Source organism: Ptychodera flava, chromosome 8, assembly GCF_041260155.1.
Source record: "Ptychodera flava strain L36383 chromosome 8, AS_Pfla_20210202, whole genome shotgun sequence".
Classification (NCBI taxonomy): Eukaryota; Metazoa; Hemichordata; class Enteropneusta; family Ptychoderidae; genus Ptychodera; species Ptychodera flava.
The window spans coordinates 474447-546535 of record NC_091935.1 but is presented as its reverse complement, the minus strand read 5'-3'; the positions used below and the strand labels follow the sequence as shown (position 1 = coordinate 546535).

At 38.7% G+C, this 72089-nt stretch overlaps 2 protein-coding genes and 1 long non-coding RNA gene across 3 annotated transcripts; all 3 read left to right on the top strand.

Annotated features, from left to right (window-relative positions):
* The first annotated feature begins 16334 nt into the window (after positions 1-16334).
* Positions 16335-16667, top strand: LOC139139456 (uncharacterized). The gene has a single exon (XM_070708371.1). The coding sequence runs from the start codon at positions 16335-16337 to the stop codon at positions 16665-16667; it is 333 nt and encodes a 110-aa protein (XP_070564472.1).
* Positions 16668-30692: 14025 nt separating this feature from the next.
* Positions 30693-62526, top strand: LOC139139455 (ephrin type-B receptor 4b-like). The gene is made up of 5 exons (XM_070708370.1): positions 30693-30707; positions 30993-31236; positions 32119-32348; positions 33712-33781; positions 62408-62526. Exons 1-5 carry the CDS (start codon positions 30693-30695, stop codon positions 62524-62526), a joined length of 678 nt encoding a protein of 225 aa, XP_070564471.1.
* A 192-nt stretch (positions 62527-62718) lies between these two features.
* Positions 62719-66345, top strand: LOC139137867 (uncharacterized). Its single transcript, XR_011553465.1, has 3 exons — positions 62719-62798; positions 63625-63791; positions 64127-66345. It is a non-coding gene; the product is annotated as an uncharacterized lncRNA (long non-coding RNA).
* The last annotated feature ends 5744 nt before the right edge of the window (positions 66346-72089 follow it).

Here is a 72089-nt window from a genome sequence, read left to right as displayed (position 1 = left end):
GTTGGAAACCTAAGCTGGTGTTGCTAACGTCAGCCAGCGGAGTGATAGGGAAGTGTCTATGTGCGTTTGAGAGTACCGGGCCCCCTATCAGGAACATTTCTTTAATTAAACACTGGATGGCGCCCCTCCCAGCCCCTGTATAAGCAGTTACTGTTTTTACTGTTAACACACGTGAGCATATGTGGCAGCGATGTCTGTCTGTCTGTCTGTCTGTCTGTCTGTCTGTCTGTCTGTCTGCGTACTCAATATCTCAAAAACGGCTCATCAGATCATAATCAAATCTGGAACATAGATTTAGTATGCAAATGGAAAAAACTCATTACTTTTTGGTGGGTGTGGCTTGCTTACTTTTTGCTCATTTGCATAATTAATGATTTTAGAAAAAAACATATATATTGACAACAACTGCACACAATTTGATGAGACTCGCTACAAATGTTGATCACACCAAGATATATCAGCTGTGAAAGGTATGAAGGGGTGACATAAAAGATAATGGATAATTTGCATATTTAATGAACTTTCCTCATTAGGATATATATCTGATTTGACTTGATCAAAATTGACAAAACTTGGTATGTATATTGAAGATACTATGATTTAACATTATTGAAAGTCATTACGCATTTTTACTTCATCAAACTCTTAATTTGCATATTTAATGAACTTTTGAAATTAGGGATATTTATTTGAATTGACTTGACCAAAATTGATGAAACTTGCTATGTACATTAAAGATACTATGATCTAATATTTTTGAAAGTCATTAAGCATTTTTACTTCAGCCAAATACTTATTTGCATATTTAATAAACTTTCCTAATAAGATATATATATCTGAATTGACTTGACCAAAGGTGATGGTACTTGCTATGTACATTGAAGATACTATGATATAACATTATTGAAAACCATTAAGCAGTTTTACTTAAGCCAATTCGCTATTTACATATTTAATGAACTTCACTAATTAGGGATATATATCTGAATTGACTCGACTGAGGTTGATGAATCTTGCTACATATATTGAAGATACTATAAAACAACATTATTGAAAGTCATTAAACTTTTTTACTTCAGCCAATTCCTAATTTGCATATTTAATGAACTTTCCTAATTAGGGATATTTATCTGTATTGACTAGACCAAATTTGATGAAACTTGGTATGTACATTAAAGATACTATGATACAACATTGAAAGTCATTAAGAATTTTTATTTTAGCCAATTCCTTATTTGCAAATGTTATGAACTTTCCTAATTAAGGATATTTATCTGTCTTGACTAGACCAAAGTTGACGAATTGCTTTGTACATTAAAGATATTATGATACGAGATTATTGAAAGTCATTTAACATTTTTACTTCAGCCAATTCCTAATTTGCATTTTAATGAGAACATTTCAGTCAATTCCTAATTTGCATATTTTAATGAACTTTCCTGATTGGGGATATACACTTGGCTTTAGAATCAATCTGTGGTGAATATTATTCATTATGTTGATCATAACACTTTCAATGAAGTTGCAAACATATGGCGAAGGTTCAAATTTACACATAACTGCGATATATAATGAAACACGTGAGCATGTTCAGTTCATATCTGGTCAAGGGAGATATAGGGTTGTATGCTCAGTGCAACTCAAATTTGTGACAAATAATTTGGACTCCAATTTTTGACAAATAATATTGTCCTGTTCCTCAACTTTTAACAAATTATTAACATCAACATGGAGTTTGAAGCCAAAACCAACATTTACAACTGTGACCCAGACACCCTGCTTGTAGTCCCTGGGGCCGGCAAAAAGACTGCCGAAGAAACTGTTAGTTTGAGGGACCAGCCCGGAGGGGGGTCACCCCTAGGATGCTGTGGCCAATCAGGAATTTTAAACTCCAGATTGACTTTTTGATATGGTCACTTTTGGGCCGAGGACAGCAGGTGCCCAAGAAGGGGAGGGTCACATAACCGACCATGACATCAGGGGAGGGATGAATGGGCAACAACAACTGCCCAGGACTGGGACGAAAAAGAGTCCCCAACAGCAATCCCCGTCCCTGAACTGGCCCAAAGGGTAGATAGGCTGAGCCTAGCCTATGGTAGAGTGGAGCAGACGATACCAGCAAAGGCCAGAAAACCAAGATGTGGGTGAAGAACAACCACACGGGGAGGTAAGGATGGGACCACAGGGGAAAGAAATCAGTCCCCTTGGTTGGGGAGGGAGGGGTCTTTGTGCAACGGTTTATCTTATTTCATTTTATTAATTTTGACTGTAATATTTAAAATAAAGAGCTCAACTCCAAACCGTCTGACTGTGGTATTTCAAGTAAAAATTTCGACTCCACACCGTCTGACTGCTTTATATATTACCGACAAGTCCTTATCTCCTCTCCAACTTGTGTATACACCACTGTAATTGCTGCGAAAATATTGCCAACTTGCTAATGCGCTGTCCGTATCAGCGGATTAAGTGATTGAGTCAACATCATAGCCGTTCCACACGCAGTAAAATAAGGAAAGCGTTGAAGATCACAGACACAGTGTCACGATGTCATCCGTAAAACTAGTGGACGCTTAAAATATTCATGAATTCGTAAATAAACAGGAAGGTACACAACTTATTATTCATAAATAAACGGTAAAGGAGCTCCCTAGTGATCGGCCATTGAGAGAAATTACTGAAAAAAGTCGAAAACCTGAAAGCCACAACCTCGCGACCGGTCGTGTAGACAAATGTTGGCAAAAATTCCACACTTTACACTTACAGCCACGACCTCACGATCGGTCGTGGAGAAAAATTACCTGGAAAAAAGTCAAAGCCTGAAAGCCATAACCTCATGACCGATCGTTGAGAAAATGTCGGGAAAAATTCAACACTTTACGGCCACGACCTCAACCGGTCGTGGACAGAAAATGAAGTCGAATACCTGAAAGCCACGGTCGTTGAGAAAAATGTCGTGAAAATTCAACACTTTACAGCCACGACCTGGCGCGATCGGTTGTGGAGAGAAAATATTAGGAAAAAGTCGAAACCTGAAATCTATGACCGTGGACGCTTAAAATATTCTCGTGGAGAGAAATTGAAGCTCCTTGTCTGTGATGAAATCAAATAGGCTACCGTCCGACCGATCAGGAGAGAAAATGTAGAAAAGTTAACAAGTCACTAACAAGAGCCATGTGTTGAGACAGTTCAGAAAAAATTAAAATAAATCTGAACGGACTGAAGGAGAACAGCAACGTTACAAAATTTACAAAATAGATTACACGTGAGTTCCTGACTACTTTTCGTACCCTAGGACTTTAAAAAGCTAAGTCAATGCTTTTAGCTCTTTCATATTATGTGCTGCTGTCATTGAGTTGCGTGTTTGACGAACGAATGATAATGGTTGAAAGTGCATAACAATACCGCGAAAATATATAAAAGTCAACGTGGACCCTCTATTGTGCCTCGCAACAACCTAAATGCATCCGCTGACGTTTTTACAGACAGAATACACAGACGATGTATCAAATACCATGAAATCGTTTTTATTGAAAAGGCATGCTTGCGAGGGCGTTTTGGTTATTGTGGAGTGAGTCACGTTTTCACATGGCTCCCGCTTTTTGACGTCGAAACCAGGGATATTAGCTGACGAGAGACCTGCAAGGTAGTCAGAAAGACATTGTTTGGTAATAGTCTACTGACTGCATGTGTATCCAATGCCGAAACGTTCCAGAGGAAAAATATTCTCCAAAAGTGTGAGCAGTTTCCAGTGACTGTGGTGGTGTGACTCCGAAACGTGCAAGATGGCTGCAACAGGTGTGAGTAAAACCAGTCCTTCACATTGTTCTATTTCTGAGAGTCCTAGTAGTCTAGAGCAGTCTCCTTGTTCAGAAAATATGGAAATTTCTCTACAAGATGTATTTACCAGACTAATGGACAAACTGGATTCAGTTTCTACAGAACTTAGCACCGAAATACGGGATTTGAAAAAGAGCCTGTCGTATTTGGATGACACTGTTACCGCACACTACGTGAAAATTTGGCCCTAGAAAATGAGGTGAGCCAAGATAGAGAAGAAATTCAACAATTTAAAGACAGACAGAGAGATTTTTAATAATATCATAGAAGATACTCTTTGGAAGTTCATTGATGACACACTGAAAATAAGACTTTTGAAAAAAATTGGTGCAGCGGTTTGTAAAATTGGTCAAGTAGCTTGAGTCGCCATGTCAGTCAACGATATTGATAATTGCCACCCTCTGCCGCGATCCAGTCAGGATTGGCCCGTGGATGTGGTTAAATTCAAGTCAAGCCATCTTGCAGCTACGTTTTACGCAGCTAGAACTAAACTATGTCATGTCAAAAACACTGACATTGGATTTCGCCACGGTCAAAACAAGTCTACGTAAACGAGAGTTTAACAAAGGAAAATGCTGGAATTTTTCAGAGAGCTCGGAAGATGAGAAAGGAGAGAAATGGTTCAGTGTATGGACAAAGTTCGGCACGACTTTCGTGAAACCTGCTAAAAACGGCAGAGCAGTAAAATTTAATGAACTAAATGTGTAAGGGATCATTGAAAATGAGTATCAGAATATTTCCTTATATCAGTTTTTAGCCATTGGCTACAGTGTTTTGAGAATGACGTATGTCAAGAGCATGTAGAGCTAATATCTTACTTTCTTCTTTGCTTGCGTCCTGTTTTCTGTGTTTCTGTGCCCTCGTCTTTTGGGGTTTTTTTTATTTTTCACCCTTGGTTTTTCTTGTCTGCTGCGGTTTTTTTGGCTGTTCGTTTTTCTTGCTTGTTTTTTTTCTAGTTTTGTTTAAATTTCTTTATTGTCACTAGCATTGTATCAAGAAATAAAAGTTATTTTTCTTGTTCATGCCAATTACAATCACAGTTTTAATTGTAATGATCGCAAACAAACTTTAACACACGTAACTAATGGGTCAAAATTTTAATATAATTTCGCTAAATGTACGTGGTTTGCGTGACACGTGTACAAAGAAAGGACGTGATGAATTGGTTACGTAAAAATTCGCCTCCATTTTTTGTTTGCAAGAAACCCATTGCTGTTCAGAAAACGATTTTACCAGGTGGCGTCTAGAATGGGGTGCACCTGTTTACTTTAGTGCAGGTGACAGTAATCGCAGAGGTGTGATCGTACTGCTCAAAAATATTTTGAGTTTCAAGTTCATTTTGAAGAGAGTGATCAAAACGGGGCGTTATATTCTTCTTGCTCTAAAGTAGCTTTCCACATTTACTGTGGTATTTTATGTCGAAAACACGGAAATTTGTTTTTTTCCTTAAAAGTATTTCTGTAATATTGATCTTCATGTGCGAAGAATATCTTGGTCTGAAAGTTTCTGTTTCTGGCTGAAATTTTGCGATAAAAATTTACAAGAGGAACAGATGCACGTTTTTGCGTTTTGAGACTACTGCTAAGTCTTGATTGGCAAGGGATTAAGCTAAGCGGCAGCGCCACTGCATTGTCGCATGCACTTGGCCAACATTTGCTGTGAAAATCCCATTGACATCTACCGTAAGTGCGTGTGTCAAGAGCATCGTTGTGTATGCGTGGCGATCAGGCGCAGAACGATGGATCGTACGTTTTTCTCATAGGGGTGGCCGCTCCAAAAAGATGGCAACTTCTGAGTATTAGCGACACAACGAGGCCAGACATGACATTTTTGACGATTTAATTTCAGGTTAGTACGGATCACAAATAGCAGCATATATCTAGTGTTACAATCTACAGCATGAGTAATGGTAGGACCTGTAGTCATTATCAAATAAAAGTGATAAAAAGTCACGGTCAAGTTCGCTTGTCAGAGATCGCCCGCCCATTGACGTTTTGTGACGTGGAGGGACCGTGTTTCAATGATCATCGGGGCAGACAGTAGTTTTGATCAGAATCCTACATTTGGCAGTGTAATCCGAGTCAGACGAGTCGTGTCGGCAAGCCGTGTATTTGTAGTTGCTTTGCCACATACCAAATGTTTTATTTGAGCACCGCTTGAGACACTTTTGCGCGTTAAAAAAGCACCCGGGGCAGTGGTTGGAGAAGCGCCGGCCGTCCTCTATACCTAATGTTACGTTCCACTAGAGGCCACATAACATAGCGATGGCGAATACACGAATACCGCGACGAAACCTATACGTACATGTTCAGCATCCAAGGCAGAGACAGAAACAGCATCGTGAAATGAAGAAAACGAATTGGGGTCATCGAAAGTCCAAATAACCACACCGTGTAAAAGATAGCCTGAGAATATCAGCAAAGGATCATACTACAGCCAAAGTTTAACGCCGATGGCCGATTATTTGTCGTCCGTTGAGAGCATTTGTAACGATACCGATGACACAGTTTTGGGACAGCCCTCGACGAGAACAGCGGTTCAGATAATACGACGTTCTTGTCTTAAAGTTCAAGTTTTCTCAAACTCTCTCCCTTGACTTTATTGCCGCTGACTGGCATTTCGCCATGTCAGCCAAAATGACTCGAAGGCAAACTATTGTCTTAGAAACGCTCGGAGTTGAGTAGTGAGTGTTAAATCTGTTTTCAAGGCGCGTGAAGTTCGAAAAAAATAGCAGCTGACTGAATCACAGCATGGAGGTCTTTTTTACCCTCATGATCACAGACACTGCCAATCTATATCTACATATAAATGCAGGTTCTTTTAGTTGTGGTGTCAACCGATATTCCATTCGCTATGTCACTCATTAATCGGGATCGCTCAATCAGAACCTTCCGCGGCTATGAACCCTTTCCGAGATCGAATGCTGACACAAAATTACATATCTTTACGCTTGTGTAGAGGCCATCGTGATGCCGTAGCAGTCCCGACAGTTAGGTTGAACAGTTAATACTCTGTCTACATCTTACAGCTAATACGCCTAATTATGCATAATCCCTTCCTGGGCACTCCTCAAGTTTATTTAGTCATCGGTCACTGTGTACATTGTGCTCTGAGAGGGGACATCGCTCCCGAAAACGCTCTTTTTAGCCTTATTTTAAACGCTGACACTGATTTCAATAAGTGAAAATACTGTTTGGGTTAAAACATTGATAGCATTATCTTGGTTTGGTGTTTTATCTGTCAAGTAAATTGTTTATGGCCATTCATAAAGGAAAAACCGAACCAATTTACTAAATCGCCTTTTTCTCAGTTCGGCATTTTGTCATTTTGCAGCACACTCAAAAGAGTTTAATTCGTAAACGCGTGAACGGAAATCCACCAGATTTTCACAGATGTTTGTCGGATAGTTTGTCTCCAAAACAGTGTCTCAGTTTTTTTAATGTAGGTCTTTAGAGTCGAGTTATCGCTGCTTACTTAATTAGGGTGGTATCAGTCTCACTTACCTTTCACATTTTTCGGCCGACCAAACTATTGATTTTGCAAAGAAAAGATTTTGAGATATAATTTCTGGTATTCAGTTTTGCTAAGTTGGTCCAAAATACAGTGTAAGAAACTCAAGAACTATGTATCCCCAAAGTGTACTTGGTTTAATCCGGATGTGAAGGTGAATAATGGCACGGTCTTTTATAGACCCTTTCCTCAATCTCACCGGAAGTTTCCGTGCGCATGCGTAATTATATGCACGTCGCCGGTTTGACCTTCTTCCGCTGCAGTCAAAGTCAACCCGCTGGAACGTTCGTTGAGTCTCTACGTAGAGTTCAAGTATTTAAAGTCTGCTCCTGTATTTCCGGGCTATTTTTGCCATTTCATGGAAAAAAGCCTCTGCGTGAAAATCATCACAATAATTTTGTAATTTGTGGTATTAGTTTGCAAAAATGTTTCTAATTTCTGACAAAGTCGAAGTGGTCGATCGTGTGACAGTTCAAAAACCATATGACAGCCCTGAATTTATGAAGGGACAGTGCCTGTTGTTATACTAGCGTACTTTGACGAGACCAAACGCTTTAAAGTATGACAAAAACTCAGATATTACGTTTACATATCACATGTTTCAATTTGATTGAAAATTTGTAATAAGGCTCTCAAACAGCACAACAACCATTAGGTCTCGCTGGAGCTGGCCCCTTGCCGGTAACACAATGACTCATTGACAGTTCCCAATGATATTTGACAACTGTTTTCTTTCCTTGTCATCAGTTAGTCTTTAATAAAAAATGTCCAACGTACAGAAGTTTTGGCTTAACTTTAACGGTCTGAACATGGTTCCTTTCTCAAGGGTGAGCAAATCATGTTTTGAGTCACAAGCCCCGTAGCCAAAATATTAACTAACAGCCGGCCTGTCAGTGACTCGTTTAATTTTGTGAAGTCTATTTTTCCCACTGCCTGCTCTCAACTGCAAAATGTGAGGGAAAAAATGTTTGGCATGAGGATTTCTGCCTAAGTTAACGAAACTTCTGAACCCAAAAATATGGCAAGATACCAATCAATTCTTTTTAGCGTAGTGCATGGCCGTTCTTACGTGCATACATGATATGACTGAACTGTGATACTTTTGTGATTCCCAACTACTTCCGTATTATATTTCGGTAACCTCAACGACTCTCTGGAATAGATGCATTGTCTCTTGATACCCATGTATTAATTTAGGAATAAATGAAATTACAACAAAACAATCACACTAATCATCGCATACACAATGTTTCAAATTTGTGTGGATCCCGATGTCATATCCTGCATGGTTGTCAATGCAAGTCCAGCTATTACTCAAAGGCCGATCATTTTCTCTCTTGGCACGAGCGATTTCATCGCTCACAGCATGGTCCAAATGAATGATTTTTTTATTTCGAAGAGTTATACTGATGAATACAACGAATTTCACAGCAATATTGTTTTTATTTTGATCTTTGAAAGATCGGTTTTTTCATGCTGCAATTTACCAACTCTGCATAATACTTGATCCATATCATAAGTTGATTTTTTACGTAGATGCTTGACGTTTTCATGCATAACTTTGTTATTTCGAAATAGAGGCATTCTGTCGCTTGATATCCATGTATCAATTGTGGAAATAGATGACATTACAACAAAAAATCACACAAAATAGCATCGCATACACGATGTTTCAAAGTGGTGTTGATCCCGATGTCATAACCACGCCAGTCCAGCTACCGTACCTCAAAGGCCGAACATTTTTGCTTTTTAGAGTTTGATACGAGCGATTTCATCGCTTACAGCATAGTCAAAATGAATGGGGTTTTTTTATTTCGAAGAGTTATACTGATCACTACACAGTGTCTTTATTTTGATCTTTGAAAGATCGGTGTTTTCATGCTGCAATTTACCGACTCCGCATAATACATGATCCATATCATGACAGTCGATTTTTTACGTAGATTCTTAACAGTTTCATGCATAAGTTTGTTGGGTTTTTTTGATAAATTTCAAGCTGCAATTTATGATGACTACGTTTTTATCCCAGAATTGAACGATTTCTTTAATTTTGAACTTTAGAGAAAAATATTACGTCAGTTGGGCTTGGCACGGAGCCTAGACTCTGTTTCTTGCTCCATGCAATCAGTAACCATCCATCATCGTGTTCACTTCTGTACATCGTTAGATGCTGATTGAATTTGCTACCCTCCAAATTTACGGAAGCTTTCAGTTGCTGCACTGTCTACTTCCAAAGCAAGTACGTTCGGAATGTATTCTCATCGATTGCCATAGCTTTGGGTCCATAGCTGTGGTAATTTCAGGCGGGATTTCTGCCTTTTACGGGCTAGTTTTGACTTTTACGCGGGGTTAAAAACTTAAAAGTCAAAACTAGCCGATAAAAGGCTGAAATCCCGTCCAAAAACACCAAGCTACGGACCCACAGCTACGATCGCCATAGCGAGGACGTTGGCAAGAAGACTTCCGCAGCTGAACTAGGTCAAACCGCCATGCAAATAATATGCTAATCTAACTTCCGGTTGAATGAGGAAAAGGTTTATTCAAATTGGTATTAGAACGGAGTTTTGTATTTGTAGGATCTTTTAGATGAGACCGGCTCTTTTTTGACATTCCAAAGTTTTTGCGATAAGTATAGTTTTACTCCGAACTTTTTAATACATGGGATTAATAAATGCAGTTCCAAGACGTTGGTTAAGGCAATTCCGTCAGTCACGTTTTAATTATGTAAATGATACACTTCCAAATATATTTTTTCAAGGGGATCATGTTAAACAAGTTATGCTATGCTATTTGAGATATTTTCAACGGAACACTTGAAACCAATGAAATGCAAACAGAAATGGGAACGCCAATTTGGGCACTTTGATTCTAATATATTTTTTTCTTTACCATTTACTATTACAAGTGACTGTACTTTACGCAATTTTCAACATAGAATTATCTGTAGAATTCTGACCACTAACAAATTTTGAAAATAAGAGGAAAGGTCGATTCAGACAAATGTTCATTCTGTTGTAATGTTGAGGAAAGCATTCTGCATCTTTTTTTGTGTGTGAATATGTTCTAGATCTATGGAAACATGTAGAGATTAGATTACAGAATAAGTGCAACATAACGATTTGAGATTTCTCTTTTTGATGCTTTATTAGGTATTAGAAAAGATTCTGATCTGTACTTGTCCAAGAAAACTTGGAAATCAATGAATTATTTCTTATTACTGGTCAAGAAGTTTTTTTTTAATTGCCGCTGTAAAAAAGTGAAGCCAAGTATGAATGGACTGATATCTTTCCTGAATATTGAACAAAACGCAGACGCTTATCAGGCAAGAGTGATGGGAAATGACATCCATCTGAAATACTGGAGTGATTTCACGCATTTTCTTGATTTAATTAAGTATTATATATTCTGTTATGTAAGGTTTGGAGTAAGAGACAATAAAGGGGAAAAAAGAAAATGCGTGCTTGCAGTACCAGCACCTTAAGAAACAAAAAACTTGAATTAAAAGTTTATGATTTTATCCATCTAGTTCTCGGAAACTGAAGCGAGGGCTGTCGGTCTTTGGGAGAAATACTGTAACTTACGCTAGAAATTGACGCGGAAGGGAAAAACACACTATAGTAACATTTTTAAATGAGAACGGGCAAGAAATGTCAGCAAATTCGTAAGCCTGGTAATACCCGGCGTAATACTAGGAAGTCTAAATCGTGTTCCTTGCCATTCAAGATGTTTTGTTGATACGATTTGCACATGGTGGAGGTTTCTTTGGAATACCGGTAGGTGAGACCTTCATTGGTATGGAAAGTCGCTGATGTATTAGCTGGGAGGCCAGGCAAACGAGTCGGTCACAGTCTATGACGGTGTGCCATGTTTACGATAGACGCTAGATGTACGGTGTGACGATGGTGGCATCGAATAATATGGTTAGTGTATAATACTGGCATACACGATCTGAGCTGCCTGCAGCATGTTCGTTCGGTTCATGAAGTCCGAGCCTCGCTACAAGGAGTAAAAACTTCTCCTTGTCTGCGGCTGAAGAAGCTTCCAACGTGATTGATCAAGGAGGTTTGTGTAGATGCAGAGGCAGTAAATGTAATACGTCGCCCTTCAGCTCTTTCTGTGCAGGATTTACAGAAGTTTTGGTCATATTCTCGAACTCATCGTCAGCAACATTTTGTGAAAAAAGGATACAAATTGAATCCTTGTTTTGATTTTGTAGGATTGATTAAAACCAGTCATGTAGCCTGCTCATATAAAACGCTTGCTCATTTTGAGACAAAGGTAAAGTTGGCGTCATTCTCATCCTCATCCTCAAGTGACTTTCTAGCTGACGCTGAAAATGACGCTACTCACCATCAGCTTCAGCGTAATATCCGAAGATTGCCGAAGTGACGCTACCTAATGACGGATAAATGATGAAATTCGCCCACAAATTAAGAAAATAGCAGCCCCATTCTTTCACAACAGTCGATATGAAAGCCCTAATTATTCAGAGGACATATAAAACAATTAATTTGTAAAACTATGACTTGAGGCCTGAAAAGTCAACGTATTATACATATAACCTTTGAACTTTAAGGGCTAAGAATGTTGCGTTGTAACTACATCGTGAGCACGGATATTAAGAGGAGAGGTTACTAAATATTATCAAATACAAACCCCACTGTGTTTTGATTAACATTTGCAGTGATATGAAACTTGGAGCACATTTTTAAAGTCGTTTTTACACTTATCATTCCATCAGACGTGTTCGGGAATAATCGGATCTGACGCCAATGAAGTGACGCTGTAGCGTCATCCTCATCCTCATTTTTGCGTGACCCCTTAGGCTAAGGAAGAGGATGAGTATGGCGCCAACTTTATGCTCGTCATTTTGAGCATGATGTACGAACTTTGACATAATATAACATCAAACGCATCATGGGAAAATGTTTACTTCTGGACGGGAAATAAAAATGTTTGAGGTCAAAAGGTTCGACTTCCGACTTCCGCCCTGACGGACGACATCAGACCATGACTGACTCAATAATGTAGGTTGGTTTTCTGGCTCAAGATGACCATTTAGACGACGTACTTTGGCATGTAACAGTTCATCAGTATAGCAATGCTTTTGATAGTCGTTAAATTTCGATTGACTTCTATACCTGCTTAGATTTGCGTTTTTTCGTGACACTGTGTCTGTGGTCTTCACCCCTTTCCTTATTTTACTACGTGTGAGACGGCTGTGGTGTTGACTCAATCAATTAATCCGCTGATACGGACAGCGGATTAGCAAGTTGGCAATGTTTTCGGAGCAATTACAGTGGTGTATACACAAGTTGGAGAGGAGATAAGGACTTGTTGGTAATATATAAAGCAGTCAGACGGTGTGGAGTCGAAATCTTTATTTGAAATACCACAGTCAGACGGTTTGGAGTTGAGCTCTTTATTTTAAATATTACAGTCAAAATTAATAAAATCAAATAAGATAAACCATTGCACATAAAAACCCTCCCTCCCCCACTCCAGGGGACTGATTTCTTTCCCCTATGATGAGACAAAGGTGGAATCCTCTCACTATCCATCTGATGATGATTTCCTCTCTGATGGCGATGACTGGCGCCCTCGCCACTCTAGGAGGAGAGAGGGGAAAAGATTTCACCACAGCACACAAGTCCGCAGAAGATCAGATGCGGACTTTTTGCCGAGAAGAAAAGCAAATGAGCCCTTTAGAGAACTAAACGACAATGATGGTGAGGAAGTCATCTACCGTTCAGAGAGGCGAGCCCAGCGGGCGAACCAACCTTATCCCATGACCCGAACACGTACCGCACTCACAAACCACCCTATCCACTTAGTCAGCGGAGGACTCCCCAAATAGGGAAACCCAGTAAAGACGTAGCAGGGCCAGGGAGAGTGCGGTTAGAGACCCTCCCACATCTAGAGGGAGCCTGCACTATGGCAAGAAGGGAAAATGTTTTGTGCTTGATTCCAACTTACAAGACACGGATGAAGATGTCCCCTAATGTACCCACCGAGACAGAGAATTTGCTTAAACAGTATCAATACTCAAGACGCTCACTTTCTCTGGAGAAAGGGGAAGGAAGTGGAGAGTCTTGTACACGAAATTCGACTCATTCGCCAAAGTCGATGACTGGATGGAAGATGAACATATGAACTACTTATGCTGGTGTTTTGAAGGCCTCGCAAGTAAATATTACACCTTACTGATCGAGTGAGAGGCAAAAGACATCCGCTACAAGGACTTGATCAAGAAATTAAAGAAGCGCTTTGGCTATCAGGAACTCCCCGAAGCCGCACAGTTTAACTTCCATAAGTCCCAGCAGGCACTAGATGAAACACTTGAAGAGTGGTCGGATCGCTTGTTGTCATTGGCAATGCGCGCCTTTCAGATTTCTCCGACCGCACTGACAAGCAAGCCATTATGAAATTTTGCACTGGTTGTATAGACGGGGAGGCCGGAAGAGAAGCTGCTGCTCAACGACTGTCCTCAATGGACAAGGCCATTGATGAGGTTCGTGTACGCCAGTACATCAACCTTGAAGTCTATGGCAAAAAGGCAGCGAAGCGCGAGGTTCCCCGAGTTTCATCTGACCATGACAATAAGGATTGAGCATTTCAGGTGCGGTACGCCTCCAAAGACAAATCCGGAAAACCTCGAAGATTGTACTCACCTGACTACCGTCGTGACAGCTCGGTAAAGTAAAACCTCGAAACCAGTCTGAACTCTGACCGGCGCTTCGCCGGCCTTGAGGAACTTATGATGAGGGTAGACCCCGAGGTCTCTCAGATCGGCGCCCTCAATTCAACCTTGGAGGCACTCACCAAGCAGATGACGGAACTGACGTGTACGATGACGCAGTTGTCGAGACCACGGAGCCGATCACCCTCGCCAGGGCGCCCTCAATGTTTTGGCTGTGGCGAAGTGGGGCATTTCCGTAAAGACTGTCCCAAACGTAAGACGCCAATGGCTCAAGACAAGAAGGTGACCTTCAGTAAAGGGTTAAACGAGACAGGGTCAACCGAGATTGCCTAGGCTTGACCTGAAACAACACAGCAGGCCGACTTGACAATACACTGCCTGGACCTCTGCCAATCTCACTCGAAGATAGGGGCCCAACTCCTCCGTTGAACAGCTCTGTGGGGAGAACTGGGAAGACATATCCCTAACACGTACGAGACAGGAGGGGGTTCAGGTGCAACCAAACAATGGGACTGAATCTCAGGCCCATTCCAGCCAAAGTATGACAGGAGATGTGTCCTATACCTCGAGTTATAGGGAAACTGTGGAGGAAACTCTGGTGGGAGGAAGCGTTCAGTATTTCTGGACAACTGCCCCCGAGGAGCCCCCATGAGACATTGATTGCGACAATTTAGACCAGAACATGTCACCATTTACAGCAACCAGAGTATCAGCTTATGACAGGAAGGCCAAAAATGAAGACCTCTCACCTATCACAATTTATCATCTTGTGTCTGGCTCTATGTATAGTGTACCCATTTCAGTGGAGGACCAAGAAACAAAGGCTGTAGTTGATACAGCTGCCGAAGTAACCATCATTTTGGACAACCAGCTTGCGGATCGTCCTCCAATCCTAAAGGTCATGACTGTGTAGACGGCAGGCAGAGAAATGGGTATGAAAGCTTACCAGATGGGACCAGTCTCTATCCAACTAGGCACCACTCATTTCACTGAAAACGTGTACGTCGCACCCATAGGGGACGACATGCTTTTAGGCGCAGACTTCATGCGATCCAGACGGGTTGTATTAGATATGCTTAACAACTGTCTAATGTTCGGTAAGGAGACTGTGACCATGGCTTTTGGCCATAAGGGGAATTTCGGAAGAGTAGCAAAGGTCACACTATTGGGTAGGACAATCATACCCCCTAACTCAGTAGTAAGGGCTCTGTGCCACCCAAGTCAAACCCTTGGGGAGTATATGATCAAACCCATTTCAGGATTACAGGTCATTATGCCCCGGACGGTTCACAAAGGTGGCTAGCAGCCCAAAGTGTGTTTTGTCAACCCCACTGATGCTCCGATCACCCTGAAAGGGGGCAATTCTGTTGCCATGGCAACTGAAATTGAGACCTTAGGTACCCCAGAACTCAAAGAGAGTGTAACTGTACAGGAGAGGAAGGAGACAACTAGCGACTCTACACCAACAGCTAACAGCAGCTCAAGTTTGCCAGAACACCTGGAGGACTTGTTTAATAAGTCGTGCATTAACTTAAGTCCAGACAAAGCAAGCCAGCTGAAAGACCTTCTGATAGAGTACCTTTGTGTGCTCGCAGCTGATGAATTTGACTTGGGCAACTTCACTGCCCTTAACCACACTATAAACACAGGGTTCGCAAACCCGATCAAACAGAAGATGAGGCGAACTCCACGATGCTTTGTGGCCAAAGAGCAGGCGCATCTCAAGAAAATGTACGACGCCAAGCTCATTCGGCCATCAGTATCAGAGTCGGCCTCTGCACCCATACTTGTCAGAAAATGAGATGGGTCTGTTCGTTGGTGGGCAATCAAGTCTTAGCGCTAAAGACGTGTTCCCGCTTCCCCTGATAGAAGACTGCATGGACAACCTGGGTGGGAATCAAATGGTTCTCAAAATTAGCCGCCAACTCAGCATACTGGCAAGTTAGAGTCAACCCCAAAGACTGGAAGATGATGGCTTTTGTCACCAAATATAGGCTCTTTGAATTCAAGAAGATGCCTTTTGGACTTTGTAATGACCCCGCCACGTACTCATGTGTGATGAATCTAGTATTAAGGGGTTTTATGTGGGAAGTCCTGCTTGCCTTTCTGGACGACATCATGTTCTTGGGGACATACTTCGAGCACCACCTACAGAACTTCCGAGAAGCCGTGCAAGTGCAAGTTTTTCCAGAATAGAGTCACTTTCCTCAGTAGGAAGATCACACACGAAGAAGAGGAATCAATACAGGCAATTCAAGATTGGCCGTTACCCACTAAGACCAGGGATATGGAGAGTTTCCTAGGGTTAGCAAACTACCACCGAAGTTTTATCAAGAACTTTGCCAACCTGGCGGCTCCTCTCTACATGATAACTGGGAAACAGGCGTTCCGCTGGGAAGAAGAGCAGCAGGCCGCTTTTGAATCCATCAAGGCTGCGCTGCTATCGCCACCAGTGCTTGCCATGCCAGATCAGACGGGTAAATTCGTTCTAGACACCGATGCATCTGACTACGCCCTTGGTGCAGAGTTGTCACAAGTCCAGGATGGAGAGGAGAAAGTTATAGCTTACGCCAGCATCAGCCTTACAACCGGACAGTGCAAATATTGCACCATAAGGTAAGAACTATAGGCTGTGGTCCGATTTATGCAACAGTTTTGACATTACTTGCTTGGAAAGCTTTTTCTCCTGCGGACGGATCACAACAGCTTGACGTGGCTACTAAATTTTAAGGGGTCACAAGGAGGCGACACTCTCTGGTCCTGACACAACAGTACTCTCAGACCCCGATGCAATCCCTTACGGAAAACCTATGTCCACAGTAGATGAGAGTAGATCTACGGACCGTCTGCAGTAGACTTTATGTAGATCTACATCAGGGTTTTGTAGATGAACAGCCACAGCAGTTTGTCTACATGAAGCTTTGTCTACAGATATTGTCCACACCAGACATGACTATGTCTACATTTCGCACTAACTTCGTCTACGCTTGATCTACACTGATCTACCATCCAATCTAAGGGAGTTTCATCTACAAAATTCACTTAGGCAAACAAAGACTCATCTACTTCTAATTCAAAAATCACCATCTTGTCTACATTTAATCTAATGTATTGTTTCTTGCTGTATACTATGTCCAACAATCCAATCTCTTCAAATTCTATGATTGGCAAACTGCAGGCTCCATGCGAGAAGGCATGAGTAAAAGACAAGACATTTTACCTTACATTTGAATATATACTGTACAACAATAGAGAGAAGAAATTAGTGAATTAATTTTCATTTCATCCTAAGGCACTCCTGTTTAACTCGAGAAACACAAATGCAAAATATCACAGGGATCAAACTACAATTTTGTGGTAAAGTTAAAAATGTAAAGATTATCCAGTAATTAATTTTTGAAAAAGTGACTTTAAAGTGAATCACAATAAAAAGAATAAAAAAAAAATCAATGTTTTCATTGATACTTTCTTCAGATTGGTCAATACAGTAGCATCTAACCACGGGCCGGACCCTGATCTAATTCATAAGTTGTTTTTTTTTAGTTATGTGACTATTACAAAACTTCATAAATATGCAAGTGAGCTATTTGTTATTAACTGCAACTTTATTTCCTCGGCTTCATATCCAACAAACAATCAATGGAACCTGTTTGATATCCCAGCTGCTTTTAATTGTAAAAAATAAAATCAAAACTATCCTCGTATAAAACTTTCTGAGTATCATTAAGTCACTTCTGAATTGTGTGAAAATCAGCAGCCACGGCCCTATCTCTCGGTCAACTTACAAATAATTGTATTATCATTGTTATCATTGCCACGTAACAGATAAGACTACGTTACAGTGTTATTTTGGCAATGGCATTTCAGTACACATGCATAACACGAGTCAGCTTTAAAATTACCAGTACTGCTTTAAGTAATTTCTTCACCCGAGCGACGTATTTTCTTGCATTTTCATGAAGAGTTCGCGCATGGACTGATCTCCCCACCACCTTTCAGCCTCCACCTCTTGCTCTTTAAGAGCAAATGACCTTGTAACTGGCTTCGATTTCCGGTCAACTGTGAGAGTTGACCGTATGCGCATGCGCAATCAGAAGGCGCCATGTTTTCAACGGTTCATCATATCAATGCATATCGGGGAGAGAAGCCAGCCTGCTCACCATTCGTACTTCAACAAATCTTATTTTTCAAGCACATTTTCGTCATCTGTACACCTTGGAAACAATGTGACATCAATTCTGGTATGCATAGAAAGTGTTCCGATCGAGAATTACATCGGGTTGAGACATAGGTTGGCATCGATAACTTGACGATGGCAGTGCCTCTACACTGCAAGTATACAGCTGTATAGTACTGGTACTGCGGTAATTGTAATGCAACTTGTAAGGTAGGCCCGTGAGCTTGAGGTAGGCAAGGTTTGTTGATCGCCTGTTTTAATACCACGACCATATGAATTTTGATTGTGTAACATGTAGAATATTTCAGTTCTAAATTTTTTAATAAAGCGTCGTTGAATGTACTGAAATCAATCAATCAATCAATCAAAAGCATTTATATAGCGCCAAAATCCATTACGAGGTAATGTTCTAAGGCGCTGAACAAGAACACAAAAATCAAAAAGCTCTCTCAAAGAGATGCGATTTCAAGCCCTTTTTAAAGGTGATCAACGTAGGCGACTGGCGAAGTTCCAACGGAAGACTGTTCCACAAATCTGGAGCACATCTTGAGAAGGAGCGTTTCCCATACGTTTGCAGGTTACACCGTGGCACATGAAGAAGACTTTTCTCATTTGATCGAAGTAAGCGAGGTGAAGGTTTGATGTGAAGCAGATCTGATAAGTACACAGGAGCAGTGCCATTTAATGCCTTGTATGTAATCAGAAGAATTTTGTAATGGATCCTGTATTGTACCGGTAACCAATGAAGTTCTTTAAGTGTAGATGTGATGTGGTCAGATTTCCTTATCCTCGACACAATCCTAGCTGCAGTGTTTTGGGCATGTTGGAGTGGCTTGATGTCCTTTGAAGGTAGTCCAAACAGGAGAGCGTTACAGTAGTCTAATTTGGATGAGATGAAGGCATGCATAACTATCTGACAGGTTTCTTTTGTGAGATATTGACGGATGTGACCAATTTTCCTGAGATGATAGTAGATGGCTTTGCATGTGGTGGCAATATGCTTCCTGAAGGTGAGTCGATCATCAAAAGTCACTCCGATGTTACGGGCTGAACTTACAAGCTGAACGACAGATGATCCAATGTTGATAGAGTCGATAGGATGAAGTGTTCGGGAAAATTGGGATCGAATTAATAGGACGTCGGTTTTACCATCATTTAGTTGAAGTTTGTTTTGAGTCATCCACGATTTAATTTCCTGAATGGCTATTTCCATCTTCCTCACTGCTGATGATGTGTCGGGCCGTGAGAAGAATTGGTATAACTGGTTGTCATCGGCGTATTGGTGAAAATCCAGATTGTGATGTCTGATGAGCTTAGCAAGTGGAGAAATATAGATGCAGAATAACAGTGGTCCTAACACAGAGCCCTGCGGTACTCCAAAATTCAGGTGTTGAGGTCCTGAAGTGCTGCCAGGTATGGATATTGATTGGTATCTATTCTTGAGGTATGACGAGAACCACTGTAATGGGATGCCAGTAATGCCAAGTTTTGACAATCTTGAAATCAGTATGTCATGGTCAATGGTGTCGAATGCAGTTGACAGATCCAACAGAACAAGAAGTACTCATTTGCCTCCATCGAGTGCCCTGCATAAATCATCGTTGACTTTGACAAGTGCAGTTTCAGTGCTATGATTTGTGAAATGCTTTGTATGCAGTTTATTCTGTTAATCATGTAATGATGTATGTACAGTTGAGAAAGATTTTGAAAAATTTGAGTAGGCCTATAAGCATGCACAATGTTCTACTCTCTATTTCGACCTGAATACCACTCATGATCGGTCATTGAATGATTGATTTTTCCAGCGTGAGATATCTTATGCAAAGGTCCATCGATACCATGGTGCTCAGTGAAGTTGCCACCAAATTACATCAAACGGATGTTGTTGTGATATGCAATATTGTGATACTCATCATGAACTGCAGCCCTAGCCTGTGCTACACCATGGCCATCGTCAATTTTTAAAGTCTAAAAATTGATTGACATGTTAACATACTTACATTTTCATTTTCAACACTTTTGCAAGATCTCCATGCCTCACTAATTTCTTGTTCTTTGTCTTAGCTACATCTTATACGTAATTTATTCCATCTACATCTTGTCTGCCTTTCATCTACATTTTATCTACTCTCTAAACTATGACCTGATGATTAATATGCACAAAAGTAGACAAAGCAATAGATCTACATCTTGTCTACATGTCATCTACATGTGATCAATTTTTCATCCACATTTTGTCTACATTTCATCTACTCTCTGAACTATGACCTCATTAGTATGCACAAAAGTAGATGAAGCAGTTCATCTACTGCCCAATTAAAATAAAGTCTACTGTAGATCTAATGTGGACTAGATGTAGATCTCAATTTTCCGTAAGGGATGCCACCCTCTGGTCCGGATATGATGCTATCTGCTGACCCAGATGCAGAGACAGGCCCTGGCCCTGATAGAGGGAACACGGACAGAGCGAGTCAGGAGGGTGCCGGAGCAATGATGAGCGTCGAAGAACATGGCTACCATGCCAAGTTAAGCAGTATGACGAGTACTCTATGTGGCCATGGGATCCTGGTGGGACATCATGGGATGGTGACTACAACTACAGTGAGGACCCAATAGCGATGACAAGAGCTATCCATTCCCGTGCCACTATCAAGCATATATTGGACAATGAGCATGCGACCTTGAAAGTCTATATGGTGACCCGCAGCGACGACAAAATCGAAGGCACAGCAATTGCTAAGGGTAACGTAAATGACATCAAGGAAGCACAACAGAATGACCCTGAGTTACGGTACGTGTACGATTGGGCGGACAGTGAGACTGAACCCAGTGAGGGCCACTTGAAGCTGTCAAGCCCAGCAACTAAGCTCTACAGGATCAATAGGGAGATGTTCTTCATCACAGAAGGTGTATTGTGGAGGGAAGGAAATGAGGAAGGGGAAAAACAAGTCATCCCGGCCTCAATGAAATCAGAGATTAGAGACCTGAACCATTTCATACCCTCTGCAGGGCACCAGGGTGTGCAAAGAACTCTCGCTAGGATCAAACTGAAGTACTACTGGTACAGAATGTTGGAAAATGTAAGAGATTTCATAGCCGGCTGCCAAAAGTGTAAAAAAAACAAGAAGTCTTGATATTAGTCCAAGTTCCAAATGGTCAAATTCCATGCAGGATCTCCCATGGAACGGGTGCACCTCGTCTTTTTAGGGCCTTTGCCGAAAACCAGAAGTGGCAATGAACACATCCTGATGATTGTAGATCAGTTCACCAAGTGGGTGGAGTGTATACTGCTTTCATCTCAGGAGGCAGAGGCCACCGCCCAGGTGGCTGTTAACGAGTTCTTCACTCGTTTCGGACACCGTTTGAAGTGTTCACAGACCTGTGGAGGAACTCTTCACAGCAGTCTGCGATCTCTTACATATTCACAAGCGTAGAACGACGCCGTATCGGCCGTCAGCAAATGAACAAGTGGAACGTTATAATCGTATGCTGATGAACATGGTGAGATGCTACGTTGAGAATTCTCAGGATGATTGGGATAAGAACCTACCCCAAATTGCAGGAGCCATGCGAGCATCCGTGAACCGCAGTACTGGGTATACGGCCAACCAACTGATGCTCGCGAGGGAGGTAAATCTGCCCTCAGAGCTGATGTATAGCCAACCATGTGCCAGTTCAACCAAAGACTTATGGCAATATGTACAGAACCTGGAACAGACCCTTAAGACCGCACACGATATTTCTTGATTAGACTGGGATGGTTGCAAGTGGATGTGCGTGCAAGATATTTGATTTTGGAATTTCTCCAAAAATGTTCATCCACAATACACGGGAGTTTATGAGACTAACTAAATATGTTTATTCATAGACGTTTGATAATGCATTTTAATGTGATTGATTAGACTGGGGTGGTTGCAAGTATATGTGAGTGCAAGAACTTTTATTTTTGAATTTCACCGAAATATTGATTCACTATACATTGAAGTCTATTAGAAAACTATGACTTTTTTTACAATGCTAAACTAACCAAACCTGTGCTTTTATAGGTGTTTGACAATTGATGTAAATGTACTTGCTTCACAAAGTGTGTTTGAAAGTTTAGATGTGGACAACAATTATGACCTTATAGGGCGCTTTCCCCCATGGCTTCACACAGACAAGTGAATATAGGTATATGATAAAGATTATTATCGTATTCATTACGATATGGAGGATTTGTCGTGCATGCTGTTGACTTCTGCGCACAGTTTATGAATGAAGTCTGTTAACATTAATGTTTTCATATTAAAGGTATACTGTCACCTGTTCCAATTTTGCTACAATTACCATGGAAAGAGAAAATCTAACCAATCACAGATTTTAAGCGGGTGGCCGCTTTTTAAAAACAGCGCCCTCACACAGGCATTTTCAATACTAAGGAACGACCCTTTGACCATATATGGTATATATAGATTACAGGTGGCTGTGTACCTTTAATTCACATCACAGAATATAAGCAAAATCTCACAAAAAATATAGTTATCGTTTAAGAAATTCTGAGCATTTGTATATAACAGAGTGGTTATTACTCAAAATCGCAAGTATCTTGCGTCGTATCAGCATTCGTTTCATTTGTGCTGCGTCAGACATGACACTCGACTTTGTCTCATGTCTGACGCAGCACAAATGACACTCTTGCTGATGCGACACAGGAAAATGCGATATTAAGTTATAACTTCTCACTTATTCCTGTGACTCATCAACATGGGTTTCATTAGTGCTTCAATTTTAGAGATTGACTTTTATTTCGTTACCTTCGCGTGAAAATATTTATGTAAGAAGGCTTCATTGAAAAATGGTGCAAGGTATTATCATAGAACTCAACAACACGCGCCATCTCGATGAACAAAGTAAGGAAGATAGCGGGGATTTAGAGCCATGTAGCACAGGATCAACATGTTTGATGTGATATAATATTAAAATAGTAACAGGTCCAAATCCAAAGCTTTAATACTCTTCCGATTTCGATTGCGCTTAATCGTTGTATGTAGCGTAGAGAGGTAGCATTATTTGTGTACAGTGTAAGTTGCAATGTCAACAAATGCATATCGCTCGACGTTATTATCACACCGTGGACTCACTACCCTGTTTACTTCCGGATTACAAATGTATATCGGAAACACTACAAATATTACTTTCGTGAATATCTCGACGCTTACCCTACAATATCAGCCGTGATATTTTACGGTAAACATCACAAAGATGGCACAATATTGGTAGGGTTATGAGGTAGTTATCTTCATGTTTATAAGTTAAAAATTATTATTTAAGTTCCAGATTCATGTGCTGATGGTTTGTATGGCGTGTTGTGTAACTACAATTGTCACTGGCAAAGACAATGCAGCATGTGATAGAACAACAGGTGTGTGTTCAAATGGTGAATGTGCACCAGGGTGGATAAATGCATACACTGACGATTGTCAGCAAGGTAAGAGTGTGTGAGAGCTCAATTGTCCTGATCACAATTAGGCGTATATGTTACCCTTTAATTTATCATCATCATTTTCACAATTACACCAGTCCTTTCGTAAAAACGATGGGGCTTGAGAGCGTGATGTTTCGATTACAATTGAAATGAAATTACGCCCTCTACGAAAAAAGTCCCGGGCCCCCACTGGAGCTTGTTTTCTCAGGACACGAACTGAGTAATCCTTAACCAGAACCTGTTGACAGTGATTTTCATATCGTGAGACAATTAGTGGCTTTGTAGTTTCATCTTGGCCTTTAAGTATATCCATTCTGAGCTGAGTCTTTTATACTTTCAGGTTAGTCTCGGCGTATACGACATAATTATCTAATCCACTGTCATCATATGCAATATGGATATATGTAGTTGTAGTTTCTTGACTGAAAGATGTTTGTATTCACAGATTGAAGCCTTAAAGTATGGTTTTTGTTCAATCTAAAAGATGTTTTTATTCGCAGATGGAAGTCTTAAAATATGGTTTTTGTACAATGTGAAAACCAACCCGGGTGAAGATACATCCATCATTTGTGAAGTCGGCAGAAATCCAGTGATATCATCGAATGATGTACTATTAGTTGATCACTCTGAATCTGTTCTTACGCGCACCAGTCACCAATTCAGTGGAATGTACCTTTTAATTAGTAACTACAGCAGTGTTTATGTTGGTGAAGGAATGTCGTACACCTGTAAAGCTGGTGATCAGTCTAAAGAACTATCGACTTTCGATTTATATGGTAATTCACTTGTAATGTTTTTATGACGTTTACAATAAAGTTTGCTATTACTAATGTTTCAAATGCTGAGAGCTTCAAAGAAACGTAAATGTAGAAAAGAAAAATGCACATGGGTAGGAAGGCTTTTCCATTGCTCTACATCCGAAACCATGCAGTTCAAAGTGGCATAGAGTAATGAAAAAACGCCATTCTAATACCAACGACCTCATACAGAAGGACATACGTTTGCGTCATGCAGTCACTCGTCCCTACTTTGTTTCAAAGTACTAATTGTCCTTAGTAGAAAAATAATTAACCAAAGATCAACAGTGACGACGCTTTAAAAGGTGTCATTAATCTGGACAAACTTAGACTTTCAAAAAACGATGCTACACTCTGCCTTCTTATAACATGATTTTCAGTAATTAATTTTGATAATTATAATATCTTGACTCGCTGAAAACTTTGTTCATTTATGGATTGTTTTCTCCAATCCTCGGATCTTTGCAGTCGTGATCACATATTAAATGCAAATATTGTTGATGGTCTTACATGCGATTTATCTAATAGGCATACGACATATATTTACGATCCAAATAGTACGTAAATTACCAACACGGTGTCTCAAATATGTAAATATATAACCGAGAAACAGAAGACGAAAAAACAGTGGTTACTTCAGTCTACAAGATAGATGCTAGATTAGAGCGAGATAGCTTCTTAATTTGTTAGTTTTCAAATAAATAAAATGACCAGTACGAACCATTTTTCTCACCAAATAACCATTGTTGTGATATCGACTTAATGCTGCTGTTTAACAACAGATGGTAACTAAATAACAACCAGTATAAAACGACTTCGATAGTAAATCAAATTTTCTGTTGATATCTTGTTTATGCAACATTTAAAATTAATTTCTTTGCACCCAAGTTCGATCTCCTTTCGGTCTGAACTTTACGGAAATTGGAGTTGTATACACAATTTGCTTTAAATGGCTATATTCACCAACAATGTACAGCTACTGATGTACACTGCACCTTTAGCAAGTACTGAAGTCATCAGTTTTGGCAAGGATTGATTTCTTTAATAATCAAAAACACTGTTAGGTCGAGTAAAATAAGTTTAATTAAGTTCAAGGCGGAGTCTCCCTTGAAAAGGGTGCGAAGCTATGGCGGCGTTTATTGTGTAAGTGGACAACAAACAGGCAACACGCGGGTTCACACTCCAGAAAATGCCACGTTTTAGTTTTTTTCCGGCCGCAAAAACGCAGACAGACTACCAAGCGGTCAGTGCAAAGCTGCTACCGATCGAACTCTGTGGTTATATTCAAATTCCAACGCGACTGAGAGACGATTTTTTAGGAAATTCGAGCGTTGATGGTGGGGAATCAATGACCATTGGCGATTTGAACCGACCGTCAATCAAACGCTTCTATAAACTCTGTTAGGATTTAATAGTAAAAGGTGACAAAAGGTTGAGATCAGTTTGTGCAATTAATGTTATAGAAATCTAACATCGTACTGGCCAAGTGTTTGACTGGGAGGAGAACTCCACTAATGCGAAAAACTGGGATTGAAAATTGGGGCTTTATGGATATAATATACCATACATATAACAAATGTTGAGATATTGGATAAATACAATGTGAAATCATGTATACAAATTATTTGTTGTTATTCAGTTGAACACCCGCCTCTGGGCTTCCGTATCACAGAAATATTTAGATGTCATTAAACTTCTCTACTTAAGTAAGTTGAATTTCTGTCGGCTGAATTTAAAACTTCCTTTTGATTGCTACCATTTCAAAATTTTAGTATCATAAAATTCGTAGGGATTATTTGTAAGAACTGCTCCGTAGGTGTTCGATAAATATTATCAAGAAAATTTAATATTCCTTTGATGTCTATGCACTCGCACTGTAATCAAGTTATGCAATGAGGTCATGTGCCACACGCCCTTCGGTGCATGTTTTATCGGCTACTCGGAATGTTTCTATCTGATGCGGTTCAAAAAAGCAACACCATGCCTACAGTGATATTCGAAATAATCCTACTTGATCTCTCATTTTATAGCTTCTCTTTTTTATTGCTGGATATTTTAGTCTTACCTAAGTTTTCGGAAAACAATGTTCCAAGAATAACGCCACAAGCAACTCGAGTAACTGTCAGTTGGGAGAGATGGCAGGAAAGGATCGACCATGGCGATGGACCCGCTGAGGTATACAAAGTGTACTTCAAGAGGACAGAACAAAGCGACTGGATTGCACATCAGGATTTCCATGTAGTTGATCCCGATTTGACAAGTTACACAACAGACATCAGTTACCTGGACTGGTCTACGAGTTATGATGTCACAGTAACTGTCAAGAGACCAGGACCAAAAGGCGAAGGTAGCAAGGAAACATTGAACTCTGTGATAACATTGTGTGACGGTATGTGTTTTCATAATATAACAACATTCGTTATTGGTATGAGAGTAATTATTATACAACTTAAATATCATTCCTAAAGTAAGTAACGACAGCTTGTAAGAAGCACATCCACTTGAGCTGATATTCTCATTTACTTTAAGCCAAATCAAAGAAGCCGCGCAGTTTCTTCTCAGTAAACATCGAACGTTTTGCATTATCGATTTTGGGTTTAATTACCCGTTTTTAAAACACATCTGAAAGACGGTAACTTTAATAACTATATTTTATTCCTTTATAAAATGGATTATCATACATGCTATTGTTTAGAGAGTACTAATACGAACCCGTGTTTTACCATGTTAAACTAATTATTAGGGAGCCTTTAGTAATTACAGTGGGTGGACTAGGGGAATGGGGAGGGTCACTTTTTAGAAAACAGTCCAGGGTAGGGTCATTTTTATAACCTTATCTTTAGAAGGGTCACTTTTAACAGAAGCTGATTTTACGGCCAAGCCTTCGATTGTATAGTATGTGATATTTCCTTACTAGGAAATCACCGACGAAATACATTGACTCTTTTAAACATATATACATTATCGACAAGCTTCACAAGCAAAGAACATGAAGTATCCTACATTAAACACCTCGAACAATTAAAACTGATAAAAGACAAAAGACAAAAAACATATGGACAGATGGCAAAGTGTATATCAAATATTAAACGTCTATTAATGTACATATATAGTTAGTTTTATGTTTTATATTGTAAAAATATTGTTCATAGTTCTCTCGTAGGCTACCATGTATAGTGAGTGAATCAATATTTCGGTGAAATTCCAAATCCAACATCTTGTACACACATCAACTTGTAAGCACTCGTCTAATTAAGTACATTAATATGAATAATCAAGAGTACACAAAAATACAGATTTACCTAGTTTTGTATAGGAAAACAATATTCATAGTACCCTCATAGACTACCATGTATAGTGAATCATCATTTCGGTGAAATTCCATATCCAATTTCTTGTACACATATGCACATTTCACTTCCCACTTCAAGCAAAGCATATTTACATATATTATCAATTATATCATACCAGTATATTGATGGTGCAAATACAGCGATCTGATTGTCGAGACGAAAAAAGAACTGTTGTATATTGGCGATATACCACGGCTGGCATACGCGTGAGCTCTCAGCTTGAGCAAAAATCCGCTTATGACGTTCCACGCCAGAATTTCAAATTTCAGAATTTCAAATAAACCCCAGCGACGATATACCACTCGATTTTGACCAGTTCACACCATATATGCACTCGCTGTCGCTCGTGCATATATGTCGTGAACTGGTCAAAATCTCGTGGTATACCATCGCTGGGTGTGCTTTATTGCGTAAACATATATAAATATACAGATATAGCTTGTTTGTGGAGAAAAATTGTCAATAGTTTGGCTGATAGATTCCTATGTATTATGATTTCATATTTCTTGGGAAAGCACTGTAACAGCCACTTCTTGCATTCTTTTAGATGAGCAAAATATGATGCCCCTCCTACAAATATAGGACCCTCCAAAAATGCTTGCGTGATAAATTGCGACCATCCCTCCCAAAACGCCAGCCCTCCCCCCTGTAATTTCTGTCCCTAACTTACATAACAATTAAACCATTGTTATGTAAATTAGCTGATACTGAATCATTATTCCTAGGGAGAATACTGCAGGGATTGGGGAGGGTCAAGTTTTATAATGTCGGACAAGGGGGATCACATTTTACAGTACAGGTGCACCCCCACAGACTCACTTATATTTTCATTGCAACGGGAGCTACTTACAGCTGGGCGTACGCGTCGGTGTGTTCATGTACATAAAACAGAACTTATGACACTCCGGAACGCTTTTCTTAAATATGCACACAAATTTTGTTGTTTGCTTTCAGTTTTTGGGGTTGCACTTAAGTACGTACACAGTTTAACCAAAAACAAACAAACGAACCCATTGCAAATTTGTATTTATTGCGACTAACACATCAGTTTCATCGTTCACGGTCCCGTACCATACCATCGTGTTTTCATGCCGTCTTTGCTGTTGAAGTGAAGAGGCCGGTCCTAGTCGACAGTGCATCAATCTTATGACAGAACCGCTTTGCTACAAGTTTCCTGTTGACGAGTTTAATAACTAAATTAATCAAGAATAGCAATACATGAGCCTCAAAATGTCCATAACATTACTGAAAGTACACGACAGAGACGCTGAAATGTCATGTTTCTAATAGGAGAGAGGTAATTATCGTATTCTGTAAGATTCGGATACAAAGTATAAGATACTCTCAAGAACAGTCAAACTTTCGTGAAGGTCGTTTAAACAATTTTAGTTCTATTTAGTCAAGCCAGTAACGAAAATACAAGAGAAGATGATGTAGATACCGTTGAAATATTTTATTCGTACTGAAATAAAATGCGCAATGATGAACGAAGTACGACGCTGTGTTCACTTATGATAAATTCGGCGTACGAGATGTCGAAGGACATCCTTTGTGGAGATAAACTGACTAGTATTGTACGGCTACTGTATCCAAATTGCATTCATATATGCCATAGATCTGCTCTCTCTTTGCGCCGCGCGGCCAGTCGATGGAGCACTGTCTGCTTCATTTCGATTTTTACCCGATTTAGGGAGTCTCATAACTTCCGTAAAGGGCTGAGATTATTTTTAACATTTTCACAACACAAAAACACCCATTTTATACATTCCAACCAATACCTTATATCTACCGTCGTACTGAGCTTAATTGTCCTTCATATTGCGAAAACATGTGTTGACATCTAATTGAAAGTGCACCACGACCCCTCCCATGAAGTTGAATGGCCCAACGGAGATTAACATCAGCTGGTTATACGGACGCCATCACTCCTTTAGCAATCAACTTTCTATTCTCATGAAGTGTCCAAATGTTTACACGTTGCGCCCTAGAGAATTCGTTCACGCAAGTATGTTAATCAAGTCTTATGTTGGTCTCTAGCTATCATCAACTTCTTTACATTTAATAAACTTCATCCCCAACCACTCTAAAAGAAAGTGATATCGCCAGATTCATGCATATTAAAATGTTTGCGCCTTTAAAAACAGAGCTAGGCACATTCATGCGTGTTAGAATCCTTGAGATGATGTGTTTGGATAGTATGTAAATGCTCAGTATGCTTAGAACCTGCATAGGTCTTTACCCTCCATGCCATGTCGTCAATTAATTATTATACAATTGACTATGGACTTTTGGAGGGTTTTGTACCTTACTAAATTGAAATTCTGAAGTTCTAAATGTTTTAATGTTCAATTAATATGCTTTGAGTGTTTAAATTTGCATTATTCTCAATTTCAGTGCCAACAGAGGGGCCAACAATTACAGGAGTAATGTCCCCTGATCCGAGCAACCTACAATTGCATATACGGTGAGCAACCCTAATATCACGCAGTTCAAACCAGATGTTAATTAATTTTGATGATTTCAAGAGAGATCTACTTTGATGCATTTGCTTGTACATTTTTATTCTTTTAGCGATATATACTGAAAAAAGCCAGTAGTCAAGCTAGAGTCTCAACAGTCAATAAGGAGGTTTAAAATGGCATATCTACTAACACCTTCGAGATATGCTTAGCTAATCACTTGTAATCAAGTCACAAAAAGTATGAGAACAGTACCAAAGTACCAAACTATTCGGTCTGTCAAGAGCAAGGACTAACGATTTAATATATCACGAACAATAATTACCAAGCGTCGAGCTACTGTAACATAAGAAAGCGATATAATCTTTGTCTTTCAGAATAATTACACATAAGCAATGCTAAAAGCTCTGGTATGACGCAAAGTGCTACCATCAAAACAAATATTAATTATCGAATTTCCACACAATTTTAGACCACAGTATAATTATTCGTCTCATATATATATATGAGAGTGGCGACCTGAGGAAAAGAAAATTCGGAGATTACAAGATGCATGAAACTTAAGTAGCAGATATTGTTAATTTGTACTTGAAGTAATGTATGCCGAATAACATGAATTTTTTTCTTTTATCTGTGCTTGCTTTAACTACGATTATGTATCATCTTTAATGCATGTTTAATGGTTTTCACCACAGGTACCAAGCTCTTCCAAGATTAAATGTGACAGTAACGGATACATCGAGAATTTTCACTTGAAGTACAGGAAAGTAAATACATGGGAAGAATATGAAGAAATAATTTCTAGTGACGGCAGTGTCCGTATGCTCACAATTACTGGATTGCTACCGTTTACGATGTATGAATTCGTGTTGTCGTTTAACAATAGAGATGAACAAAGTCCATGGAGTCCACTAACCAAGGCAAGAACAGCTGAGGATGGTGAGATAAGTGATGTATCAATGTTTTCATTCTGTGTTTACCAAGCTGGAACGTATCAGAGTACACTAAACCATCAGTAAAGCTGATTTGCCGAGCATTGAAAATGGATGGTGATGACATTTTATCTTCTAAAAATGTAATAAGATGTATTGTTTTCCGGAGATCTTGCAACGTTCGCTCAAGGTATACGATGTACACAGGCACTCGATATGGTTTGGAAGTTTTAGGAAATATCTATCGCACTTATTTAAGTGTGAAGCTTCTGTCGGATTTTTCAATTTTTCAAACTTTTGTTGTAAAATCATCCACCTGAATATACAAGAAGGCCTGATTTTCTTATTTCCTGTAGAATTTGGAGTCACCTGTGTTCTAAGACTCAATTTTCAAACTTGCAGTCACCTGTATACTTAGTACATGCATTTATCAGAGTTGAGGCTAAACTTGATTAGTTAATTTTAACTACCTTTAACCTCTTACTTCGATGACTTTTGTTATTTACATTTACTTCACTAGACTAGATTAGTTAATTTTAACTACCTTTAGCCTCTTACTTCGATGACCTTTGTTATTTACATTCACTTCACTAGTATCGCAATACTACAAAGCTGAAGTGAATAAAGATTGAAGATTTGACGTTTACTTTTAAGTTATGGAATATGATTTACGCAGTAAATTATCTTAAAAACATTTTGTTAAAACGATGCTACATCTTCAACTCTCGTGTAGAAAACAAACCATGGAATTCGATAAATCATGGACTTGATAGAAAGTCGCGGTCCTAAGCAGCATGTAGAGGGCCCTGGAACGGGGCACACAATGGATTTAATAATTACCAATACAAATGACCATGTGTCATGAAATTTTTACATATTTTGTTCACAGTTCCTTCCAAACCAAGAAATGTGGAACTGAACCCTGCCGTATACACAATGGCAGTTCAGTGGTTAGTACCTGACCCAACAAATGGCGTTATAAATAAGTATATAATATCATACTGGGAAACCTACAATGAAGCAACCACACGGAGAGAGGAAGAAGTGACGGCAATATCACAAAATATCAACCGGTATCTTATCACTGACCTCACTTTAAAAGTTTCGTACACAGTCCAGGTACGTTTTCTGCTGTGACATCAGCATTATGTCAATATGTTTGAGAAAATGTTTGTTGTTCCAAACATACAAAGTCCGGGGACTACTAGATTTGGTCGTGCCCCTGCCCGCATCCGTATGTCCGTTCATGCAAATTTCTTAGCCTGGAGCGATTTCTTTCAAAACTAGTACAAGGATTACTTCGTATCTCCTACATATGCACACCGATAATTTTCATGATGTAATCCGGTATGGCCGCGTGACAGCCATTTTGTTTCCCGTATTTAAGTCTACAGCCAATACTAAGACAGGTTTTTACTAATGTCTTTTGTGTCTTTTGAACTCTTGCACAAGGATAATGCACAGTGACTGTAACTTCCACTTGGACATATATTATTTTAATAATACGATCAAATATGGCTGCCTGACGGTTATGTTTGTTTTTGTTTATGATGTTTTCATGAATAAAAAATGAGCTACAATATGTTAGATCTCGTACTTTGTACCAGGCAAAATGTTGACAGTATGAATGCATATTCGTTTGTTTGTTGTTATTGTTTTATTAAATAACATTTGACTGCAAGAATGATTGTCAGCTTTATGAGTAACCAATGAAATTACTCCAAATCTCAGTCTAAATTCCCTGACTTTACTATGACAGTTTAAAAACACTGAGTGAAAATATATTGTGTACAATTTTGAGAAATGCAGTTTTGTTCTGTTTGTTTTATTATTGTTTTATTGAATAAAAGCGAAAAACAGGGATGTTAGTCGCCTTTCCTGCAGAGATATTTCTGGTAATAATACGATTAAAGCTGCTGAATTTTAGTACAAATCTGAATCCATTGACAGATACAATTAACAGCCCTGGATTTCCCTTTATGCCCAGTACTTTCAAGTCATCTTTCACCTTGTAAAACTGAGCTTCATACATTACCAGGTTAACAATTGGGGAAATATTACAATACCTAAAGATATATTCCATGTGAGGGACTTCTACATGTGTCCATCTTACGCATCTTTATCACAAACCAGCACTCAGACTTTATATAATCGCATTGCATTTATTTCTCAAATTTAGCGAATTAATATCTTTCATACATTTGACAACTGCACATACACATCAATACAATATTTTTCTCAACAATTTTCTGGATATTTTAAACCAAATTACTTCAAATCATTTCCGTCAATGGTTTCCAAACATATTAACCAAGTGGGTACTACGCCATTGACAATGACTTGTTACCTTCTCTGTACGATGTGATGTCCATAGGTTTACATGACTTTTATCTGGTATATTTTCTGTCAGAAATATAATAACAATATTTAATCTTGGATTCAAAATTATTTTCCTTATTGTTGTCAACTTCGCTAAATCAAGGTGGGAGCACATACAACAGCGGGACTTGGAGAATTAAGCGATATGGTTAGTGCAACTACGACAGAGCAAGGTCTGTGTTGCATTATAAACTTGGTTATTTCAAACATATTTTTAAAATGTCTTAGATAGATAGATAGATAGATAGATAGATAGATAGATAGATAGATAGATAGATAGATAGATAGATAGATAGATAGATATTGACTGTGAAGAACAAGTTTTATTCTAACACACATCGTCAAAAGATGTTTCAATTTCCGCACGTTGTCCTTTCATACAAAATAAATACAGTGTAGCAGAACTTGGAAAAAGGAATTTTCCCCGATTCAGGCCTATGATTGACTCAAACTTCGCAGTCTCGGTCAACTCATGAATATGTCTCTACGTGTCTCTGAGCGAGTCTTACATTTAGACAAATGAAAATATAACGTTTGACCAACGGTTATTGTCAAACCTTCTCATAGATCTGCGTGGCAGGGCTGTGTGTTACCGTGTATAGGCCTATGAGGCCTATAGGCCTGGGAGGACTATAGCCGGTAACACACAGCCCTGCTATGCAAAGCTCATCTTCTCATATCTATTGACATGGAGTAATCCATCGAAAGCATGCCCACTACACAGGGAAGGAAGTACATTCGTGGTATGGCAACCAGCAGTGATCTCCACCAATTGATAGTTCGCGACACACAAAGAAATTTGTGATTGGGTTCGTAGATCATAGGTGCAAACGGCGAAGACCAGTTTAGTAACTCATCCTGAGAAACTACAGCTGCATTGCAGTGGTCGACAATGTGTATCACTGACGTTCAATTCATAAGAAGTCAAAACTGACGAGCCGTCGATCACAACTTATAACGAATTAAACGCACGCCTTCAGCTACATTTCGTGGATAAATTCACATGTAATTTTGGTCATTTCATAAAGACTAGCTTAAATTTTGCATTCATTTCAATAATCCCTGTAAAAATGACTTATCCGTACAAATAACACCCCTTGTTTAAAATTTCGTCATTTCTTTTCACTGTAGAAAATGATCAATATCACAAGCTGTCATATTGGATCCGTCATTGTGGCTTGCTGGTGTCCTCATGAGAAAATTCTACCCATAAAATAATAATGCCTCTTCGTATCAAATCTACCATTGACACTGTTCGATCTTTGTGGAATAAACATGATATTATATTTTTACAAGAACACTGGCTATGTAAGCCTGAGTTGCCGTTACTTTCGAAGATACACAAGGATTTCTATGTTTCTGTATCAGAGTGGGTAGACCCTATGGGGAGTAGCCGTCCTAAGGCAGAAATTGCTTGCCAATACCTTCAGAATCAAGTATAAGCATTATAATGACAGTCGCATTATTGAACTTGAGATGCGATGTGGCAATAAATCGCTTCTTATCCTCTGTGTCTATCTTCCGACCGTTTGTGACACTAATTATCACATGTTCGCTGATTATCTGTCGAAACTATTGTATTAGACCTAGATGTCAACAGTTTTCTTGTTGTCGGCGATTGGAATTCTTATCTGACGTTGCTGTCCTGTATTGGCGAGTGTTCCGACGTTTTCACTTATATCAGTGATACTAATGGCACAACGTCGTGGTTAAACCACTGTGTATCATCGCGATCAGTTCACGATGCCATTATCTTCATTAAGGTCCTTACAGATTGCGTGGCTTCGGACCATTTACCTGTACCTGTTTCCATTTTAATGTCGATCGTAGATCTTCAATCGCTAGATGACTGTAAATATCTAATTCAGGGATAACTAAGTGTGTTAATTGGGCGAAGGTCAATGATCAGGAAATACATTCTTTCAATCATTTGTCGGACTGTTAGTTGCAGCGAATTTCTCTTCCTGTTGAAGCTTTATATTGCCAAGATAAATTCTGCAGAGATAGCAATCATAGATTGTTGACTGATCGTTTCTATAATAATGTAATTCATGTGCTGGGTCATGCAGCCGTGGATTGCCTTTCTTGCAAGAATGTAAAAACTGATTACGTCATGCCCGGCTGAATGAGTACGTGAAAGACTTTCACCAAAATGCGAGAAATGCATTCAGAATGTGGCTTAACCTGGGAAACCTCGAACTAGAACTATCTATAGGGAAATGTGCGAACTTCAAACGAGCGCTTAGGATATGCAGACGTCATGAAAATGAGTTGAAGCCCGACGGTCTTGCTGCTTCACTCAGAGGCAAAGACCACATGACTTTTGGGGAAAACGTTCGTTTGATGAACAGTCACGCCGCGCCTCTCTCGGCTAATATTGGTGATGTTTCTGGAAAACAGGATATTTCTAATATGTGGTAGGATCATTTTTCCACTCTGCTGTCTTCTGTTACCAACAATTGTCACGAAGAGTTCGTCTCTAATTGGCAAAATAGTAACTACAATGAAAGTAACATTCCGAGAATTACAGCTGTAGAAATTAGTTAAGCCATTCATAAGCTGCCATTGGGGAAAGCAGCTGGTTACGATGGTCTGCAATTTGAGGATTTTAAACATGCTTATGATTGTTTGCATACTATTCTGACATTGTGTTTTTCAGCTATGCTTATCCATGGGCATTTACCTGATAATTTAATGAAAACTGCGCTCGCAACAGTAGTGTCAAAATTGCTTGAGTCTGTGATCTTAGACCGTTGTAAAGCTTCTTTATGTAGAGAAGATTATCAATTTGGCTTCAAGCTCGGTTACAAACTCACCTTTGCATCTATATTATGAAGGAAATAATTAATTATTATCGCCAATTTAACAGTCCTGTCTATGTACGTTTTCTAGATACTACCAAAGCGTATGATAGGGTCAACCAATGGACTCTATTTGGCACCATTTTACAAGTGGTATAGCCACAAACTGATGACGTCAAAGATGTGCGTACTTATGGAAATGAGGTCAAAGGTTACGTTCTAAAAGGGGCGATAAATTATTTTGGGGGTAAGAGTTAGGAATGGGGGCTTGGAAACTTAGGGGGAAATGATTGAAAAGAAGGGTCCCAATTTTTTACTATCTTCACTCCTTTCCCTCTTTTTGTAGTATCCTATTACTCTATCCATGTCTTCTTCAGCCAGCCTGATACCTTGATTAATGACAAGGGAGAGAAGTGTATTTTTAAGTTACGTTTTTTTACACAACAACTATTACCGCTACCGGGGGTCGAACCCAGCACCTGTAGTCAACGAGAACAAGTTGCGAGAGAGGGATGCAATGTTTCATATAAACGTTAGGATGATAATGCTAAGCAGGAACTGATGAATTTATAATGTTCACTTGTAATGATTGAAATGTCTTTTACGCATTTTCCTTCTTTTATTGAATTTATGCCTCTGCATTGATTCTTTATTGCCTGTCTTTATTTTTTCTTTGCATTGTCGTGTTTGTTGTGCAGATTTGTTATTGTTGAATATTTTTCATATTATTTATTTTTTGTTGTATTTGCACAGTTAAAGTATAAATTGTCACTTGTTTAGGATGTTTTATATGTTGAAAACTTTGTGTTTGACATTAATTATTGAATTTGTCATTTGCTGCCTCTTTTACAATACGAAAGGTGTGTGTTCCCGTTTTTGACAGGATACACTTTTATATAAAAGTGGTTCGTCACTCAACATGTACGAAATGCGATATTTCATTACTATTGTAGATGAAAACGTGAACAACAATTCGTTGGATATGCCACGAAAATTACATTATAAAAATTCCGCCGATCGACGAAGTGAATTAAGTACAGAAGCAAACGAAATTCGCCGCCAATATAATGATTTAGGGTGCATATATTGTCACTAGCACGAACTTGGTCTGGTTTGTGCATTCCCAGTGTCACACATCAGCGGCAGCAGTGGCCTCCTGAGTTGTCAATGTAGGCGTGATATTAGTTTTTAGACCGTCTCAAAACATTTGGCATAATATGGTGTTATGTACAGAGTTGCAATTACAACCATTTGCAGTAATAGAGCGCGAAGCCACTGCAGTGAACTGCAATAAAACTGCTTACACTAATTAGTTTCAGCTGTAGCCGTGGCCACTTTGGTGTTGAACAAGGCTACTTGATAAAGACCAAAAAGTCTGCTTGTACAAAGGCAAAACTAGCTCTGTCTGAGGCTCGAGTTGTAAATGAGAGTTTACGATTGGCACCCTGTGTTCAAGATTAAGATACATTAGACGTATACCATTTAGGACATAAGTTTGTGTCCTAAACCCCAGCGTCGCTCACGTTGATTGGTAAGTCTTATGTCCCTATGTCCCATCTGTGTTCATTCATTGGCTGCCTATATGTCCTCAAGTCTCATTAATATTTACTGTTCCGAATCCAGTTCATTCATTGGCTGCCTTATGTTCTTGTATCTGCCTCACTTTCGAGTGTTACTTGTCTCGCTCTGCCATGTGCTCATCACTGCAATGTACAAATGTATCTGCGCGCTTAGCAAAGCAGTCCAAGACTCCAGCTGTTTCATTCATCACTTTCGAACAATGACTGACAGTAACCTTTGTGAAGCCGCCAATTATGATGGATTCAAACACAACGTATCGCCATGACACTCTTGGGTCAAATACGCACCTCTTTACGATTTCTAAATGGTCATATAATCCACCCCCCCCCCCGTCTTTGTTTGTCTCTGTGGTTACCGCAGCTCCTCTACAAAAGCATAGTCAACACACACACACACACACACAATGTCGGCGAGTTGCTTACTTCAATAGTACAAAATACACGGAAAATATGTCATGATTTTTTGTCAAAGACCTTCGCTTGTATATTTGCGTCAGAAGTCAACGCACGACACGATACAATCTGATATGTCGTTGGGCTAGGAATGTGCATACTTCAACTATAATAGGCATAAACCAACGTGGGTGCCGATAAACAGAATTAATTGCTTTGTAGGTTTTTATATATTTAATTGCATGTTCAACATAAACTCTTGCAAGATTAAACTCCCTATTAAATACAATCTTCTCTTGACGATACGGACCACGCAATTCACGAGTAGGAAATCTTGTTAACAGAGGATACATGTTTGGGTATCCTTGGTCAGCCAAAAAATATGCATCTTGTGGAATCTGCAATTGACCTTCGAGCCCTATTGATGGTAACAATCTGTACTGCATTGCGTCATTGGCATGTCCCAGAAATCCTGACTGAATAAAAATGATGTTACATTGATTGTCCACAATAACTTGGGTGCTCATTGCATGATAACGAACGTATCCGCTATAAAATTCATGCTGTTCTTCAACTTCAGGTCGATATATTTCATGTAGAGTACCATCGATTGTGCCAATGGCATTGGGAAAATGTTCCCAGTGTCCTCGTAATTGTCGAAAGCGTTCTAACGATGGCCAGCGGACGCTCCGTCGAAAATAATGCCAAATTAAGGAGAGAAGATGACGTATTTCCCTCTGAACAGTCATATTGCCTACCCCAAACCATGCTGCCAGTAAGTCTAGAGTGGGATAATGACGTAACCAAATAAATGTCAGAAGAAAACGATTTCTCGAATCCAAGGCACAAGCGTCACTACGACCACGTAGATTGGACTCCAGGTTGCATATGATAGCTTCCATTGATTGAATGGTTTCTCCAGTTAACATCCAGAAATGGCGAGGACGTCTCTGCAATGATGTCCAAACATCTATGGCATTACCTCGACCAATACCCTCATCATTTATAAAGAGTAGGTGTGTCGGTGGTCGCTGTAAAGGTGGACGCAGGATGTCACACAACAGGCGTAACCAGATCTGGATGGAAACTTGGTCATCAAAGAACTGCGCTAGATGATACACTTCCCGTTCTTCAGAATACACTGGGAGATGGATGAGCACGGAGACAATAGACAATATTGCCATAATACTTTGGATATAAGATAGGAGAAGCAATATTTGATTGCGCTGTAGCGGCATGTTGATAGCAATGTCGAACTTTGTTGGAGTTTGTGTTGTTCCGTTCTAAGATGTCTTTGCAAATTTATCGCATACACCAACTTGTACAATGCTATTCAATGTGCACCTGTTAAAGTCTAATTTGCAAAACCGTTGACCAATCAGAAACAAACAAAGCGACCACCTCCAACTACAGGAGTTGAACTTTGAATGCCAATAGACAACAACAGTAATGGCTTCAACTCCTCGTGCACCACGCTGCTTCGTCACTGACGCAGAAATTAATCTAATAAGGGCGGGAATGCAGATCCATAACACCAATTATGGAAACATTGTGCTGTACATGAGACAATCAGGTCGACTTTCCAATAGTGGTATGCCAGCTGATGCAGTAAGGCTATATGAAACTGGGCTTCTAAAACCACTGCGTCGGCGTGTTCGGAATGTTGTTGCTAAACGCATCTCAGAGTAAGTTTTGTTATTGATTTGAAACCCATGCGAGCTTTTTTCAAACGGAAAATGCAAATGCAAGTAATGGAATATGAGTTGCATGGTTATTGTTTTCCCCTCAAAAAGCTCGAAAATTGTGTATAGCATCACTTCCTTCGTTTTAACATTTCTTGATGTAAAATTGCAATCACCTACTCTTTGTAGAAGATACGATAATCGTCTCGTATCACTTTGACAAAATGCTTGACGTCGGACTATTTAGTAACTCCAGTGCTCAATTAGAATATTTGAGCTTCACCGTTTCTTTGAATTTGAAACAATATAATTCTCGGGAGGGTTACCAAATTTTGAGACAACAGTGGAACATATGTTTTCAATGACATGCCTTAAATTTTTTATATTAATTTCATATTGATGAATTGAAAAAACAATGACTAAATTAAGATAGACATTTTTGATAACGTTCATAAAAGCAAAATTCCGACTCAAATCGGAGACCATTGTTTACCAGCGACATCATACTTAATGCTTTTTAATATCGCGGTATCTTTATTCAATTACATGGAAAGATTCCACATAACAATACAGCTAGAGCGAAACTATTATAATCTTATGGGTTTTAGGATTTGAAGAGTTTTTCCAAGATAAATCTTCTCCAAAATAGCTTATATATGCATTTTTCGTTTCCACGGAATATTGTTTATCCTATAAAGATCATCTCAATGAACTAATTTTTATATTATTATTTCACCTATAAATTGTATGTATGGCAAATATTGATATCTTCACTTTACTAAAAATATAACGAAATGAAATATCACAGTAATGAAATTCATTTGCCGTCCTGTTAATTAGTCAGAGATGTTTGTTTTTAGCGTCCGACAAATGCGAGAACAAGAAATGCGATATGCGGCGTTAAGAACGCCAGAGCAGAGAGAACCGGTACAACCAGTGGCACGACCATGGGCACCACTACGTCACCGCCACCGCCGCCGCCGCCACCACCACCACCGACACCAGCGCCGCAACCACCACCACCACCACAACAACAACAACAACAACCACTGCCAACATTACAAAATCATCAACAAGAACGGAGGCAGATGAGACGGGGTGTATCCAACAGCATCAGCTTCCGTGGAGCAAGAACGCCTCCGGATGATGAAGACGGGACAGGCATCCCTGCACCAGAGATCCCCAAGTTGAAAGACCACCACAGGGCAGGAGACGTTTGTATCATCTGGTACGGGAGGCACATGAGTTGTATGTGGACTTTCTCAGAAACAGTCTGCCCGATACTATGGCGAATGTCAATCGCACGCTGGCTCGCCTAAACGACCATTTGGATAGACTGTAGGCAATTGGTAGCCCGTGAGGTTCACCCATAAAAACATGTTGGGAGATTTTGAACTATCAGCCATTTGGGTTTTTTGTGTACTGATGAAAGCTAATTCGTAGTGAAAATGACAAGAGAAAACTCTCAGCCCATACAACTGATGGGCATTTTAACAGAACAATGATTTTTTTATTGACAAAACCGTGTCTAATATTTTTTTAAAGACTGTTTTGTTTTTCAAAAAACTTGATTGTTTAAATAATCATTATCGAAGAAAAGTTTAAAAATGCCGAGACAGTTTTGAGAATATGTGTTTCAGTATGATTGTCTGGAAATTTGCTTGACTTCAGATCATCAGAGAGTTTATTTCCTTTCTGTGAAGGAGATAGCTTTTTATTCAAATGGCTTCTTTAATTCTATGCATTTCACACTTCAATTTTCATTTAATCATAAATTTTAGTTGTATGACCTGGAATTTTAATATATATTCAAGGATAAAGTAAACACAAAACAGATGTTTACGGTTTTTATATGTATTTTACAAGTAAACTTAACAGTAACTGAAGTGATCATCGTGTCACGTATTATTATCATAAATAATATTATGTAAATGCCTAAAAAATATAGTCTGGATGCCCTCCGGGCATCCGTTCATTTCTTATGGCATGATGTTTGTTTTCTCCCCTAATTGAAGACCCCCCTAAATCCTTCAAGAGCGTATAGAACAAAAAGAAAAGAAAAGTTTCAGACACATTTTTTAGGATGTTACAAAAACTTGCCTGTGCAATAATTTTATTTGGCAATCTTCTCCCGTTATCGTGAAACAGGGTAAAAACCGACTTTTCGAAGGTTCATTTAAATGCATGTCACGTGACTACTGTGCAAAGAATTATGTGTACTTTGCTGATCGGGTTCTCCTTTGTTGGGGCTTTCAGAAAATATATATTTTGCGAGGGATTCAAACCAAGAGCAATTAGTCGCGTTTTCGGTGTTGTATCGTGTTCTTTTTATTCGATGCGATCGTTTGAAATAAAAAGCAGGTAACTTAAAAGTATCGACTGATATATGATTACAAATAGTTTTATCAAATAATTAATGTCACCCTTGCAAATCATTTAGTCCATACATTGACGCTTGAAGTGACGTACAAGTTTGTTCACAAAATCGTGGAGCACCTGCGCACCTTTTTCAAGAGTGGGTTAATACTGTAATTAGTGAATCAGAAACAACGTTGATTTCTTCACATCACCTCCAGGTGCTTGTTCTTTGTTGGAGTTCACAATGGCAGTAAATTTCAATATACGCACACTCGCCAGAGATACTAATCGACCAAATTTATCGCAAACGCTTGACTAAATAAAATTTTAAAAGTATTCAAGACTTGATGGCGGAATTCCAATATGAATGTACAAATGTTGGATCACAAGCAGATTTACCTTGCTCATTTCGATGATATATGTACACCAACATTGGATCTGTAGACGATTGCGAAAATAATCATCAGCAGACGTGAATGTCCGAACAAATTAATGAGGTAGTCTAATTAAAGATGCTACATTATACATGTACATGGATCATCTGGAATCAATGATGCAGTCCTTTGTTGATAAATGAATTCTAATCCGGACTTGAATACAGCATTCAACAATAATGCCTAATTATATCCATTTAGAATGCATCGACAAGGTATGCACTTGGTATTTATTTCATCATAGCCCGGGGATTAACACCAGAAACTGGAGTCAAAACGGAGAACAATACTGAACAAGCGACCTAGCGGCCGATATAGCTCCGCTGTGTTTATGTAGAGAATAACTATTTTTGACACATGTTGATGAAGAAGGTGGAAATCTTTGATAGCTCAATGCAATGGCCAGAAAAAAGTGGCTAAAATAGCTGCAAAAATACACAATTGAAGATTTCATCATACTTTGCATATATCACATCGGATCATCCCTAAGAACATGTCAACCAAAGCTAATATCTGATGAGTCGTTTTTTGAGAATAAAATTTTCTGACCAAAAATGGCAACAATTTCCCCCAAAATAAAAATTGCAGATTTCATCATAATTTCAAAAGATCAAATTTAGTTCATCTATAGAAACCTGTATACCAAATTTCAAAGCTGTTGGACCAGTACTTTTTGAGAAACACATTTTTTAACCAAAAATGGAAAAAATTGACCCAAAAATTCAAACTTGCAGATTTCAGCATAATTTCAATAAATATCATTAAGGTGATCTGTAGGAACCTGTATACCAAATTGCAAAGCTATCAGATGAGTAGTTTTGGAAATACACATTTTTTGACCAAAAGTGGCAAAAATTGCCCCAAAAATACAAAATTGCAGATTTCAGCATAATTTCAATAAATATAATTTTGTTCATCTGTCGGAACCTGTATACCAAGTTTCAAAGCTATCAGATGAGAACTTTGGAAATACACATTTTTTGACCAAAAATGGCAAAAATTGCCCTAAAAATGCAAATTTGCATATTTCTGCACAATTTGAACAAATCTGAAATAGATCATCCCTAGAGACATATGTACCAAATATCAAAGCTATCTGACTGGTACTTTGAAGAAGAAGATTTTAAAGATTTTTTACCAAAAATGACAAAATTGCCTTAAAAATACAAATATGCAATTTCACCACGATTTGAAGAAATCTGACTGAAGTCACCCTAAGTAAACTGCATATCAAATTTCAAAGCAATCGGACAAGCGGTTTCAGAGAAGAAGATTTTTTTACCAAAAACACCAAAAAATGCCCCAAAAATACAAATATGCAAATTTCACCACGATTTGAACAAACTTAAGTAAGGTCACCCCAAGTGAACTGCATATAAAATTTCAAAGCAATTGGACTTGCGGTTTCAGAGGAGAAGGCAATTGTTGACGGACGACGACGGACGACGACGGACGACGACGGACGACGACGACGGACGACGGACGACGACGGAAAATCAACCTATTTGAAAAGCTCCGCGTCGCTGACAACGGAGCCTAAAAAGCTAAATGGGACAGCTCACAATCCGATGGCAAGCATTTTGTTGTACAAATGAACCTGTAGCTGAAGAGTGTAACTCCAAAGTTGTATATTTTTCTTTTGGTAAGAAGCAGCATATTTTTACTGACAGAAATATTTACAGCTAATAAGACCAATATTTCCACGTGTCACATGTCCACGTGTAAGGGGACCTGGAATGCAGACAACTTTGATGCCGGAGCTTCCTGACAGCGCAGGTGCAAAGACAAATTTGTCTTCACAAACGTTGCGCCTACGCTCCAGCTGTCTTGTAATGATTGGCTAGGCTCGCAGATGCGCCACAGTAATGAGCACATGGCAGAACGAGACAAGTAACACTCGAAAGTGAGGCAGGGACAAGGACATAAGGCGGCCAATGAATGAACTGGATTCGGAACAGTAAATATTAATGAGACTTGAGGACATAAAGGCAGCCAATGAATGAACGCAAATGGGACATAGGGACATAAGACCTACCAATCAACGTGAGCGACGCTGGGGTTTAGGACACAAATTTATGTCCTAAATGATATACGTCTATTGTAACATTACCATGCACTGGTCCATGTACAAATCTTTTTTTATTTCAACTTTCCCAGACAAACTGTCTGCATGGGACGTACAATGTTGTCGACTTTGCCAGCTGGCTACAGCTGAAACTAATTAGTGTGAGCAGTTTTATTGCAGTTCACTGCAGTGGCTTCGCGCTCTAATTCTGAAAAGGGTAGTAAACGATGAAGGGGACTGTAAACTTGAAGGACAGAGAATTGAAATATGTTGAACAAGCACGCCTTAGCTTTATCGCCGAAACGCCTCCGCCACATGAACTCATAAAGATAAGTCGGAAATAAGTCTGAAGGTGTGAAGCAAATCCAATTTCGCATGGCATGCATCCACATGCCTTCAAATGTGTTGGTGTGGGCGAAGGTTTGAGGATCCACAAAATGAAGACAATGATTAGCGGTGAAATGAGAGAACTGAGGAGACTTTGATAACGAAGAGTAAGCCCCCTACTATTCATTGGAATAATATTGGAACCTGTAGTAACAAATCGATAAAGCATTGGCATTACGTACGCCGGTCAACAGAAATTAAAAAGGAAGCACAAATATCGCGACCAATGACTCCAATCACCAAATGTCTGTCACTGTGTCGACTCAAGCTGTATTTGGACTTCCGGAACTTTAATTCAATATGATTTTTTTTTTGTTTACATCCGTGTATTCATAAATTCCATAATACAGCCTGGCTAAAAATCTATTTGAAGGCATATCGCGAAGATAAAGGAAACAAATTGTTGACAAAAAATTAAACCAATCAATAACAGAGTTTGAACTAATGTACAGGTGTGATTTTCGGTCTGTAGAAGAAGTAATGCAAATGAAAACATACAAAGATTTTTTGGCCGTCATATTGATTATTATTTGCATTTGAATGAACTCTGAATTCTGTTATGTAACTGTGTGCCGTCTTTGGCAACGGCTATATTGAAAAGGGGTCAATATGGCCATTGCCGTCGGGGTCAGTTTGTACATGACAACAAATTTGATGAATAAAACGTGAGAGGGGACATATTGTACCCGGAATGAGACGGAATTATTGCCGCGATCACATGAACTAACTAACCCTAACCCTAAAAAGTCTGTGATGATCTTCGTTTGCTTGATTTTGTGTGTTCGCTCGCTCCGTTCCAACAATACGGTCAGCTAACCCCAATTCCTGGCGCCACTGTACTTCACCCGATACAAAAACTAAGCAGTCGGAGATTGTGACAGTGATTTGAAGAAAGTGCAAATGTATATTATTTTAACCTTATTAGTTAGTCAGTGCCGCAATTACGGGGCGTCTGTGTTTTGTGTACGGCGATTTTGACGTCATCAGTTTGTGGCTATACCACTTGTAAAATGATGCCCTCTATTTAAAAAGCTCATAGACAGAAGATGCCTTGATATTTTGTTCGTCTCATTATTTTTGGTATCGCACACAACGATTCTGTGTTAAGTGGAGCAATGTGTTCTCCACTTTCTTCTCAGTGAATAATGGTGTTCGCCAAGGAGGTATCCTGTCACCTGTGTTTTTCAATGTTTAGCCTACATGGATGACTTAGCATTCGCTTACGTAGTTGTAACAAAGGTTGCAATGTAGGGGGTTTGATGATAAACCAACTTATGTATGCAGATGACACTGCTTTAATGAGTCCATCGATTACAGGTTTGCGTACTCTGGTTTCAGTTTGTGAAAATCATGGAGTGGAACATGACATTGTATATCACCCGAAAAAGTCAGAATGCATGTACTTTATTCCTCGTTCATTTTGGCTTTCTGTTGACATGGTTCCACCTGTCTATTTGAGAGCCAAGAAAACTGAATGCCGTTTCAAAACATACTTACCTGGGATATGTATTCACTGATAATTTGTGTGATGCCTATGACATTAAGAGACAAACACGTAAATTTTATGGTTATGCGAATTCACTGCTACGTAAATTTCATAGTCGTAATAATGCTGTTAAGGTGACTCTTTTCCGTACATACTGTAACAACATGTATTGTTCACAATTATGGTGGAATTCCAGTCGTCAGTGTATGAACAACCTCAGAGTGTCTTACAACAATGCGTTTCGTATTCTCATGCGTTTGCCTCATGACTGTAGTGCAAGTACTATGTTTGTTGAAAATTGTATTCCATCATTCTAAACTCTTAGACGCAAGTTTTTGTTTAAATTCTCAGACCGATTGCAAAATAGTGACAATATCGTGTAAGCCACAATGCGAAGATTGGATACATTTGTCTACTCTAGCTTCAACGCGATATATAGAAAGTCGATGTACTTTTTAACCTAGTAACTTTTGACTCTTTTAGCTGTTGTGGCAAGTTTATTTTCTGTGTTATGTTCCTCTTTATTGTTTTATTCTTTACTGTGGATGCAACAAGTTTTTAATACTTATTGTGCTCTTATCCTGAATTAAACTTATTATTAGTAAAATGGTCGAGCCTTGCAGTGTGGTTGGCCACTGAGGCTTGAGGTAGCTCATCCGATGAGCTACCTCCATGGGTTGACCGACACTGCGAAGTTTTGAGCCAATCATACGTCTGAATCAGAAAAATACCGTGTCACTCTTTTCAGAGGTAAAAGCTCTGCAACAGCATGATAAGAGAACGTGCGGCAATCTTCATATCCTTTGATGTTGTGTTTCAGAATAAAACAACTTGTACTTCACAGTAAAGAAATCCGTGTGTGCCAAACACTGAAACTTCAAACTCAAATGACAAGCGCTGCATGTGTGTGTGTGTGTGTGTGTGTGTGTGTGTGTGTGTGTGGTGTGTGTGTGTTTGACGTCATCGTATACGGGTGTTTTCGCGGGGCCGAACAACTGCGAGCGGAAGGCAAGAAAGTTGTGCGGCTACAAGAAATACAAGAGTGTACGATGACATCAAACATAGAAAAATTCTATGGGATTATATATTTATCAAATTAATAGTCTTCTTACTTTCCGTTTGATGTGAATCTATCAAATTATTGTCGAGGTTTGTAAAAGTATTGTCGCAATCTGGGTTTAATTCCCGGGATTACTTTCATTTAATGAGTAAAACGGCCCATCACCCTGGAGATATGCAAATATTACTAGGTACTTTCATTCATAAATCCGATCAAGTTGAAATTTTGATACACCAATGCCATCTTTACCAATCAGACATACGGATTCGGTCACGTGAACTTGTCAATTATTGTCTCGTGCTGTCCTGACGCCTAAGGAAGGATTATTGTTATATGGTATAGTCATCAAGAATTTAGCATTACGTTGGGCTCAGTTTTCAGTCTGAAAGGAGGGTACTTCATTTGCATGCATAATTAGGGATTTAGTTCAAATTCGAACAGCGCCCTCTAGCCAGTGAGTGACGGTTATGGCATTTTTCGCCAGAATTTTATCCGCAGATATCTCAGCCTTCGTTTAGCATCCGTCCTGTTTCCAGTTAGCGGCTGAATTGTACTCTTAGTTAGTGTTCGCCGATGATTTTTTATGGGGTTTTATCGATTCGTTTTTGCGTTAGCCTTATTTTCATGGTTTTCGAGCGACCGAAAATGCCGTTCACTAAACACTGCCGCAAAAGCATATCCAAAGTCAAATTTCCATAAGAAGTCGGGAGGGGACGTATCTTGAGTAGGTCCATACGATCTGAAAAAATCTCAGTGGCTTAAGCCTCCGTTTTTGAAATAAGTCTCGTTGAAGTTGACTATGCAGCGACGTTCATGTGTTAAATCTAACATGGCGACCTACAGCGCAGCGTGAGTGTACACGTAAACTCTTTCAGCTCTTTCTCGGTCCTCACCGGTTAACTTAGCAGATTTTTTCGGTTCTATTTATGTTTTCAATGATTGTGTCGAGGAAGCCAGAGTGCAAGCTTGTGTTACCTCACTGGCTGACACAATATGCCGGTCTGGCTTCTCGGTAAATGGAAAACAAAACACTACGGTGAAAGAAGGGCTACGTGTATGCGGCCGTACACTTACTAGTAGTAGACACCCGTAGTACTGACATTTATTTAGCAGTGCTGTTTCGTTTATGAGTGATTTTTCCCTATTTTCGCATTCTAGTAGCTAGCAAGCATACAAAAACTGTAGGAAATAACATCGACTGCAAAAAATCTCCGTGGATAAATACGGCTACTCTGTATCCCGCACACGAGTACGTGAATATAGATGCGGCTAGAATGATAGCCGGTAAACAGCTGCAGCTGCGCGTTGCGGCCATCCCTGCTAGCATTACCGTGCGTGCTCGAACTAGACTGGCACATTTTATAACTCATGTAACTAGCAAAAAAATTTTTTAAGTATTGATGGTCATAATGTGACATTAATTAAATACTTTATTTATATATAACATCAGTGACCCGAGATTATAGGAGTAAACTTTGAAAAAAATGAAAGATTAATCGTGTAACACCCGCGCCGTGTGAACTACAAGTGGTTTGGTCGCGGTAAACAGCGTGGAGTGTACGTAGCGTAACGGGTGTTCGTATACTCATAGACCCTCTCGAGAGATCTACGTATACAGCGATATGGTAACTGCATGCCAACATTCAACACTGCCGCAAATACATGTCCATGGTCGCACGGTCATGAAAATTTCACCAAATGTTGATAATAGTTAAATGAATATTTTCTGAAATTTTCGGCTTGGCTTAAGACCTCTAAGGTCATTATCGAGCTGTTTTTACGAAAAAGGTGAAGTTTACTTCCGCATTTGGCGGGTCGACCTCGCCACCCACTTTGTAGCGATTTAAATAAAATCTTCTCAACTTTTGTGAGTTTACCCAAGGAAAACAGATCATTAGTATGTATGCTACAACTGAAAGCAAAAATTATAGTTCTAGCTATTGTACGTTTTGCTGCACGTCGATATTTAAAGACCACCCTTTCGCCGTATTTTATCCCTCACTGCAGTGGCGGTCAGCGTAACGAAAACGAGGCTCTCTAACACGAACTTTTATGCAAATTTCATAGGCTCCTTTCAGACTGTTATACGAGTTGTTTTCTAATCATAATGGTGTACCACAAGGCCGAATATTGTCCTCAGGTCTCTTTACAGTGTATGTTGATGGGCTCAGTGACTCGCTTGTGCAAACAAATATTGTTCGCCACTTTTGTAGAATAATTGAAACATGTGTATTACTAAATCGCACGAGCCTGTTTTTAGAGAAAAACATTCCTACCTTGGCGTTATATTTAATCGCAATGGCGATATCACTGATGATATTAAGCGTCAATGAAGTTATTTTATGCAAGAGCTGATTCTTCGAATCGGAATTTTTCGAAATTTTCGTATTCTGTCAAAATTACCTTATTTTAGCTTATCGCTTTGACCATTTATTTCGCGTATTTATGGACCTTTATACGAAAAAGTGTATCAATAATGTTCGAATTCAGGTGGCTTTTAGCAATAACTTTTGAATACTGATTGGTGTCTTGAGATAGTTGATTATTTCCAATACTTTTGTAATAATAATATTATTGGTTTGGATTTATGGTGTTTGGATTTAAAAAACACACTTTACTCTCGACATTTCAAAATGTTTTTAGTCAGGGATTTTTCTATGAAAACTTTTTATCTTTGTATTTTTATCTCCGTTTTTCTTGTTCATTTGTTTTTGTAGCTGGTTCTCAAATTCGAAAATTAATAATAATACTAATAAGTAGTAGTAGTAGTAGTAGTAGTAGTAGTAGTAGTAGTAGTAGTAGTAGTAGTAGTAGTAGTAGTAGTAGTAGTAGTAGTAGTAGTAGTAGTAGTAGTAGTTTTCAAACAAATCGTTTATTCAATGTGAAAATTGGCTATTTACAAAATTGCATCAAAATATATACATAGATGCATCAAACTTTTAAAATCAATGAAAATCAAAACAGAAAAGCCAGGACTTCTACAAAATTAACGGTGAAATATCGATGAATCCAGAAGCTGTATGCGCGGTAGAAAACTGGACAAGGGACATCGTGTATCCATCGAAACCATCCCATGTTGAAGTTTCTTGAATGGTCAGACTGACTGACAAAGGGCACGATCTGTAAATGAAAAATAGGCTAGAAACGTTAAGTGTAGGTATGTCCCTCCATCGAACTTCGACCGATCCGAAGATCCCGTGAGGAGTACGGTGCCCAGGGTTCGAAGACGACAACGACCGGGAAATACAGAACTGTCAGTATGTGAACAACGGAACAATAAATCGCTGGAAAAACCACTAATTAAGTAAATGCGAAACGTTAAGAGTACCATCTGCATTCACTGAACAAAGGGCATTATTGATTGTCCAGGTATTTTTGAAAATTTCAAGTGATGACTAAGTTTAAAATAAGAAAATTCAATTTGAAGACGAGATTTAACGCGAGTTTTGAAGATTTCCAGAGGTTCAGTGGGCAGATCATTTTCGTTTCTTTTGTTTCTACGGCTTATGTATATGGACGTTTTCGCGACAGCATTGATGTAAACGAAGAGACGGTTTGCTTGTTTCGAGAGAAATTTACCGGATTTATGTGGGGGATTTAAACAAGCCAGTGGCGTGGGATAGTCATATTCTCCTCACTTAAAACTGCTTTGATAAACATGTAAGATTGTTGAAGAGATCATTATTATAGTTACATTGAAAGAAAGTGTGTAGCAAGGTGTCGCTCTCGCCACAGAAAACACAATTTGGAGTCGGACAGTAGCTCATTTTGAAAAGCAGCATGCCTGTTGCGTATGCACCATGGATTAATCTCCACAAATAGTCTCCTTCTTTTGATGAAAGTGGAGGAGAATAACAAGCCTTGAAATTTGGATTCACAGAGTCAGGGAGTTGTAAAATGTTCCGCCAACACGTATCGGATGCATTAGGAAGACGTTCTGTTTGGAGAACCTTGATAAGATATTTGTAAATGGCACCTTTCTGGATTTTGTAAAGCGGGTAGTTGATTTCATTAGAATGGTGAAGTTCATAACAGTAATGTATTGGCGTCCAGTTATCGAATTTTCTCCCCTGAGATAGGAGATGATCGTATTTTTACATTGTGGTGGAATTGCCTTCAAAATGTCATTGTAAATGAGTTTAGCGATGCGACGAGAATGGATATCAATCTTAGAATAAATGTCTGTATCAGTCAACCATGTTTTTTGCTGGTGATCAATTAAGTTGCCAATATTTGTGATGCCAGACTTGATAAAATAATCTATTTTTAACGTCTCTCTCGTGTCTGAGTGAAGGATTTCCTTATTGTAAAACAGGGGCTCTTGAAGGACCTCGTCAATGTTTTTAAAATTTGTTTTACGGATTTTTGATAGTGAATACCAGCATGTCAGCAAGTCATTATGAAAGTTGGGAATGCAAATGAAAGGGGAATCAATGTCAACTGCAAGAAGATTTTTAGAGTAACAGAGGCTTTGAACTTGACTGAAATAATGATCAACAAAACGGAAAATAGGATGGTCATAGTCGGAGTAGAGATATCTTTGAACAAACTGGAGACGAAAAGACTTGATACGAGACGGTAAATGAACAAGACCTTGTCCTCCTTCAATGATAGGAAGGTATAATTTTTCTGCAGGGATCCAATGTTTTCCTTGCCAAAAGAAATCAAGGAGGCGAGACTGAACGTAGGCCACCGTGCCAGCAGGAGGGCAAAGTGAGGAACAACGGTACACAAATTTGCTTGCTAGTAAGTTATTGATAATCAAAACTCTCCCACGATACGATATGTTTGGAGCGTGTTGATTCCAGTAGTCAATATCATTTGAAAGTTTATCAACCAGCTCAGTCCAATTTCTGCTTTCAAACTGCTGGTCGTTACCAAGATACACCCCGAGGCATTTAAGACCGTTGCTATTCCAGGTGATGTTGAGAGGGCTATCCTTCCTTCCCCTCCAACTTCCAACCCAAAGACCCTCCGTCTTACCAATATTTGTCTTAGAGTTTGACGCTTTATTGTAAGTATTAAGCCAGTGGTGAAGTTTACTAAAATCATCGTTACGAGTTATTATAAAATCAACATCATCTGCATACGCGGAGAGAGTACAAGTTGTATGAGACACTGGTATGGTAAGGCCTTTGATACCACTTTTAGTCCGGATTTTATTGAGCAAGGGTTCTATGGCGATAATGTAAAGTTGTGCGGAAAGCGAACAGCCCTGGCGGATTCCACGGTTAAAAGAAATAGGGGCAGTAAGGTTGTTATTGACCCGGACTAAACTCTGTGCATTGGTGTATAAAAGTTTGATGTAGTTGATGAAATTTTGGCCGAAGCCAAAAGCCTCTAAAGTGTGTAAAAGGTAATTATGATGCACTCTGTCAAAAGCCTTTTCTTGATCAAGTGTAATTATTGCAAGGGGAATATTTTCAGCATTAGCAAATTGAAGGCAGTCTCTGAGCATAGCAATATTATCGTGAATTTGTCGACCAGGGACACTGCAGCTTTGATCATTATGAAAAATGGTGCTGAGAACATTACGAAGCGGGAGGGAGAGGGTCTTGGTGAGAATTTTATAGTCACTGCAAAGAAGACTAACTGGCCGCCAGTTTTTAAGTTTTGAATTGTCCCCGGATTTCGGTAAAAGACTTATGACTGCTCGTCTGCAAGACAATGGCAGTTCCCCATCGCTAATGGATGTGAGGAAAACTTCATGAAGATCTCTACCAATAACTGACCAGAAAGTCTTGTAAAATTCGTTTGGTAAGCCATCAATCCCAGGAGAGCGACCATGAGAGAGGTTTTTAACTGTATTTGTGAGTTCGTCATATGTGATTTGATTATCCAAAACATCTTTGTCTGTCTCATTAAGTTGTGACAAACTATCGTGCAGGAGTTTTTCAGAGTTCTTATCAATCGGGTCCGGGGAATACAGATCTTGATAAAACGCATATGTAAGGTTTCTTATTTCCTTTTGATCTTCAGTAAGTGAACCGTCGTCCCTCTGTAGATGGATAATAGGCTTTCTTTTCCCATTATTGATTTCGATATCACGGAAAAAAATTATTGGGAGTATCATTCGTACTGATATGTCTATGTTTGGCGCGAATGGCCGCCCCTTTAGTGTCATAGTCAAGAATTTCCTTAAGAAGATCTTTCTTAGCTTTATAAATAGCATGGACGGACGGGTCTTGGAAGAGAGAATTTTCTAGCTGGCGAATTTCTTTTTCAAGGTTGCGTTTCAAAATATTTCTTTCCGTATTTTTGTGATAACAATATTGCTGAGTTAGCTGCTTAACTTTGTTTTTTCCAATATCCCACCAATGTTGAATCTTATGATAATTAGACTTCTTTTGACGCCAATTTCCCCAGAACAAGGAAATAAGGTCAACATAATCATAGTCATTTAAAATATCTGTGTTCATATGCCACACTGGATTATGGTGATTAGTGCTTTTCTGAGAAAGAACTATTTTCACGGCAGAGTGATCAGTAAAACAGAGAGAAGAATTAATAATATTGCAGTAGTTTATACGGTTTGCAGAATGCTCTTTAATATAGATTCTGTCAAGCCTGGCATAACTGTTATCGCGGGACCAAGTGAAATTATGAAGGGAAATGTTTTGATTACGCCACGCATCAACTAATTCAAAACGATGAATAATTTTGTTGAGAAGTTGTGAAGTACGAGGGTCGGGCTCTCTGCCAGAACGGTCAATATCAGAATCAATAGTGCAATTGAAGTCTCCACCCAAGAAAATCGGGTCATTGTTAAGGGAATCAAGATGTGTTTTAAGTATTTTAAAACACTGGAAACGTTCCGTAGAATTCGAGGGGGCATAAACATTGATTACATGCACTGGTTTATCAGTGATAAGCACGTGTGCGTGAAGGAGATGACCATTCATCAATTCTTTCGTGTCAAGGATGTCAATTTTCTGTTTGGGTGAGAACAGAATCGCAACTCCCCCTTGATTTGTACTTTTATGAGAAAAAAGGACTTTTCCCTTCCAAATAACTTGCCAAGTTCTTTCGTCACTTTCCAACGTATGTGTTTCTTGGAGAAGCTGAAAATCAGTAGGAACCTCTTTTTTGAGATATTCGAGAACTTGATATCTCTTGAGTGCATCTCGGCAGCCACGGACATTTAATGTCAACCCAGAAATGGTTGCCATAGCAGTCAATAATATGAAAAAGAGACTAAACATAGCGGAGAAAGTTAATAGACGAATTTACCAGTGGTTTTGATATGCTGCTTTACTTTAGAGCTAATTTTTGAACACGTGCATTTTGAGCTCCAGTTAAAGGTTGGGATTTACGATATTTATTGAAAGCAGTGATTAAAAGTTTCAGATCCGGACAAAACTCGATGCATCTGGTAATTATTTTCTTTGAGTGAAGAGTATCCTCAAGGAACTCTTCAATTGATTGAGAGGACGGTAACTGACGGTGATTTTCAAAGGTCTGGGAAATATCGGATAGTTCTGATGTCATAGACGTCGTTTCATCGTGATCATCTTCTTGACGAGGAGTAGCAACAAGATCTTGAGAGATACTGACGTCTTCACTAAAGAGAGTTGATGGACCGGGAAGAGACGAATCAGAAAGCTGAACGGAAATTGGTTGTTGAGAATCAGACGAAGTGGGGTAATCTGAGGCTGGCGAAAAGGTGGGAGAGGGTGGGAAAGGTGAAGGAGGGGTTAGTACCCTCTCTTCGACACTATAGTTGGCCTTATCGGTAGGGATAATCTCTGATGGGAGCGCCTTTTCGTTAGCAGATTTTTTATCGTTTGCAGGAGGGTTTTCTTTGATGTCGGTTTCCATCTCGTTAACGTTTTCTATTGAAGTGTCGCCATTGTTAAGTTTCAGTAATGTGTCACCTTTTTTTGAGATAGACTCGCTATTGTCATTGGTCGATAATATTGAAACGTCATCTTTATCACCTGTGTCACTTTGTGTCGTATTGTTACGTTTGTCATCGGTATTTTTATCAGCAGTGATGGCCGAGCTCTCACCGTGCATATTATCGCTTACGTCATCACTTTGTCATTGTTGGCTACTTCATTGTTAATAACAGGTGTACCATAGCGTTGAATATTTTCCATCATTGCATATTCATTTTCGTCAACCATATCAGTGGCGTTTTCGATATTGTATTCATCTTTCCCGCTCGTTTTTTCCTGATTATCTTTAGCATTTTCCTTTTCAACGATTGTCTCAGACCCAGGACAATTGCTTTTTATATGACCAATCTTATGACAGTTAAAACATCTCAATTCATCAAATGACAAATAAATACGATAAATTTTGTCCTCAAACGTAACATGGTAACATTCCAATAATTCATCATCAGTGACTGTTGGCAGAATATACATTTGACGTCGGAAAGATTTGACATGTTTCAATCTTTCCGACTTGCAGCCTAAAGGAATGGTCTTAACTCCTCCAACAACTCTACCACACTTGTTTAGTTCATTTATGAGAACTTGGTTTGGAATAAAGGGAGGTACTCCCGAAAGTATGACCTTTGTTGCGGGTTTCACCAAGGGTTCTGTCGAAACCCAACAACCATCTAGTTCAAATCCGTCTAAACAAACGGTTTCGACCCAACTAGTTGAACTTAAAAAACACAATTACTGCACCATAGGCACCATTTTACAACTGGTATAGCCACAAACTGATGACGTCAAAGATGTGCGTACTTATGGAAATGAGGTCAAAGGTTACGTTCTAAAAGGGGCGATAAATTATTTTGGGGGTAAGAGTTAGGAATGGGGGCTTGGAAACTTAGGGGGAAATGATTGAAAAGAAGGGTCCCAATTTTCACTATTGCTGTCTATGCTCTCTCTAATTCTACTACTATCTCAAGTCTATCTATGTCTATGTCTATATCTTCTTCAGCCATCTATACACCTATGTGGAAGAAACAGTTGATTAGCGAGAGAGAGAAAGCATTAATTATAAAGTTAGTATATTTTTATAACACCTTATGCTACCGCCGGGACTCGAACCCAGGACCTTCAGCATGTGAACCACTATACCTATAACCTGTACTCCACGAGAACAAGTTGCAGGAAGGGGATGCAATGTTTAATATAAACATTAGTATGATAATGGTGAACAGGAACTGGTTAATTTATAATGTTCACATTTAATGCACATTTAAATTCATTTACGTTTTCTTTCTTTTATTGAATTCATGGTAGTGTATTCGTTTCTTTATTGTTTGTGTTGATTTTTTTTTATTTTCGTCTTTGTTGTGCACATAATTTGTGATTTTTTCCCATATTACTTGGTGTGTTCACACAGTTATTGAAAAACTGTAGCTTCTTTAAGATACTTTATTTATTGTTACATGTGTGTTTGATATTTATTGTTGAATTGTTTGCTGCCTTTTTTTTACAATATAAAAGATATGTGTTCCATTTTTGACATAATATAATTTATAAAAGATGTTCATCAGTTAGCATATGTGAAATGCAATATTTCATTCCTATTGTGGATGAAAATGTGAAGAACAATTCGTGAAACATACTACGACAATTACATTATAAAATTCCGCCAAATGACGAAGTCAATTCAGTACTGAAGCGAAAAATAAATTGGCTGTCAATGTCACAATGCACGGTCCATACAGTCACTATCAGGGGCTTGTTACTTCGGTTTTTTACCAATTGACGAAGTGCATGAAGTACAGAAGTAGACAAAATCCGCTACCAATATGATGTAGCGTCCATATTGTCAGTAGTATGAACTCATTTCTTCATGTGGTTTGTGCATTACCAGTGTCACACATCACATCGACGTTAGTGGCCTCCTAAACTGTTGACTTTGTCGTTTTAGTTTTGACACCATCTGAAAAACTTTGGCACAATACGCTAGCTGTTTAAAGTGCAGTGTTGGGTCGATGAAGGGGCTGTTAACTGAAAGGATAAAGAACTGAAATATGTTGAACAAGTGACATCCACGCGTGAGCTTTATCGCCGAAACGCTTCCGCCACATAAACTCATAAAGATAAGTTGGAAATAAATCTGAAGATGTGTACCCCACCCTTCGCTTGGCATGCATCCACATGCCTTCCACGGTGTTGGTGTGGGCGAAGGTTTGAGGATCCACAAAATGAAGAGAATGATTAACGGTCAAATGAGAGAACTGAGGAGACCTGGACAACGAAGAATAAGCCCTCCATTCATCAGAAATAATAGTAGAACCTGGACGAACAAATCGATAAATCAAAGGAATTAAGGTATTCGCATCACGCCGGTCAACAGATATGAGAAAGCAAGCTGAAGAATCGCGATCGATGCCTCCAAAGACCCAGTGTCCATCACGGTGTCGACCCCGACTGTATTTGGACTTTCCGAACTTAGATTCATCAATTTCCACAATACAGCCGGGGCCACCAACCTGTTCGGAGGCATGATCGCGAAGATAAAGAAAACAAATCTCACGACAGAAATTAAACCAATCCACAACAGATTTTGAAGAGATGGACAACTGAAAAGAAGTATCAGTAACTGAAAACTTAAAACACCAAAATACATCAACTGTAGAATGGTGACAAAAGGTAAATGGCATAAATGAAACCAACTGTCAGTGCGGACTGAAATAGCTGCGCCGCAAGAGCGGTCGGGACAGCACCAATGGTATGTATCCCGGCCACTCCGGCGACGCAACCTCATATCTCTGCCGCACTGACAGTTGCGCCTCTTGTGTAACAGGCCATTCTTTTGACACCATTCTACAGCGGTTTGTTCATCCGGCGTGACTTGAAGAAATAAATCACGAAGAGTTAACGGAAAAGAACAACCAATTGCTCCCAACACTGCACGCTGTGCCATGGTGTATCTAAAAGAGAAAAGATAGGAATGCATGAAACATTACAGCGCCAGGAGTGCATTATTGAGTATAAAACAGAAATCCTGGTGACGAATATTATTACTGTTTGACTTACGTATATTGTATGCCTTTGAAATTATAGTGAAAATATAGTGAAAGCTATCAGGTTCGTCTAATATTTCTGATAGCAGCAAAGCAGCCAGAAAGAGACAGTGTGCAGCCTATGCCGGCTTTTTATAGTGTACGGTGAAACAATGCAGGTGTGAATTTTAGTGTGTCAGAAAAGTATGCAAATGAAAGCAGAGAAAGTTTTTTGGGGTCCGTTATATCGATTGCTATTTGCATTTCAATGTACGCTGGTTTCTGTTACGTAAGATGATGCCGTCTTTGGCAAGTGCGGTATTGAAAAGGGGTCAATATGGCCATTGCCGTCGGGGTCAGTTTGTACATGATAAAAATTTGCTGAATAAAACGTGAGAGAGGACATATTGTACCTGGAATGAGACGGATTATTGCCGCGATCACATGAACTAACTAACCCTAACCCTAAAAAGTCTGTGATGGTCTTCATTTGCTTGATTTTGTGTCGGGTGAAGCACAGTGGGAGCCAGGAATTGGGGTTAGCTGACCAAATTGTCGGAACTCCGCTCGCTTCGCTCGCTCCGTTCCGACAATTTGGTCAGCTAACCCCAATTCCTGGCCCCCACTGTACTTCACCCGATACAAAAACTAAGCAGTCGGAAATTGTGACAGTGATTTGAAGAAAGTGCACATTTATATTATTTTAATCTTATTAGTTAGTCAGTGCCGCAAATACGGGGCGTCTGTGTTTTGTGTACGGCGATTTGACGTCATCAGTTTGTGGCTATACCAGTAGTAAAATGGTGCCCTGCACCATTGACACGAGACGCAGCGATAATATTTCCAGGTCCCGTGATTTTTGCAATTTCTTCTACATATGTCTCAACTCTCACACCCTCAACAGATGAACATTTCAAACCATGCTTTCGAGTGAGACCTCTGAACACCTGGCTTGCGGACGCCATCTTGCGTCACTGGCCTTGCCCGGCCTCGGCAAAGATAGAATCCAACAAAATCGACCACAAATCCGACCAAAAACAACAAAAATGACAACTAACCGAAAGTAGAACTCGATGACAACACAAATCAGTGAAGATTGGCGAGGGATGTCTTCTCAGTCAACCAAAATCTTGCGTTGATACGGAGCACCTCATACACACGTCTTCACTGTAGTAGTAGTAGTAGTAGTAGTAGTAGTAGTAGTAGTAGTAGTTTTCAAATATCTTTATTTCACATAGGTTCCTACATACTAAAACTGTAAAATGAAATTTTTACATTGCCAGGAACCAAAGGAAATATTAGATACAAATAAAAGAAAATCACTACAAAGTGATGGTCGGCATTGAACAGAAAACGTCATGAAGACAATAGCAAATGTCAGCAAGAAAGACATATCTTAAACAAATCACATAATAATTCAAAGGTGACACAACCTAGCGATGCACAAAAGGAGGGAAGTTTCTTAAATGTGAAAATTGAGTTGACCATCATGAGTGTCACAAAGAATATCATCAAAAGCCCAAATACTATTAAAAGAATGTAAATTTTCATTTAGACGATGATACTCAATTCAAGTCTCAATCTGGAAAAAATCTTGCTTTTAAATATGTCTAAAGGATCAACAGGACCCTGATTTCTAAATACATTTCTTCTTGCTAAATGGATACACAACTTAGCCATTGTAGAAAGGTAAACAAAGAGAGACATTGCACGTCTATGAATAAATACAGAGTTTTTAACAGGAGGATTAATGAAAAACCATGCAATGTTTACAGCTTGTCCAGGTAAAACTAAACGAGATGTTATAGTGGAAATAACACCTAGAAGCGGTTGAATGTTTGGACACTCAAGGAAAGTATGTAAAAGTGAATCAATATCATTACAGAGAGAACAGTTGGCATCTGAACGAAAACCAGCACGGAACAAAAAAGAACTAGTTTGATAGGCTCCGTGCATAATGCGCCATTGTAAATCCCCTTCTTTCTTTATGATGGGATCACAATAACATGAAGCAAAGTTGGGTTTGATGGAATGTGGAATACTCAAAATGTCCCTCCAGATGGTGTCTAATCTGTCTGGTAAACATGCATAATGATGAACCATTATCAAGTACTTGTAAATTGCACCTTTCTCTATTTTACACAGAAAATAATTGTGCTCTGTAGAATGTTGCAGCTGAAAAGAATACACAGTATCTGGCACATTGATTTTCAATGACGGATTTCAAACGAATAGGAATAGCCTTGTAAACACATTGTAAAGACATAGAAATAATACGCTGTGAATGAATCGCAACTCTATCACACAAATCTGAAGAAGTTAACCAACGATTTTCCACAGTATTGAAAAGATCACCTATAGTTGTAACTTGAGCGTTGACAAAGGCTGGTACAGTAAAAGGAGACTTATGAACGGGATGCACAATGAGTGGGTTTTGAAAAAGAGGCTCTTTAAGAATGTCAGGAACACTCAGTGGAATTCCTTTACGAATTTTGTCAACAGAATTCCAACAATTTAACAAATCACGATGAAAAGCAGGAATAGCAGTATTACAAATATCAATGTCAGTCGTGAGAAGTAACTGTTTGTCATAATTGAGACCACCAACTCTTCTAAAATAAAAATCTGTGAAATAATACGACGGATGATGAACATCCTGATACAAATACTTTTGAATGTAACTGAGACGTAAAGAAATACAACGAGTTTTAAGATGAATAAGGCCTTGGCCACCTTGAATGAGAGGTAAATACAGTGTTTCTGAAGGAATCCAATGACGTCCTTGCCAGAAAAATCTCAGAAAAAGGGTTTGAAGGTAAGAAAAAGTTTGAACATCGGGAGTTGTACAAGTCAATCTGTGAAGTAATTTTGATGCAATGAGCTGATTAATGACTAAAACACGACCTCTGTAAGACATGCCAGGTGCAAAAGACGACCAAAATTTCACCTTGTTTTCAGTGATGTTCACTAATTCAGACCAATTTTTCTGACAATAATTATTTGAGTTACCAACATACACACTGAGCAGTTTTAACCTGTTGAGTTCCATTTGATATTTAATGGCGTGTCAGTACGATTTCGCCAACTACCAGCCCAGAGACCTTCAGATTTCTTGAGGTTAACTTTTGCATTAGACGCATTTTCATATAACTTAAGAGTGGACTTTAAGTTACTAAAATCTTCATCTCTAGTAATAAAAGCTTCAACATCGTCGGCATACGCAGAAAGGCATGTAGGACTAGGAGTTTCTGGTATTATCAATCCCCTTATGTTACTGTTATTCCTAAGCTTATCTAAAAATGGTTCTAAGGCAATCACATAAAGTTGACCAGAAAGTGAGCAACCTTGACGAATCCCACGATTAATTGAAATTGGAGCGGTAATGGAACTATTTATCTTTAAAACTGACTGAATATCTGTGTAGAGAGTTTTAATGTAATTAATAAAGCGGGGGCCAAAACCAAAAGAGCTCAGAGTTTTAAAAAGGTAATCATGACTGACACGGTCAAAAGCCTTTTCCTGGTCTAGAGCAACAATACCCAGAGGTGAGTTTGTGTCGTTGGCATAGAAAATACTATCTTGTAGTAGTAGTAGTAGTAGTAGTAGTAAAAATCATACATTTACCTTCTGTTTTCCAGATGATAGCAATGAAAGTACAAGTAACAGTTTATCAATCATTGCTATGGTTGCAAGTATCATCGCTGTAGTATTAGTCGTGTGCATTGGAATTGCTCTTGTTGTAATTGTTAGACGGTAAGAGTAATATGTCGTTCATTTTGTGTATATTTGCATTATTTATTATATATTCTATTTACATATAGGCCTATTTACTATAAGCTAACCTTTTATCTGTTACTCATAAATAAACTATCAGCCTTCCTTTTTTTCTGGTGAAAGTGGTAATTGATGACGTGACATTTCTGTACCTGCAGACAAAATCCTAGGGAGGGACAAAAGGTACAAGAAGAGTAAACTTGGATACATTCAGCAAGGAAGAAGATGAAACTGCAATTTCTTTGCCGGTATTAGGTAAAGAGTATATATATATATATATATATATATATATATATATATATATATATATATATATATATATATATATATATTAAAAATCCTCTCTTTATACATTTCATAGCTGTTCTATCTCTGAAATTAGGGTGATTGTGTAAATTATTTTTTTACATTTGGCGCCTCGTATGTTACTAAACATTTGGATCCTCATATTACTCGCAGCGGACCTGATCATGCATTTGACACATACATACATACATACATACATACACATACATACATACATACATACATACATACATACATACATACATACATACATACATACATACATACATGCGTGCGTGCATGCGTGCATGCATGCATGCATGCATGCATGCATGCATGCATGCATGCATGCATGCATGCATGCATACATACATACATACATACATACATACATACATACATACATGCATACATACATGCATGCATGCATGGATGCATGCATGCATGCATGCATGCATGCATGCATGCATGCATGCATGCATGCATACATACATACATACATACATACATACATACATACATACATACATACATACATACATACATACATACATACATACATACATACATACATACATACATACATACATACATACATACATACATACATACATACATACATACATACATACATACATACATACATACATACATACATACGTACATGGATGGTTCGGATGGTTTGGCATATATGTACTTAAAGTAGTATTTTTAGAATCGTTGATAATAGTTTGTTGCCGCATTGCAAATGTGCTGTCGTCACATGTTCATGTCAATATTGCTGGTATCATTACAGAAGAAACAAATGCTAAACTACAGGAGAATGTCCCTGATGAGATGCACCAGTACGACTATATTAAATTCCTAACTCAACAGTCCAGAAAAGAGGCGTCAACGTCACAATCTCAGCAAATGCAAGCAAACAATGACGAAACTTTATATACTGGCCTCGAGAAGAAAATGGTAAGAATTTTTGCATGTTTATCAGATAGCCACATGTGTTCAAAGGTAGGATAGCAAGTTAGAGTTCTTGCTTGAAGACATGAAATTATACTTTAGTATTGGTTGCAGGTTAAGGGAAATATGCCATGCCCTATATATGGTAGTACACATGATTTGCCGGTCATAATTCATACTTCGATACCATACATGCGAATATGTATCAAACATACTTATCGACCCGTTTAATTCATCCTTCATATAACAAGTACAGCCAGTAAACTGGTCACTAATATCGTATTGGGCTGAACTACGCGCCGTTCCGCCACTGATATACATTAGCCTTGTTTTCATTACAGCAAAGCGAGCCTGATTACAAGGCCTTGAACACTGCTGTGAAGAACTCTGACACTATGGAGGGGGTATCCGATATCGGGAATGTCTCTTAGGCTTTCTAACAATATTACCACAAACCTTCCTTGAATGGGATTAGAAACGTGACTTTGATGAAGAACTTTAAATGGGATCTGAACTCGTAAAACATTGCAACAAACAACTGAGCGAAGATATTTGCAAGATCATCCGCCAGCTAGATCCAACTTCAAAATGCTTGTTAATTATTAGCCCAGATATCAGAAATATAAAGTGACGTGAACTAGCAGTACAGCTACAACATTGATATTCTTTCATGATATGCAAATGTTATAAAATCTTTATTGTACACTGGAACGGCGTCTTTTGCCAAATATGCCGACGACTTTGAAAATTTAAAAGTCTTTGATCAATAAAACTCTCTGATCAATATATGTAAAAAGTCAATGTTATCACAAACGTAATGGACGATGCAATACCGAATAGTCACGACGATGATACAGCAGATGCGAATTTCTTCTTTGGTGGATTTACGATTAAACATAACCGTTAGAAAGACCATCATAACGTCGGTAAAACATTACAATAAGATCATCCGAAAGAAGGCAAAACGAACAGTACCTAAACTTGTATAGAAAAGCGAATTTGCCAATTGTGTTTAATATGATATAGTGCTAATATTTTCGTTCGTATAAGCATCATATGGCATGATTTTATTCACAGAACAGGAGTCTACACTTACGCTCCTCTCGATATTGAGTAGGACTTATTATTATGAACTTATTATTCAATTATCCCAGAACATTATTCCATATCTTGTATTTCAATTTTCATTTGAATAGAGTGTCTATCACTTGTCAATTATCACATCCTGCAGTCAGACGTATTTCTTAGACGATATCACATAGTCTTCTCGAGATACGATCATATCACGAGTAAAAAAATATGAAAAAGTTAATATAAACCAATATTTTTTATTACTCATACCTTCGTTCTTGATAATATAGGATACTGCTTTCCTTCACACATAAATGTAATAAAGTCTTAGTAGCAGCTCGTCAAATATTACCCTCATCTTAAGTTCCATTAGCTATAATTTGTGAGTTTTTGCAGATTTTTTTGATCTTTAATATGCAGTTTCTTGGCAAACCCAAAATTCAGAAGACAAAATGCTAAAAGTTTAAAGGGAGGCGGTCGTAGGAAGACCGATGTAAACACTGTATCTAAGGTACTTTGCCGATTGATGAAAGTTAAAAGATGTTTGTTAGCAATGAATATCGTAAAATGTAAATACTGTAGCTACGTTGAAGTGATGCATCTAGATATCATGCATGAAATACATTGTTTGTAAACAAGAAAGTCTCACACGCGCAGTTCCGACGACCGCCTCCCTTTAAGTTGTCAACACTGTCTGTACTTGTATCAGGTTGGTGTTAATATCTGTATGCAAATTAGAACTAATATTTATCAACAATAACATTGCATACTGCATATATTGATTTATGTTTACAAGGTTAAAAATTTGAAGTTCAACGTACTCCAGGAAGGGTGACAAGAAAATGTATGTGTTTTATTCTACAACATTGATGAAAATATTATCAAAATTAACAACCTTGTCATTTACGTATCGTAAAATCATCATTCTTTAAGATAGCCAATATTTTATTGTGGCAGCCGTAGAAAATGTCTTGAAATCCGTTACCAATGGGGTGGACAGAAAAAGTAATTCAGACGGCGTGGTTGTCTTTGTCTTGTTCCAAAGATGAGAAATTATTGACACAAGGAAATGTTGTATTATTCATAAAATCAAGACTTTGAATTTCGTCTTCCTCGATGATCAAATTGTATTGATAAATGTTCTAGATTGCAACTAACAAAATAAGATCATTGATATGTCGACTTAAAAAGGTTACGTAGAGTTTCTTTAGGTGACATTTATTCAATATAATAGGTGATATAGCTTGTGGCAGTATGTAAGACATAGTATCTGTATAGTGTTTTGATAGCTAAATTGATTATTTCTTTCGTTAAAAACAGTATGCAGATAGTGACAATTTAACAGCTTTTACTTCCAAACATTGGTCTCATAAGGATATTGAGTTAAATAGTTTTGTTTCATATTTTAATCTTAACTTACGACTTGTAATCGAGATAATCATTGCTACAAGAATCGGTATTTTTTGCAAATATACAAAGCTCTCTGCTATGTTTAATGCGTCGTTATTTAGAAAGTGGTATGGGAAAACCCTCAATATAGGTATTTTTCTGCAAATACAAAAGCTTGTTGTATAATTCCATTCAATGTCAACAATGTCAACTGAATGCGTAGATTGAGAAAGAAACGTTTGCTCTTCCCCCAATCAGTTTTAACTTAGAAACTTTCGAAAGGCATAACAACATCAGATAGATCATCTTTTTACAAGGACAGGGATGCAAGCTGTTTGACCCTTTGGAGTGATGATATGTTAATAGTTTCCCCTAGTAATGATGATCCAAAGTCATGTATTTGAACAGTGTAAGTGAACGTAGAGTACAGCTCACATAACATTTGCTGCCTTTATTCCATGTACTACCAGTCTTGAATTCTAGTGCGGTAAATAATACTGCTAGTATTTTCTTGTACTATCTCGAATTGTCAAAAGCGATGAACAAGATAGAAATGCCTTTCAGTGCAATCGAGTAAAACATTATTTCTTTTTATGGAGACACAAACATACCAGCCAAACAAGGCGACAGAATCAGAAGTTAACAACAAACAATCAACTCTGTGACTGATTTGAGAATGTCGGGAAAATATTGTTTTCAGAGTTTTTACGGTATTTGTCTAAATATCGTCTGCAACAAACTAGGATAACATGTTAAAAGCTATAAAAGTACCTATATTGATTAATAGTCATAGAATGAAATGGGTGTCTTTAACTTTTCTCACATTCCTGGCCGCTGGGAGTGCGGGATCGACAGTGTGGGAAAAATCGATCCCACACTCTCAGAAACCGTCCCACACTCTGCAGTAAATATTACACGAGCTCTGATTGGATGATAAACAGTCTTTTTTGTTCCACGCGCAAAATGTTATCCAATGGCACGACGAGTAACACACGGACCAGAACTACAAAGTAAGCAGGTCAAAGTACAGTGGCAGACGACAGACTTGTCACGATTTTGGATAATGTTGTACGTGTCCAATGTGAATTTAACGCATTTTGTGGTCATGTGAGAAAAAGAATCTCACACACCAAGGACCTGGGATCAGATTTCTCACACTCGTTGGGGATATTTTGTCTCACACTCGCCTGCGGCTCGTGTGAGACAAAATATCCCCAACTCGTGTGAGAAATCTGATCCCAGGTCCTTGGGGTGTGAGATTCTATTAATCACATCACATTAGTTAGGCTATCTATATATATATATATATATAATATCTATATATATATATATATATATATATATATATATATATATATATATATATATATATATACACACACACACACACACAGAAGGAGTAAAAACGACGAGTTATCGGAATCTATGCTTGTTGTATTGCAATGAATCACTCTGATATGCTCCCGACATTTCGGTAAACACGGAATTTCGGACACAGAATATCAATTTAATTCACTATGTAAAATAACGACGGGAAAGTTTACTTCCGTATATACTTTATATACACACAAACACACACAAGCACGCACTCACACACACACACACACACACACACACACACACACACATATACATATATATATACATACACGCGCGCGCACACATTCATATTCACACATAGTTTATGTTTGGGTCACAAATCGTATTTCATTTGCTTGAGAACATCTCTTTGTGATAGTTGAAGATTATCACTTGTTTCACACTGGGCCTGACTGGTTTTATAATCTTCAGTAACTGTCATCAGTACACAGTGTTGTTCAGAAGCAAAGGCGCCACCAATGGTCGTTTGTGTGGAAGTTATACAGATAATGTGTCGCATCATGAAATCAGCCACGGATAAGAAACGACAATTTCACTCTAGCAAAGAATATCAAGGTTGACACTGTTGATAACAGAACCAGTTGATGTAATTTTCTATGGTAAAAAGTCCCCATGCTTTTGTGGCAAAAAATTAAATTTTCAAGTTCAAAGGAGGCTGCCACTACATCATTTGATTTTACTTTCCTTCTATATTATGTCTGATGCTCCGTTAAGGATACTTTCAAATATCATACGGAGAGTGGACCGGAGGAATTAGAGGACGGTAGGTTTTTGCAACCTTGCCGTTGCTAGAGACTCACATTTTATACACTCAGCAAACTTAATGATTGATGCAATTGTGCATTAATGCAAATGATTAATTCAATGTGTTGTTTACCGTATAAGAAACTTTTAACTATAATCAGACGAGAATTGTAATAGCTATCCCGCGATCTAGTTCGTAAGTTTCATCTCATCAATCAATGCATAAACGTATTTACTACGAATGACGCACCGACATCTCAATGTCGGCAATATAAGGACACATGCACAGGTGCTACTAAAACCATTTATTTTTTTATTTATAGGTTGAACCATGTCGCATTTATGAGCGTCGACTAGCATAATGTGTGCAGAGAGAGAGAGAGAGAGAGAGAGAGAGAGAGAGAGAGAGAGAGAGAGAGAGAGAGAGAGATTTTGATTCTTCGAGTTACGAAATTTCTTGGAGTGAATCTTTTAAATGTAGAGAACAAACAATAGCCATGCACTTTCAGATGTCTTTGTTGTTCTTGATAATGATGGCGATGATGGTGGGATTTTTTAATATCCTGAATATTTATAACAAAGTTAGACGTTCTATTAAGGTCATTTACACTTTCAAATTTGGAGCAGTGGTATTGTTTTAGAAACAGGTAAGGGAAGGGTCACATCTTAGATTGATTATTTGGAGGTAGGGTCATATTTTATAAGATGAACCGCGGACAATCTCCTCCAGCCTCCAGCCTGACCTCACTTTTTAACTGAAACCTACCCCGATGTTCACAGCTACTTGTCAAGATGTGCCGGGTATAATTAACCCTCTGATGACAGTATGCGTAAGACGTGTTACTGCAAAGATGACCAAACGTAAAATCTACACCGGCAACTGCAAACTGTGCAAAATCTACAAATACATTAACGGAAATCAGTTGTTCGGTTTTGGAATGTTTGTATATTGTAAATTGGCGAACTAACTTCTAAACTTGCTACATGTCTTTTGGGTGTATACAGGGACGCCAGTCAAAATTGTAAAAGGTATTTCGAGTATTTGCTAAATGGCACTTAAGTTAAAATTAAAGGCACCATTAATTTCATGCCTGACCTAAACAAGACACTATTGCAATCTAAAGTGATGTTGGCTCATCGTTAATCGACGTATTTTACCTGATTATCTGCAATTTTACGTCTAAAATGATTTTCTCGAATTATTTTCATCTGAATAGCAAAGACTTCATATCAACTCAACACTTTTCGTCGGATCTAACATGGCTACTTTAAAAAGTCCCCCTATTATATAACCTTTGTTGGTATTCAAGTCATATCAAGCAAGTATCAAAGTTTTGGCCCCTTCCTGTTTTGGAATTTTCTGGAAATAATCTTTCCTATATACTCTTAGTTGTTCAACACACATACTGATTGCTATATTTAACTACTTTTACATACTTGATAAATGTCGCCAAGATTCTCAGAAATTGAATTTTCGAAAGCTTATATCACGGACTAGCTACTACAACTTATTGTAGCTAATATCTAAAAATATCATCTTTAAACTCTATTCACAAAGCAATGTTCTCAGTTATCAATTACTTTCCACTCGATTTTTGCAAAATTCGTATTTTGACGAAAATCAATGGCCATTTGCCTCATTTGGACGTTTTTGAAAATTGATTAAAATTTTCCCGATGTCGAAATATTTAAATCTCGCTACTCTGAGACAGCATATCAACTGTCTACTCACGAAAGCCTTTTTTATGTCAACAACTTTGATAAGAAGCTGAAAGGATATTAGCTGCTATTAATCGCTAGATTCGTTTAGTCGGTTCATGGGTAAGGCGAATCGGGGATTGAAAGGACGCCCTCTGTGCTGGAGTTATGATACCTTCAAACACATATATATGTTGTCGAATGGTCACTTTTCTTCCGACAAATACATCTATCCCAACTTGACCAACTTTAATTTGCTGACATTCTGTTGGTTAATTCATAACAGGGCTACCGGTGAAAATTGAAATAGCGATGCGTCTTATCTGGCCTTGTCACTGGTGGCGCTATCGTCCGTATGATCCATCAAAAAAAAAGTACATGGATTGCTCTGCCCTATTCAACTGTTTCGATTCAAACTTATACTATTCGAGGTTTATTACATTAGTGATACGACATTGTTCCACTTCACAAATTCTGTACATGTGAGTTAGTCAGTGTAAGTTTAGTCCTATTTTTTACATGAGAACGTCGATCTCAATGAAGAGTAGTTTTGTTGTAAGTTGTGGTTCAGTTTATTTTTTATTTATTCTTTAATTCGAGAACGTGCTCATAAAACCAGAAAAAAAAACACAAAACTTATTCAACAAGAAAAAAAAAAAGCTAGACATACTCTTCACTTGGAACACAAGTACATAAAGTTTAAAAACAGTCTGAGAAAATCTTGCGCCAAAAGTTGCTGTGTCGAATTATATCAAAAGACAAAGCTGCTGTGATGAGATGATTTGTGCTTTCCATCAAATGAACGTAAAAATTAGAACGGGAAAGAAACCATTCAACATTATATTACCATGCACTGCCTGTCGCATTTTGATTGGTCGAGCTGAACCACGTGACTGACCACAAATACACAGTAATGGTCTGTTTATATGCCCGTGAATATGAATAATAAGATTAACAACTCAAAGTATCGTAACTTTACAGCTCAAACGTAAATCATAATCAATCACAAAATAAAATGGAGCACTTGTAGGTCAAGTTGAGATATTTTTTTCTGAAAACGTCTAAGGATTTGCCAATATTTTACAGCGCGCGTGACAGTGCGTCGCGTAATGCTCAGTTTCTGGGGACCAGTTGTCGTTCGCTCCTGAAATTTTCGGATATTTTGACGGTTTTCTTGGGTTCGCTGATAATATAATGGAAATAACAGACTCCACGGTGACCATTAACGTTTATTTGTGGGCGCGGGCTCGAGGAAAGCCAAATTAACGGGCTCGGCAAGCCTCGCCCGTTAATTTTTGGCTTTCCTCTCGCCCTTGCCCACAAATAAACGTTAATGGTCAGCGCGTCGTCCGTTATTTCTATAATCTATCGTGAGTGGCCGTTGCTGCGAGGTTGCATCAATCGTTATGAGACCATATATCAAGTTTTTCATGCGAACCCTCGAAAGCACTGTTTTTTCTAAGTCTTGATGAGATGGCTCTGTCACTTGTTAAAAAGTAAAAGTGTTCTATGGTTTTGACAATAAGCATATTTTTTCTAATACTCGCCTCACACACGTTCGAGCAGCGTTCAGTCCGATGATGATTGCAGTGTTCAGTCCGATGATGGTTGTAGCATTAAGTACAATGATGGTTGCCGCGTTCAGTCCGATGACGGTTCGCGTTCAGTCCGATGATGGTTCCAGCGTTCAGTCCATTATGGTTGCAGTGTTCAGTCCGTGATGGTGCAGCGTTCAGTTCGATGATGGCTGCAGCGTTCAGTACGATGATGGTGGCAGCGTTCAGTACGATGATGATTGTAGCGTTCAGTCTGATGATGTTGCTGTGTTCAGTCCGATGATAGTTGCAGCGTTCAGTACGATGATGGTTGCAGCGTTCAGTACGATGATGGTTGCAGCGTTCAGTCCGATGATGGTTGCAGCGTTCAGTCTGATGATGATTGTAGCGTTCAGTCTGATGATGTTGCTGTGTTCAGTCCGATGATAGTTGCAGCGTTCAGTCCGATGATGGTTGCAGCGTTCAG

Bases quoted from the DNA above. Each gene is read 5' to 3' on its own strand.
- LOC139139456 (XM_070708371.1), top strand. From the start codon at position 16,335: ATGGAGAGTTTCCTAGGGTTAGCAAACTACCACCGAAGTTTTATCAAG.
- LOC139139455 (XM_070708370.1), top strand. The intron at 31,237-32,118 runs GTGAGATAAGTG...TTTTGTTCACAG, and splicing joins GGCAAGAACAGCTGAGGATG to TTCCTTCCAAACCAAGAAAT. The intron at 32,349-33,711 runs GTACGTTTTCTG...CGCTAAATCAAG, and splicing joins AAGTTTCGTACACAGTCCAG to GTGGGAGCACATACAACAGC.